A 60,948-nucleotide genomic window follows, 5' to 3' on the forward strand; every position below is an offset into this window, starting at 1 on the left:
TAGTAGAAAAAAAATGTTCTAGTGAGAGAAACAGACAGAAAAAAGAGAGGAAGAAATAAAAGAAGAAAGGAAGGAAGACAAGTCAGATGGTGATACGTGATATAAATAAAATAATGTAAGGTAGTGGGTGACAAGGAATGAGGCATGAGTATGTTGCCTTTTTAATGTAAGTAGGAAAAAAAGGCTCTTTAATAAGGTAATTTAAAAAAGTTTGTTGTAGAATGTTTCAAACATATAAAATGGGGGAGGGAATAGCATAATTAACTCCCATGGACCCATAATTAACTCCCATCAAGCATCTATGGTTTTCAACACTTTGCTATTCTTATTTTTATTTATCCCTCATCTCTACAAAAAAAAAATTTTTGGTGATGGGGAGGTTGAAATATTTTAAAGCAACCCAAAACATCAAAACATTTTACCTGTAAATGTTTTAGTATGTGTCTATAATGTGTAAGAACCAGTTCTGGTTCAAGTAGAGATCAAGTTCTGGTTCAGTCCAGATCAAGTAGGGCTTGGAGGCCAGAATTGAATGATTGGAAAGCTATTGGAAGGTTAAGAGAGAAGACTGATATGATTCCAGGCATGTTTCCATAGACTACTCTGGCTGCTGGGGATTAGACTGTAAGGGTGGAGGAGGGAGGTCAGTTAGGAGGCTATTACAATAATCAAGATTAGCAATGGTGGGTTGGACCCTGGTGGTGGTAGCAGAGGTAGTGAGAAGTGGTTAGATTCTGGATACATGTTGTCAGTCTGCACCCTCACTCACAGCTTCCATGCCTCTATCTTACATATAATCTATGTCATGGAAATCTATTCATTCATTCATTCATTCATTCATGTATATTTCCTACACATATTGTAGGCACAAGGTATACTGAGGGCCATGGAGAGTGCCAATGTGATGGTTCCTGCTCTTTGCCATCACATGGAAATCCACACTGCTTTGAAAAGCTTTGCTAGTTTCTGCTGCTTTTACTATCTAAATAGGCTTTCTTAGTATTCTGAGTTTACTTGATAGTTTCACTGTCTGACTTCCTTGTCCATTTACAAACTTTTGGTTTTTTTGCCTGTTTGTAGATAGGAGAGAGTAGATTGTGCCTGTATTTTTATTTGTTTAGATGAGTTTTGCTTTTTATTTTTTATTTTTTTAAAAAATTATTTATTTATTATTTTTGAGAGAGAGACAGAGTATGAGCAGGGTAGGGGCAGAGATAGAGGGAGACACAGAATCTGAAGCAGGCTCCAGGCTCTGAGCTGTCAGCACAGAGCCCAATGCAGGGCTCGGACTCACTAACCTGGAGATCACATGACCTGAGAGAAAGTGGGATGCTCAACCAACTGAGCCTCCCAGGCGCCCTGAGTTTTGCTTTTTAAACAAGTTAATCTTTAGAGTTGCTTTGTTTTCCTTTTAAAATAAACATTTTTAAGGAAGAGTTCCATTGGTTATGTGCCTAATTCTAAGAGAGTCTCTTTATACTGTCAAGTTAATCAGAACCAGATTAACTGTGGTGAATGGTCCTATTTAAAAACACCATTTACAACACTAAATGAAACAACAGCGGTTTTTTTTTAAGTTTATTTATTTATTTTTGAGAGAGAGAGGAAGCTAGAGCAAGCAGGGGAAGGGTACAGGGGTGGGGGCGGGGGAGAGAGGGAGAGCCTGACGTGGGGCTTGAACTCACAAACTGTGAGATCATGACTCGAGCTGAAATCAGGAGTTGAACGCTTAACTGACTCAGCCACCCAGGTGCCCCAACATAATTTTTTACATCAAGTGTTTTAACAAACATAATTTCTTACAACAAATATATGTAGTCTTAAGATATTAGTCAACAATCTTAGGAATTATTAGAACAAACTTTCCAACTTACAGAAAAGCTCTTTATCTCCTTTAGCAAATAGACTTGGACAGAAAGTCACTTCATAATGATAAAATAAAAAATAAGAATGAATTTAACTTAAATTTTTATGGTAAGTTAAATTTTATTTCCAAGGTTACTAATTATACTTAGACACTCAAATTTGTAGAAACATGATATAAAATGGATATTTTAAGGTAATGGCATCCTTCTTTTTTATCTTACATGGTATTTTTACCCTTCTTTCTTATATTCTTAAACAAAAGCGGTTATTAATATAAGTGCTTATATCCCAGAAGTATTTGTGTCAGAAGTGTCTTAACATTTCTCTCAAAGTTCCTGCTTAAAACTCTAGTGTAGCAATTTTATTTATTTAAAAATTTTTAATTTTTTTTTTTTTTTTTGAGAGAGAGACAGAGTGTGAGCGGGGTAGGGGCAGAGAGAAAGGGAGACACAGAATTCAAAGCAGGCTCCAGACTCTGAGCTGTCAGCCCAGAGCTCGATGTGCGGCTGGAACTCACAAACTGGGCGGTCATGACCCTACCTGAAGTCGGCGGCTTAACTGACTGAGCCAAACAGACTCCCCTCTAGCGGTAATTTTAATTCTGATCAAGATTACAGCAAATGTTTTTGAGACCTATAAAAATTTAATTTTCATAATACTTTCTACAATGTTTGGAATTAAGTGCTTTATTAAAAATTTGGGGGGGGGATGCCTGGTGGCTCAGTCGGTAGAGCATGTAACTCTTGATCTCCAGATTATGTTGGGTGTGAAGACTACTTAAAAAAAATTTTTTTTTAAGGTTCTGGTAAAGTGGGAAGGAGGAATCTTCTATTCTGTTTTGTCTAATGAACCATCCTAAGGGTCTTGGGAGGGACTTGGGGAGGAGTAAATCTATGGCTTCGCCTTTGGTTTAGTAACACTAATTATAGCAACTCGAGTGATATTTCTCACAGGCTTCATGTGAATTATCATTCTATCCACCAGGCACTTCTAGGGGCTCATACCCTTTCACTCAGTCAATGAGCCCTCACCTGCATCCCCGCCTGTACCACGGCTGCTACGGTGATATCATGACCATGGAGACCTCTGGTGCTTCTTGTGATATAACCAGGTTGATTAACTGTGGTAAGTGAAAAGCAAAGCAAACATTTGGCTTTCCCATTTTCATCATTTCCAGATTCATTTTTAGGAAGTAGCTTAATTTTAAAAGGGTATAATCACTGTTACAACAATGATACCAAAATTAAAAATTAGAAGAAAGCAGAATCCTCACCAACCTAACAATCTGTTTCTTTTCATTTTCCCCTATTCTTTCCAAACTTTGTCTTAATGGGTTTACTTCTACATATTGAAATGACTGTTTGCATAAAATATTACATTCTGGCTTTGTTTTATGTTTTTTTGTTGGTTTTTACTTCATGTTACAGCATGAGCATTTTAAGCACGCCTCTTGCTCTCTGTACATCTTGTCTTTTGAGAATCCTGTTCCAAAATCTTCTTCATGTTATCCCAGTATTAGAAAATCAGCACTGGAAGCAACAACAAGGTCAATCTAATCCTACCTCCCCCGATTTATAGATCTGAAAACTGAGGCTCAGCAAGAAGAGACTTCCCATGGGTCTGGAACTAGGTAGTGGCAGAACCAGACTCAAATTTAGGCTGGCTGACTTCTAGTTCAAGAGTCTTCCCAATGCACCAATGTGGCGGGTAGCAGAAGATCAAGAAAGAGAGCAGAGGTGGTATCTGCCAGTGGTTGTGAACCTTTCAAGGTTTATGCAATTAGAGATCAGAAAATGTCCTAGAATAGTTCCAAGATGTGGTCAGGCGCCGTGACTAACTTACTAAACTTTGAAAGCGGGTTTTCTTCTGGAGTAAACAGTTTATTTTCTATTGACTTAGGGATCCGTGGTTCTGAAATGTTTGCTGAGATGGATTTGAGGGCCTTAAAGCCTTACCAGATTCTGATCAAAGAAGTTGGGCTGAGGCATTGTGTGGACCCTGCTCTCATTGCAGCCATCATCTCCAGAGAAAGCCATGGTGGAGCAGTCCTGCAAGATGGCTGGGACCACAGAGGACTTAGATTTGGCTTGATGCAGGTACCTGGCAAGGAAATTTTCAGTCAGTCCCACTTCATCCTTCCTTATGCAAGCTCAATCCAATCTGGATACTCATTTGCAGTACTTCCAGTCTTCAAAACACCCTGGTACTTCAGCATCATTTGCACTTCTGTATTTCTCTAACTTATCTTTGGTTATTTCATTCAGGATTTATCAGTTATTGGCTGTCTTCAGAAAAGAGTATTTAATGAGTTTTATAATTATAGTTTGCAACTAATAAAATGTAATACACTTAATTGAGAAAATCTTATAAAGGGTACTATTAAAGGTGTCCATTTGGGGTTCATAAAGTAGTAAATTTCATCCACGTAGATCAAAACACTATAATTAAGCTCTATTTGAACCAACTTGTTTTTTTAAGCAAATTGGAGAAGACAATCCAAATTATTTGGATGTTTGCTTCCAGTCTTTATTTTAAATTGTCTGTAGAAACCCAGACTTTAGCTGTCCCAGTTAGAAACAAATTTTTATTTTTGACTGCAAGTATCTAGACATTGAGTGCTAATTGTTTTGAAACAACTTTTTCATATATTTATTTCTATTTGAGAGCTTAACTAAAACTATGCCACATTCACATCTCCTAAATCATACTTTGTTTCTCCGACTCTCTTTTCGTGAGAAAAAGGACTATAGAATTGATTCTGTGGAGATAAAGTAAGGGGGCCGAGGCCACTGTCTGTGTACTTGAATACAAGGAAGAGAAATCAGGAATAGCAGAAAAATGCATTGTTTCATCTAGATGCTGACATTATTATCTGATTTTTCTAGCTTGATAAAAAAATTCATCACCCTGTCGGTACCTGGGACAGCAAAGAACACCTATTGCAGGCTGTTGGGATTCTAACAGACAAAATAAAGGCAATCCAGAAAAAGTTCCCCACGTGGAGTGTGGCTCAACACCTCAAAGGTAGGCCATATTTGTGGAGCTTTGTTAAAAAGTTCAGTGAGTGAGACCCCTGAAGACCAGATGTGCCCTGGGCCTCCCTGAGGGCATTCTCATGGGGTCAACAGTGGGCATGGGAGGAGCTGCCGGATGACTGTACTAGTTTCCTCCAAACCACTGAGTTACTTTGAGTGGTCTTCCTTCCCAACTTCCATTTCCTCTTCTGCCAGACGTTGGCATTCTCATTACCTCTCTCCTTGGTTACTGAGCCACTGAGTGATGTCTTGAGTATTAATGCCATAGTTTAAAAGAATATGTTTACCTCTCTCTGATAGTTTTTTTTCTTGATGAAAGAAACTGTTAACCTCTTTATGAATTGTTTGAACACATTTTTACTCTGTGAGCATTCTCAGTGACATCAGGGCTTTAGGTACCATGACATGTCCAAGTGGAGATTTCTGCTTGGTTGATCACAGATCTCCTCAAGTTCAGCATCTTCCAGACTGAATTAAGTCACTAGCTTCCCACTATAAACTTGCTCTTTCTTCTGCATTTTCTATCTCTGAAAGGTGTCAAAATATGTCTAGTCATTCCAGCCAGAAAAACAGATTGTTTTCTTAGGTTCTCTGGTTCTTTCTGTCTTCACATCCAACCACACCAAGTCCTATTAGCTCTATCTTCTATGGACTCATGGTATGTATATACCTCTCTCCTCCTTTAACATCCTTAATTTAGAACAAACAATTTCTTTTTCCTTGAAATGAGGGATCAGGACCAGGGAGCTTTTCCTCTATACATCAGAGCAGAGGATAATTATGTTAAACACATAAGTAGCTATTGAAGATCAAAATTCTTGGGTAAAATATACCTACACACACATATCCCTACATAGAAATGATTATGTCTTGGATACCGTTGTGCACCCATCCTGTGTGGCACCCATCCTGGCACATAGTAGGTGCTTAAAAACATTAACTGAGTGCCTAAAAAAGTGAGTGAATAAGTAATTTTTAAAAAATGAGTAAGCTATTTAATGGCTGAGAGAATGTTATAAGCATTCTCAGACTGATTTGCTGAGGATCTACTTTTGCCAGACCTGGACTCTATAAGAAGCAAATACGACTTTTGTAGCAAGAAATACAAAGGACTTTTAAAAGGAGAGAGAAAGAAAGCAATCTGGAATTTTCCCAGACATTCTTGGGGTAGTTGATCCTTTTAGGAGGGGAGGAAAAGGGAAGGATCTGGGACTGCGTGCTTTGGAAGATTTACCTAGGGGGCTTACATCCTGGGAATGCTCAAAGCTGATTTCTGCTGAAAGTTAATGTTTCATTCTGAACTTCTGTTTCATTTCAGGTGGTCTCTCGGCCTTTAAGTCAGGAATCGATGCTATTGCAACCCCAGTGGACATAGACAATGACTTGGTCAATGATCTTCTCGCCCGAGCTAAATTCTATAAAAGACATGGCTTCTAGGCAAAGCTCTATGAGTGGGCTCAGTTCGCAGGTATTCAGATGGCCCCCCTTTGAGAATTTGAAATGGATGCGTTATACCCAACACTGGCAAAGAAATAGCTGCAATTATGACAGAAAATTCATATCTCAGTTTTCTTAATGCAAATAAGCATTAAAAAAGAAAAGGAGGGGCGCCTGGGTGGCTCAGTCGGTTGGGCGTCCGACTTTGGCTCAGGTCATGATCTCGCCATCCATGAGTTCGAGCCTCACGTCGGGCTCTGTGCTGACAGCTCAGAGTCTGGAGCCTGTTTCAGATTCTGTGTCTCCCTCTCTCTCTGACCTTCCCCCATTCATGCTCTGTCTCTCTCTGTCTCAAAAATGAATAAATGTTAAAAAAAAATTAAAAAAAAAAAAGAAAAGGAAACCCACCCAGTTCATAGTACAGTTCCCATGAAACGCACATAGACGTATGCATAATTATTTTAAGTGTGAATATCATGGTGACTGACATCTACATATTCCAGTGAGGCCTTATTTTATCCCATGATTTCAATGGGATAAACTGGCCCTTGTTTTACTGGAATTGTTAACAAGAGAGCCTGACCTGAGCTTTTGTCTTTCTCCAAGTATCTGTCTAAGCCACCAGGGTGTGATTGTGAGATATGCCTACTCATAAGCCAGTCAACCTGTGGGACAATGGAGAAGCTAGAGATGGAATTCTAGCTTCACAAGTAACTGAGAGCTGACTGTGGTAAAGCTGATCTGAAAGTGATATACTCCACATCCCTGACTCACATCAAGCTTCTTTGTCTTCTTCCTCTTATTTGCTGAAGATCCAGGGACTGGCTTCTTATTTCAGTAACTCCTGCCACACACTTGTTGAACAAGTCCACTTCCCACAAAACATGACTGAAGATAAGCATATAGGACCTGACTGAGTTATGGTTCTTTAGTTTTAAGCAAAAGTAACCAATTCTGGAAAATTTAAGGAATGAATGGCCATTATGAGAAGGACATTAAAAGGCTCCCAGAAACAACAAGGTCAAGGACATGAACAGAAACCAGGCAACTCTGGGCAGCAGGAACCAGTTGACCATAGTTGATAGCATTCCCACTGCATGAATAGATTAGCACTCTCCCTACATAAATAGACTCCAGAGACTTTCTCTCCCATCCTTTCATCATTTTGCTTTCATAGTCCCAGGAGAGAGGCTCTGACGGGCTTATCTTGGGGCATCTACATACCTATGCCTTGGCTACTTTGCTCTTTGGTCTTGCACAAACAATCCGTGATGGAAAAGAGACAGTTCTCTAAAATGAAACTTGGTGCAGTTTGTGGCTTTCCTTACATACTCAGGAGAGGACACAAATAATAATGTTGGAGTGTAAATCCCTCAAAGTCCCTGCCAACATGGCTCCTGCTTGGCCTTTAGCTTCCTTTGGGAATATCTGATAAAAGTTTCTACTCGTTATTTCTCTTTCTGAGGAGGAATAAAAATTAAACCCACCTACACTCCAGTGCACCCGGAGAAAGCCAAGTAAACCATTCTGCCCAACAACCTCTCAACCCAGTCTAAAGATCTGACCAAGGCAGAACCAGGCCCCTTGTGTTTCACTGGGCAGAGCCAATGGTCATCTAGTATGGCAGCCATGCAGCATACAGTCCATCTTTTATGATTGGTGAAGGACCATACTGTACCAGTTGTTAAATATTTTGATTATCATCCCTATATGTGGGCAATCCAGAATGTTCTTTAGATGTTCCCTTTGCTCAAGAATGACTTTTTCTGGACTTTCCTCCACAAGCATGTACTCCACCTAATTGCCAGCCCCTTCACTATTACTACTAAGCAATAAAGTACATCTAGGTGAGATAATTTCCAAGTAATTTGAAAAATAAGAAATAGTATGCTGACTTAGACTCTGAATTGATTCCCCCAGTATTCTCTTTATGACTGGGATACCAAGAGATGTTCTATAGGAGAGTCCATATTTAAGGTGTCTTAGTTTGGTTGCCACCTAAGACAAAGGATTCAGATCCAGGTAGCTTATCTGAGAGGTGCAGAGAATACTGGTGTGAAGTGGCTTGGTGATACAGGGAAGGGAAAAAAGCCTGAAGTGTCATGAAGCCAGCTACCATGGTGCATACTGGGACTCTACCTTCCAAGCACACCTCAAGGAATGTACAACACACAGTTTAGAATTATTCTACCCAAAGGACAAGGGGCTGGGGTGTTTATATACAATTTTTCAGAGTCACTGATTGAGGGATTTTTCTGTTGGGGGCCAAGGGAGGGCATGTTAATTCTTTGCTCCTCTGGTCTGCCATGCAAGTAGGCAGCACACTTTTCTGCAGTTCCAAGGAAAAGAGATTGTAGGCATAGAGATGCAGATACTGGCAGATGGAAATCACCTGAGAATCCTGAACTATCTAGGGATATGGGAAAGGCACTGGCACCATCTACTTCACAGATTAGAGATACGTGGGGGTTGGAAAAAATCCCTCCAACACTGTTTGCTTTCCTCCATAACCTAACAACATAGTAAGAACAATATAAAATAAACATAAGCCTCATTATGCCTCATGATTTCCATGTCATGCTTTTCCATAATCTATTACAATTACTAATTAGATATAATAAACTGTCCCACTCTATTTTTTTCCTGTTGATACTGAGAACAATGTTAGAGATGTTAGACTCAAATGTGGCTCCATTAAATATTCTTTCAGTCATCCTCAATTTTCTTTATATTTTTTGCCTGTACCCCCTTCAGAGATAATGAATGGCTCTATGTTTACATCCTAGTGTGCATAGTGTCACTTCTTTTTGTTGTCTAGGAACTAAGCTGTCTCTGGAAAATGAAGAAGATTCTCTTATAAATAGTTTCCAAAGCATAAAAAAGAAATATCTAAAACCATTTCCCTAGCTGGACTTGTTCATGGTTACCCTCTCATCCTATCTCTTTCTTGACGGTCAGTGCTGAGAACATTATTAGAGGTCACAGATATACTAAAAGAACATAGATGACAAATGGCCCTAATAAGAAGACCAGCCTCAGGGGCTGTGAAGACTATTGTGAAGACTGAAGGAAAAAATGTTTGAGAAATTACTAAATAATCATTGGTTATGTCGTGGTGGCAGCATCCCCAGAGTGAGGGGTTTTGCAAGCCAGGGGGTCATAAGGACACAGGATTCCTGAGAGAGAGGAAGCTCTGAAAGTTAAAAGACCCTAAAAGTGACTGACTGAGATACCCCTCTTTGCCAGCCCCATTGGGTTTGGCCTGTGAAGCAGCCCTTAGTTTGTCTTCTTGGGGTGGAATTATCTATCAGTTACTTCTTTTTAGTTGCCATCTTGATGCTTATTTGTATTGAATTTAAAATCCTCTCTTTAAAAATGCTGTTTTACATTAACAACTCAGGCAACAACAGATGTTGACGAGGATGCGGAGAAAGAGGATCTCTTTTGCACTGCTGGTGGGAATGCAAACTGGTGCAGTGACTCTGGAAAACAGTACGGAGGTTCCTCAAAAAATTAAAAATAGAACTACCCTACAACCCAGCAATTGCACTACTGGGTATTTATCCAAGGGATACAGGTATGCTGTTTTGAGAGGGCACATGCACCCCAGTGTTTATAGCAGCACCATCAACAATAGCCAAAGTATGGAAAGAGCACAAATGTCCATCGATGGATGAATGGATAAAGAAGTGTGGTGTATATGTATACAATGGAGTATTACTCGGCAATCAAAAAGAATGAAATCTTGCCATTTGCAACTGTGTGGGTGGAACTGGAGGGTATTATGCTAAGCGAAAGTAGTCAGTCGGAGAAAGACAAATATCATATAACTTCACTCATATGAGGGCTTTAAGATACAAAACAGATGAACATAAGGGAAGGGAAGCAAAAATAACATAAAAATAGGGAGGGGGACAAAAACATAAGAGACTCTTAAATATGGAGAACAAACAGAGAGTTACTGGAGGGGTTTTGGGAGGGGGGATGGGCTAAATGGGTAAGAGGCATTAAGGAATCTATTCCTGAAATCATTGTTGCACTATATGCTAACTAACTTGGATATAAATTTAAAAAAATAAATTAAAAAAATTAAAATGCTGTTTTAAATTGTGAAATAATAAACATACAGAAGAGTACATGTAATAACAAAACTGTTTAGCAAAATAAACTATTAACAGTGTTTAAAAAGGCTAACCACAGGGGCGCCTGGGGGGCGCAGTCGGTTAAGCATCCGACTTCAGCCAGGTCACGATCTCGCGGTCCGTGAGTTCGAGCCCCGCGCCAGGCTCTGGGCTGATGGCTCAGAGCCTGGAGCCTGTTTCTGATTCTGTGTCTCCCTCTCTCTCTGCCCTTCCCCCGTTCATGCTCTCTCTCTGTCCCAAAAATAAATAAACGTTGAAAAAAAAATCAAAAAAAAAAAAAAAGGCTAACCACAGAACAGGAGAAGACATTTCAACTAATAAGTAAATATTTTATTGTAGTCTAATACATCAATATATTTGCTTTGGGGAGGGCCCAAAGTGATATTTTAATTGGTTTTTATAAAGTATTTTTATGTAGTTTCATTAATATTTTACTCCAAGTCTCATGAAGATAAAATACCCCACTGGATATTCATAGAATACTAAAGGGCATTGTTAAATTATGCATTTATTGTGCTGCTAAATTTTTCCCTTGATTTTTTTTCAATTTTTAAATTGTGGTAAAATAAATAACATAATATTTACCATTGTAACTATTTTAAGTGTACAGCTCAGTGGTATTAAATCCATTCATAATGTTGTGCAATCATCACCACCAGCCATTTCCATAAGTTGTTTCATCTGATAAAATCTATACTCATTAAACAATAGCCCCCTTTCCTCCCTACCCCTCAGCCACTGGCAACTACCATTCTGCTTTCTATATCCATGATTTTGACAATTCTTTTTTTTTTTAATTTTTTAATGTTTATTTACTTAGAGAGAGACAGACACAGAGTATGAGCGGGGAGGCATAGAGAGAGAGGGAGACATAGAATCTGAAGCAGCCTCCAGGTTCTGAGCTGTCAGCACAGAGCCCCACATAGGGCTGGAACTCAGGAAATGTGAGATCATGACCTGAGCAGAAGCTGAAAGCTTAACCAACTGAGTCACCCAGGCACTCCTGATTTTGACTAAGTACCTTAAATAAATATTATCTTATTCTTCTTTTTTTAAGTTTATCCATTTATTTGAAAGAGAGAGAGAGTACGCACAAGTGAGGCAGCGGCAGAGGGAGAGGGAGACAGAGAATCCCAAGCAGGCTCCCCTCAGCACAGAGTCCAATGCAGCACTCGATTCCTGACAACAGGACCATGAGATGATATCAGAGTTCAACAATTAACTGATGGAGCCATCCAGGCCCCCCTGCCTTATTATTAATGTTTCTCATGCCTTATTTAAGAAATATTTTTCATCATCAGATTATAAAGATATTCTCCTACATTACTTCTAAATGCCTTACTGTTTTATATTTCACATGTGGTTTTGTAAAGCACTGGATTTTTGGTGTGTTGTGATTTAAAGATCCAATTTAAATGTTTTTCCATGTGGATACCTAAAATTGTCTTAAAAACATTTACTGAAAAGACCATCTTTGCCTCACTGCCCTGCACTACCACCTCTATGTCTAATTTCTCTCTTCTGCTCATCAGTTTACTTACTTCTAGCAAGACCAACCTACTTGAGTTAGTATAGCTTTTTTGTAAGTCTTGATTCCTGGTCAAGCAAATCCTTCAACTTTGTTTTCTCCTTGCATTTTTATATAAATTTTATGATTAGCTGGTCAAGTTCCACAAAAATAACTGTTAGGACTTTTTTTAAATTAATAAGCTTTAGTTTTTTAAGGGAGTTTTAGATTCACAACAAAATTGAGCAGAAAAAGGACCAAGAGTTCCCAAATACCCTCAGTCTCCACACACGCACAGTCTCCCCCAGTATCGACATCCTAGACCACAGAAGTGCATTTGTTATAATCAATGAACCTACATGGACACATCATTATCATCTGAAGTCCATAGTTTATATTAGTGTTCATTCTTGGTGTTGTACATATTATGGGTTTTGACAAATGTATAATGACATGTATCCATTATTAGAGTATCATACAAAAGAGTTTCACTGCCCTAAAAATCCTCTGGGCTCAGCCTATTCATCCTTCCCTCCCTTCTTCCCCCCAACCACTGATCATTTTACTGTCTTGATAGTTTTGCCTTTTCCAGAATGTTATATACTTCTGGAATCATACAGTGTGTAGTCTTTTCAGATTGTCTTCTTTCACTTAATAATATGCATTTAAATTTCCTCCATATCCTCCATTTTTTTCAAGGCTTTGTAGCTCATTTCTTTTTGGCACTGAAAAATACTGCATTATCTAAACATACCATAATTTATTTATCCATTCATCTGCTGAAGTCATCTTCGGCTCCCAAATTTTGGCAATTATGAGTAAAGCTGCTATAAACACCTGTGTGCAGGTTTTTGCATGGACATAATTTTCAATTCATTTGGGTAAATACCAGGAACATGATTGCTGGATCACATGGAAAGAGTATGTTAAGTTTTGTAAGAAACTGTCACACTGCCTTCTCAAGTGGCCATACCATTTTTTCCCGAGTAGGAATAAATGAGAGTTTCTGATGCTCCATATCTTTGTCAGCATCTGGTAATGACAGTGTTTTGGATTTGAACCATTCTAATATGTATGTAGAGATCCTGTTGTTTTAATTTGCCCCTTCCTAATGACATATGATGTTGAACACCTTTTCAGATGTTTACTTGCCATTGTATATCTTCTTTGGTGAAATGCTTATTAGGTCTTTGGTTCATCTTTTAATCAGGTTGTTTATTTTTTTGTTGTTGAGTTTTAAGAATTCTGTGTATATTTTGGATAATAGTCCTTTATCAGATGTGTATTTTGCAAATATTTTCTCCCAGTCTGCACTTTGTTTTATTATTCTCATAACACTATCTTTCACAGAGCAGAAGTGTTTCATTTTAATGAAATCCAGTATCAATTTTTTCTTTCATGGATCATGTCTTTGGTGTTGTCACCAAAGTGACTAAAAGTCATTAACAGGGGTGCCTGAGTGATTCAGTAGGTTGAGCATCCGACTTTGGCTCAGATCATGATCTTGTAGATCGTGAGTTTGAGCCCTGCATTGGGTTCTGTGCTGACAGTTCAGAGCCTAAAGCCTGCTTTGGATACTGTGTTTCCCTTTATTTTTGCCCCTCCCCTTCTTGTGCTCTGTCTTTCTCAAAAATAATAACTATTAAAAATAAATAAATAAAGTCATCAACACACCTAAGGTCATGTAGGTCTTTTCCTATGTTATCTTCTAGGAGTATTAGCTTTACATATTGCATTTAGGTATATATTCATTTGGATTTAATTTTTGTGAAGAGTATAAGGTCTGTGTCTAGATCCTTTTTTTTTTTTTTTTTTTTTTTGGATGTGGATGTCCAATTGTTCCAGTATCATTTGTTGACATCATGATCTTTGCTCCATTGATTGTAATACCTTTGCTCCTTTGTCAAAGATCAGTTGACTATATTTATGTGTGTCTATTTCTGAGCTCTCTATTCTGTTCCATTAATCTATATGTCGATTCTTTCTTAAATACCACACTGTCTTGATTATTGTAGCTTTATAGTAAATCTTGAAGCCAGGTAGTATCAGTCCCTCCAATTTTGTTTTTCAATATTGAGTTGGCAATTCTGGATCTTTCCTTCCCCATATAGACTTTAGACTCAGTTGCTAAATAACTTGATGTTTTTGCTGAACTAATCCTAAATTGTTTGCTTGAGCTCATGGTTCTTCTTGTGGTATGAACATTACTTCTGGCTGAGAAAACACAACACTGTCCAGACAGCTGATCAACCTCTATTGAGATTCTGTTATTATTTTCTCTCACGTTTCTATTTACCACTGCAAACCCCTAAATCCTGCCATCCTTTTGCCCCTATCAGAAGAAGAATAATCTCATGATAGTCTTAACTCAGGGAACTTTCTCTCCCATTGAGAACCTTGACCTAATATGATTTGTTGATTGATCATACCTCAACCAAAACTGGAAGTTATAAGCAAAATATGTTATAAGTAATGTAAGCTCTCCTTTAGAAAATAGTTCTCCATCAGGTAAAATTAGCCTAGGTAGCAAAACTTAGTGCACCAATGAGAGCATATCAACTATCCAAAGAGTAGAGGGTAAACATATACAGATAGCAAGTATATTTTTAGAGTAGTACATGGCTTTGAAATACTGTGGAGACAAAGGGTGTTTCTTACCCCTGTTGGAATTCCCATCCAAAATGGACAAGTCATAGAACATCAAGGTGCTCCTACTTCCAAGAGAGGTGGCTATTATAAGGATTGAGACCTGCCCAAAAGGAGGGAGAAGAGGTAGAGAAAGAAAATAGGTAAGACTAAAGAAATGCTCTAGGAGATTATTTTGCTAAACAAGCAACCCTAACCACAGTAATAACCATAATCAAACACTCAAAGGAAAAATCACTGGAGGGATTCAAATAGGCCATTATAAAATATTAATGTTTAGCTTCTTATTTTAAAAAGAGATAATGGGGGGGGGGAGGGAATCTGGTTTTACCTTTCACTACTTCACTTAGACAATCTCAGGTACTCCCAAGATGGCTGATTGGTGACACCAGATGATTTCAAAAGAATACTAATGAAGTTTCTTTATGAAACTTTACTAATTATGGCACAGTGGAATCACGTGTCACATGTCAACAACATAATCATGAAAAAAACTGTGAAGGTAAGACATGGCCAGCAACTGAAGACTTAAAGACCCTTTGACCACCTTCAGATAGATTTATATCCAGTTTCCACCATCAGTGGGATTTGACTATAGTTTAGTTATTCTATGCCTATTTTTAGGATATACTAAAGCATTTCCTTGCCAAAAAGCTGAAAAACTTACAGTTGCTTAAAAACTGCTTGATTTTATGTTTCCAACTTTTATATCAAACAACCAAGAGGATAAGTTGGAAGAAATACCCTTTTTTCCCTCTCTCTACTCATGCTTCAAGACTCAGAATAAGTGCTGCCCTACTTTTGAAATCTTCATGGACCTCTCAAGCAGAATGAGTCTTTTTTTTTTTCTTAAATGTTTATTTATTCTTGAGAGAGAGAAAGAGCATGAGTAGGGGAGGGGCAGAGAGAGAAGGAGGCACAAAAATCCAAAGCAGACTCCAGGCTCTGAGCTGTCAGCACAGAACCCAGTGCAGGGCTCGAACTCACGCACCATGAGATCATGACCTGAGTCAAAGTCAGACACTTAACTGACTGAGCCACCCAGGCACCCCAGAGAATGAGTCATTTTTAATGCTGGACTTCACTAGCACCTAACAAGACCTTTGAATGTGGAGTCAGACTGATGTAGGTTAAAATCTTACTCTATCACTTAACAGATCTTCAGTCTTGGGCAAGTTTCTCCTCCACTCTGAGCATCAGATCACTCTTCTATAAAAATGGATAAAATAGTTTATATCACATTGTACATTGTATCTGTGAAGTAAGTGAGATTTTCAATGTAATATAAGTGGCACAGTGAGATGATGGTTATAATGTACTCAGCAAAGTTAATGCAAGACATCCATTTATAGATTTTAGAAGCTCAATGGACCTCAAACAGCATAAATATAAAGAAAAGCAAAATAGCCATATAACTTACAATCTGCTGAAATCCAGAGATAAAGCAGACATTGAAGCAACCGGAGAAAAATGACACATCAGATACACGAGAACTACTTAAAGATTGTGAACTTTACATCAGAAATACTGGGAGCCAGTTAAAGACAGTTAAAAGGCACCTTTAAAGTGCTGAAGTAAAAACAAAAACAAAAACAAAAACCAGTGCAGGATGTTGTATCCAGGAAAACTAACTTCTAAAAAATAAGATAAAATAAAATACTAAATAAAAAAACATTTTAAGGTAAACAAAACCTGAGGAAATTCATCACCAGCTGACTTGTACTGAAGAAATCTTAAAGAAACTTCTTCAAGCTGAAGGGAAATGACACCAGGTGGTTACGCAAATTTACAGAAAAAAAATATTGCAAGAAATAGTGACTATATAAGACTATATATATATTTTTTAGTTCTTTAAATGATATATGAAAAGTCAAAGCTAAATTTATAATGTTGTACTGTGCAGTTTATCATGTATGTAGTTATACATGACAAAAATATCAGTATGAATGGGGGGTGAATGGAATTATACTATTGAAATATTTCTATATTTATTATGAAGTATTAACTCTGAGTAGTTTGGGGTAAGTTAAAGTGCATTGTAATCCTAAGGCAAGCATTTAAAAATTATGCAAGAAATACAGTCAGTAGAAAAATAAAAACACAAAATGTTAAAAAAAAATAACCAGAAAGTATAAAAACAGAGCTAAAAAAAGATTAAATATGAGAAAAATATAAAACAAATATGTAAAATGGCAGCTCTAAATCCAACCACATTAGCAATTATGCTAAATGTAAGTGAATAGAACACTATAATTAAAAGAATTATTAGATTGGAGTTTTAAAAGTAAGACTCAAATACATGCTATCTACAAAAGATTCACTTTAAATGGAAAGACACATATAAGTTGAAACTAAAATGATAGGAAAAGATATGTTATGCATATAGTCATAAAGAAGCTGGAATGGTTATATCTATATCAGACATAACAGACAGCAAAACATCTCTCTTTATCAGAGATAAAAAGTAACATTTTATAGTGAAAAAGGAGCCAATCATCAGGAAGATATAAAAATTATAAATATGTCTGCACCTAACAACAAAACTTCAAAATAAATGGGACAAAACTGACAAAACTAAAGGGAGAAACAGACAAATCCATAATCATAGTTAACATCCTTTTTTAAGCAATTGATAAAATAAGTAGAAAATAAGCAAGAATCTAGAACTCTGCTGCTAATACAATAGCTATTAGAATCACATGTGGCTATTGAGTTCTTGAAATGTGGTTAGTCTAAATTGAGATGTACTGGGCAGTGTAAAATCCACACTGAATTTCAAAGACTTAATAGGAAACAAGAATGTAAAATATCCTGTTAATAATTTTATATGGGTTACATGTTAAATGATATTTAGATATTTCAGGTTAGATAAAATGTAGTTTAAAAATTAATTCCATCTGTTTTTTTTTTTTTCTTGAGTTAATGTGGCTACCAGAAAATTTAAAATTACATATGTGGCTCACATTAGAATTTTTTTCTGGATAGTAAATTGATCTACAAGCTGTGTAGGATGCTGTCAAACACCTTGACCTAAATGATATTTATAGATACTCCAGCACACAATGGAAGAATAGATATTCTTTGCAAGTGCATATGAAAAGTTCCCCAAGATAAACCAAACTGTGCGCCATAAAACAAATCTCAATAAATGTCAAAGAAATCTTACAGAGGAGGTTCTCTAACCACAACGGAATTCAATTAGAAAGCACAAAGAGTTGGGGCGCCTGGGTGGCGCAGTCGGTTAAGCGTCGGACTTCAGCCAGGTCACGATCTCGCGTCTGTGAGTTCGAGCCCCGCGTCGGGCTCTGGGCTGATGGCTCAGAGCCTGGAGCCTGTTTCCGATTCTGTGTCTCCCTCTCTCTCTGCCCCTCCCCCGTTCATGCTCTGTCTCTCTCTGTCCCAAAAATAAATAAACGTTGAAAAAAAAAATTAAAAAAAAAAAAAAAAAGAAAGCACAAAGAGTAATACCCAAATATTTAGAAATTAAACAATGCTCTCCTAAATAACCTATGGTCAAGGAAGGAATCACAAAGCAAAGTAGAAAATATTTCAAATTGTATAATAACGAAACCATAACATCCAAATTAGAGGTAAGCAGCAAAATCAGGGCTTAGTGGGAAGTTTATAGCTTTCAATGCTTACATTAGGGGGCGCCTGTGTGGCCCAGTTGGTTAAGCTACCAACTTCGGCTCAGGTCATGAGCCCTGTGTCGGGTTCTGTACTGACAGTTCAGAGCCCGGAGCCTACTTCAGATTCTGTGTCTCCCCCTCTCGCTACCCCTACCCTGCTCGCTCTGTGCCTCTCTGTCTCTCGATAATAATAAACATTAAAAAAAATTAAAAAACAATAAATGCTTCCATTAGAAAAAAACCGCTTAGAATCAATGATATAAATTTATGCCTTAAGAGACTAGAAAACAAGTAAACAAATTAAACCAAAATTAAGCAGAAGAAAGGAAATAACAATGATTATAGTGGAAATAAATGAGACAGAGCAGACAAAAAATAGAGAAAATTAACCAAACCAAAAGTTGGTTCCTTCAAAATATTAACAAATTTGATTACATTGATTACAAACTAATCAAGAAAGAAAACACAAACCACCAATATTAGAAATGAAGGAATGGAAAACAATTTTTTTAATTAAAAAAAAGAAATGAAGGAATGGAGGGATATTGCTAGATTTTCTAAAAATAAAATGGTAATAGAATTTCTGAACAACTTTAAACAAATACACTTAGCAATTTATAAGAAACAGACAAGTTCTTGAAAAATTAGAATGAAATAAAAAACCTCAACCATTATATCTATCTGTATCTCTGTATCTATCTCTGTATCTCTGTATCAATCTCTGTATCTCTCTCTCTCCTATCTACTATCTACCTAAAACCCCCAGTATAAAAGATTTCAGGCATAAATGGTTTTACTGAGAATTTTTTATCAAATGTTTACAGAAGACTTAAAACAAGTATTACATAAACTCTCAGAAAATAGTAAGAATACTTTCCAACTTATTTTAAGAGTACACACTAACCCTAATACCAAACTCAGATAAAGAGACTGCAAGAAAAGAAAATTAAATGCCATAGTCCTTAATAAAATGTTAGCAAACCAAATCTGGCAATATGTAAGAAGGGTAATTAATCATGATATAGTGGAGTTTATTCCAGTACTTCACAGATGATTTAAAATTGAAAATCATCTAAGTAATCCACCATATTAACAGAATGAGAGAAATATATAAATTTCAGTAGCTGGCAGAATCCAACATGTATCCATGATAAAAATTTTCAGCAATCCAGTATTTAAGTAACTTCCTCTATCTGACTAAGGACACCAACAAAAAAAATCTATAGCTAACATCATACTTATTGGTGAAATTAAAGATTTTTTTCCTTAAATCAGAAACAAGGCTAGTGTGTTATATATAAATTGGTACTTGTAAAAGGTATTTCACCCTATATTTTAATGTAGGTTATAAAGTCTTGACTGTGTTTGAAATTGGCTTTCCCATTTGGAATGCTCTCTTGCTATTAAAGTTTCACCTCAAACTTGTAGATAAGTTGTAATGAGCATGTTTTAGAAAGTACAGCCATGTTCTGAAACATACTGATTTAAAAAATTGCATAACTTGTAAGCATAATATGTAAACAGTTATGAAATTAGTTTGGTAATTTGAGGTGAAACCAATCAGAATATGAATGATATTCATATCTGCTGCGGACCATATACTGAGAGGTGCACTCCAAGTGCTGAGGGCCATTTTAGTTTGCATATTAAGCCCAGCTCACCACACCCCGCCCTCTCCGACAAACTTTTACTCTGAAGTGCACTGAACCAGCCATAAACTGCCACACACCATAAAAGGACTCCAGTCTTTTGTGAAGACATCCACAGTAAAGGGCACCAGCCAGCAGTGAGCAGCCAGCAGTGTACCAGCCAGCAGTGAGCAGCAGCTAATGCAGACAGAAGGATGACCAATCTCTGAACCAAGCAGCCATTCATCCCATTCCCCTGGCTTGCAAGCAGGTACTGTTTAGTCTGTTGAAAGGAGCAAATAAATGAAAGTCGTAGCAGCTTAGTGGTGTTTGTGTGAAGTGAAGTTTTCCTGGTTCTGCCTACCTGCCTACTCCAAGCCCAAGTCTTCGTGTTGAGCTTGAGTTATTGTTGCTCAGAAAAATACAATGATATGTGATCTTATCATTTCTACTCAATAATTAGTGGTGGTCCTAGCCAGCATAACAAGGCAAAAAAAAAAAAAAAAAAAAAGAAAAAAAGAAAAAAGAAAGAAAGAAAGAAAGAAGAAAGAAAGAAAGAAAGAAAGAAAGAAAGAAAGAAAGAAAGAAAGAAAGAAAGAAAGGAAGAAAGAAAGAAAGAAAAGAAAGAAAGAAAGAAAGAAAGAAAGGGCCTCTTTAGCACAAACACTTTATCTGCTTCAGACTCCTGCTAGCACACAGGAATCTCTGTAAAAGTCCTGTGTCTGGAGTGAGACCTGTTAGATGTCCCTCTCTGGGCTCTGTCACTCTGAGCCTCTACTTAGGTGTGGGCTGCAGAACTTCATTTCTCTCAACCCCCAAAATACCTCTCACCCCTCTCTCTGGTCTAATACCCCTTAATAATTTCATGCTTTCAAAAACAAATGCCTGGAATAGATGCTGACCTCAATCAAAAGAACATAAAGGCCTGGCAACTGAGAGAACAAAACAGAGATTAAAGTCTCAAACAAAATACAGTGCCACACGAACATCAGTGCTATTTGGGTTTATTTAATATGTTCCTTAAAAAAAGCCACGTTGTTTACTTTTAAGAAGATGAAAGGCTAAAACATGGCTGAAGCTTTGAAAGTGTGAAATGCAGAAAGGGGTGGGAGAGGACATAGTTACTAATTGTGCCTTTGATGTCAGAAAATTAGAAAGCTTTATAAGGACCTGCAAGCTTCAGCATTCTGAGAAGAGCTGCACATACAGAGAGTGATTGAAGTCTGGGCATGGATGCATTTGCTCATTTCTGTTCTACTTGCTTCTCTTTCTTCGTGGGTTGTATGGGGGGTGAGTTCCTCATTAACTGACAAACTGTAATTTAATAGCCACAAAGAGTAACCACCCAAGTAGGGCTTAGCTTTGCCAAATCCATTCTGAATGTTAAAATGCCTTTTCTAATTTTTAAAGAATGAAATAAGTAACTGTAGGCTGTTCGCTGTAATTTGAAACTGGCAAAAACATGTGGAATGTTTTAGGGGTCATGGCTGTGAGCATCACGTCTTAGCCATTTGATCATCCCAAGTCAATGCCATGGAAAGCTGGGGGTTTGGCTTCCCCAGTTCTCTACATGGCTCCATTCCTAAACACATCCTCTCCTATCCTGCATAATTCTCTTTCCCATCATGTCCTTCACTCTCTCACATACACGGCTTTCTCTCCCCAGAATCTATGCTCCTTCATCTGCTCCCCAGGTCATCTGCCCCTCCTGAATCCCTGGGTCTGCACCAATCTCCTCCCATTGCTAAGGGTCTGCCATGGGCTTGGAATCCCCCATCCTCCATTCCCCAGCTCTTCTGTCACTACTTCCTAGTTCTTTATTGCACTGGATTCTAAAATTAAAACAAAGACGTTTTACAAAGTGACCTCAGTGGAAGTATTTTTATTACCTCAAACTTAAGGAATTGGAGCCAGAGAGTCTGGATTAGCACTTTCACAGGTAAAGAACAAGTTAATTCTTTATCACTTACATCTCTGAGGATTTTTTGGAGTTTTATTCAAAAAAAAAAAAGAGGTCTCTGCTCAGATGTCCTTTGAGCTTGTGTCCATGCTGTCTAAAATTAAAACAATCAGATAAGTGATCTGTTCCAATATGTGAACTTATACTTTATTAAAAAGTCCTAAAAGCATAAAAGTTAAAGTCAAATTTGAGTATGTACACATTTTTATGTTGATTTTTTTGTTAAGAGTATAATTAACTGAACTTGAGATTGCTGTGCATTATAGAATTTTGGTCAGAGTATCTTAAGGGAAGAAACAAGTTAAACCCAATATAGTTTTGAATGTATTGTGTTGTTTATAATGTGAAGAAACACTGGTTTCCTCATAGCCGTTCAATACCATTCTTGCAAAGACTTGCTCTTATGTGTAGTGCATGAGTTGTTTTAAGCATATCTATATTTATAGAGTGGTGCTAAGAGATAGGTTCTATTCTCATTTTATCTCATATTCTCATGCATACTGAGGCTATGGATTTTAATGATGCTTCAGGGCCTTGGTGCTCCTGAGCTGAGTCTTGGGTCGAGCGTCCATGTTGTGGAGATCTCAGGAGGTCTTCAATGTCTTTACCAGTGAAACCCTGTGTAAACATCCCAAGGCCAGGTCTTATCCCCACAGTAGGGGGTCAGAGAGGGAGGTTGTGAGAGCCTCAGATATCTTCAGAATTGGTGGATGGTCTGAGAGGAGAGGAGCCTTCTGATTAAAGACGAGCAGAAAGATGAAGGTATACCTAAGAGTGAGCTCTGTATGGAAGGTGGCTCGGCATGAAGGTGTGTGTGGGGGGGGCGGGTAGGACAGTCAGAAGGGCATGGATTAGATCAGAGTATGGAGTATATTAATTAGAGAATAAGATTAATTTGCCAACATTGATCAATATTCAATGAGTAGATCTGTCTAAATACCTTTACTAATAAGATCCTTCTGCACACAAAGCTGTTTATTGAAGGAAGAATGATGGAAGATTTTCTTAATGTCAAAGTATATTCAATTATTAAAACTCATGATAATGAAGAAAACCGATACATAGTTGCTGTAGGTACAACGTAGACCTTTTCCCTTAGAAGCTCTTTGCTTTTTGTACGTTGCTTTTTCCCTTTTCCAGGTCTGGCCTTAACATCAGTTTAGCCCATTGCCTTCTGGTGTAATGTGAAGATTGGGAGCTGGGCACAGAATTTCCAAAAGGCAAGTTCAGCCCTTGAGAATAGCAACTCTGCCTTAGCCAACATTGTCATTTCTCTGCCCCTCATCCAACCCTCATTTTCAGATGGTTTTGAGAAGGAGGAAACTGCATGGGTGTTTTGTTGATCTACCTAAGTTCAAGACTAAACTTCAGTGGTAACCTTCCAGAGGGTCTGATAATCTCAGGTAAGCAAACTAACTACCATGTCTGCACAGGGGCATAAACATTTTAGGCACCAGATACCCCAAATCAGCACATAAATATCAGGCTCCTTTTAAAAAATTTCACATCAATTCTGTCCCATGAGCTCAAATTCTTTAATGGTTTTATTTATTTTTGAGAGAGAGAGAGAGAGAGAGAGAGAGAGAGAGAGAGAGAGAGAGAGAGAGAGAAAGTGGGGGAGGGGCAAAGAGAGAGAGACACACACACAAATCTGAAGCAGGCTCCATGCTCTGATCTGTCAGCACAGTCACAGATCATGACCTGAGCTGAAGTCAGACACTCAACCAAGCCACGCAGGCGCCTCCTGTGAGCTTAAATTCTTATGCACAGTGGCAGGATTATGGATAGAATTCAATTGCATAAATACTTAGGAAGTAACCCCTACTCTGGAGACAGGTGCAGTGCTAGCTGCTGCAGTCTATATTCCACATTCTAATTATCTGGAGAATGAGGATGCCCACTTACCAAGCTAGAACTTCAAAGAACCTTAAAATTCACTTTTCTCCTTCAAAACTTTGGCCAAAGGAGGGACCTGTCTAAGGTTCTCCCCACAGGCTGGTGTCACTGATAGCCTAGTCCTTAGCATGGGGGCAGAGGTGAAATATTTTTTTTTAATATATGAAATTTACTGTCAAATTGGTTTCCATACAACACCCAGTGCTCATCCCAAAAGGTGCCCTCCTCAATACCCATCACCCACCCTCCCCTCCCTCCCACCCCCCATCAACCCTCAGTTTGTTCTCAGTTTTTAACAGCCTCTTATGCTTTGGCTCTCTCCCCAGAGGTGAAATATTAAAAAGGTCAATGACCAAGTTAATTTCTGAAGAAAACATATTACTACCATATTACTAACAAAAACAATGACAGCTACTGTGTTCTAGGCAGTAAATCAGTAGCTTTATGTTTATTTCCTCATTCTAGTCTTACGATATTTATCATCTTCAATGTAAGGATGAGAAAACTGAAACCCAGAGATTAAATTACTTTCTGAAGTTCCATAGCCAGTAACAGGGCTAGGATGTGCCCTTAATTTTGATGATGTTCTGTGTGTGCAGTAATGACATTCTGTCTATATCTTGGATTTGCCACTTCCAATGTCTCCTCCCACAATTTCTGGTTGACCTCATAAGGTATATAGCTGATTAAAATGTCTGCAAAAGGGCATCAATCAAATGTTGATTTGAAATTATCTCTCTGAAGCCTTCCCTCCCCCTAAGATGCCTCCTATACTTTGTGTATTAAACAAATAAACAAACAAACAAACAAAAAACCCTACTCAGTTTCAGACATATAAAATGTGGCTAATTTTGAAATGCAAAATACAACACCTTAAAGGGGTGATGTATGGAATAGCTGAATTACTATACTGTACATTTGAAACTAATATAACACTGTAATGTAACAATTTTAACAAACTGGAATTAAAATAAAAACTTAAAAAATAGCTCCTATACTCTCCAAAACCTTGCTCCCCTACTTCATTCTGTTACCTTGAAAATTCTCAGCCTAATTTAAAACATTCTTAAAAGAAAATTTTAAATATCACCCATGAAGCCAGGTTACCTGGAAAGGTAGATGTGATATTTGGAAACCTCCAAAAGTTGTTTGGAGTCAGGTGTTGCAAAAAGCAAACACACAAACTAAGAATCATGTGATTAACCCTGGCAAGGTTGTTTTCATTCAAATGTAGAGGTTTAATGAGCCAGGTTTTTTTTTATATGAAATTTATTGTCAAATTGGTTTCCATACAACACCCAGTGCTCATCCCAACAGGTGCCCTCCTCAATGCCCATCACCCACCCTCCTCTCCCTCCCACCCCCCATCAATTACTCTCAGTTTTTATAACTCTCTTATGGTTTGAATGAGCCAGGTTTACCTCATATGGACACCACACTGGTCCAAGGGAAGAATTTCCAACCTGGCAGACCAAGAGGAGTCCTTTTGAGGGTGATGCCTTTGAAAAAAACCTCAGAGACTTTAAAAAACTTTAGAGACACAGATGATCTCTTTAAAGTAGCTTACCTAAAGATATATATCAACAGTTTCTTGATTATACATACAATTATACATTTGCTCATTTTTCACATACACTTTATTCTGACATTATGAAATATACACAAAAACATAAATTTGAGGGATTAGATGAAAAAACAAATAGAAATAAAATTTCCAATACTTATTTTCCTCACCCCAGTGGACTGTGCTCTCTCCCTCAGGAAGGCATGTTCCATTTTAGAGACAGCACCTTCTCTCTCCTCCTGTCCTTAGAGATTATTGCTTCCAAAATGATTGCAGCAATGATCTTCAAAGGATATTAGCCTACAAAGGCAATATCCAAGAGGTTGCAAAATGGTTTCCTGTGGGCCCATCACTCATTGTGGCCATCATTTCATGGGAGGGTCTTGCTGGGAGAATTCTCAGAAACAGCTGGGGAGATACAGGAAATAGTTTTGGGCTGAGGCAGGTATGACAGCAAAGCAATGAAGGTTGGTTCAGCTGGCTGTTGGGATTTTGGCTATAGAACTTTAGAGGAGATTAAGGTACTATTTTTATTTTATTAGCATGTAAATGATCCAAACTCATACTTTGCTATAAGGCAAAATGTGCCCTTCTGGGTCCCCTCTCTATCAGGGCTTCTGCCCTGAACCTCTACACTTCTTCTACCCAATTCTGGCTTCCTCCCTGGAGCTCCACCTGTCTGTGCTCCACTGAGGCTGTTGCTCCCTGATGACCCCACTTTTCCACTTCCTTCCTCCATCACAGTGAAATGATGACTTGAGGAGATCAGATAGCAGCTCAGAGGTAACTTTTCTGAACAGTTGCCCCTTCACTTGTATTCTTGAAGATGCAAGGAAATTAAAGGACTCCATTTCTTTCTCTTTTTAAACATTTTTTTTTCAACGTTTATTTATTTTTCGGACAGAGAGAGACAGAGCATGAACGGGGGAGGGGCAGAGAGAGAGGGAGACACAGAATCGGAAACAGGCTCCAGGCTCCGAGCCATCAGCCCAGAGCCTGACGCGGGGCTCGAACTCCCGGACCGCGAGATCGTGACCTGGCTGAAGTCGGACGCTTAACCGACTGCGCCACCCAGGCGCCCCTCTTTCTCTTTTTTTAAAAAAAAATTATTTACCTTTTCCCCCAGTCTGAGATATAATTGACATACAGTACTGTGTAAGTTTAATGTGCACAACATAATTATTTGACTTATATATACTGTGATGATCACAGTCAACATCCATCATGTTTTATAGAAAGAAAAACAATGTTATTTTTTTTAATTTGTGATGAGAACTCTTAGGATCTATCTTATTGATTTTTATTTTTTATTTAAATTCAAGTTGGATACCATACCGTGTAGTCTTGGCCTCAGTAGTAGAACCCAGTGATTCATCTCTTACATATGACACCCAGTGCTCATCCTGAAAAGCGCCCTCCTTAATGCCCATTACCCATTTAACCCATCCCTCCCTCACCCTCCGACTCCAGCAACCCTCAGTTTGTTCTCTGTATTTAAGTGTCTCTTATGGTTTGCCTCTGTTTTTATCTCATTTTCCTTCCCTTCCCCTATGTTCATCTGTTGAGTTTCTCAAATTCCACGAGTAAAATTATATATGTCTTTCTTTGACTGACTTATTTCACTTAGTATAATACACTCTAGCTCCATCCACGTTGTTGCAAATGGCAAGATTCCATTCTTTTTGATTGCTGAGTAATATTCCATTGTGTGTGTGTGTGTATGTATGTATACCACATCTTCTTTATCCATGCATCAGTCGATGGACATTTGCATTCTTTCCATAATTTGGCTATTGTTGATAGCACTGCCATAAACATTGGGGTACACATGCCTCTTCAAATCAGCATTTTTGTATCCTTTCTAGTAGTACAATTGCTGGGTCATAGGGTAGTTCTATTTTTAACTTTTTGCAGAACCTCCATACTGTTGTCCAGAGTGGCCATATTCCCACCAACAGTGCAAAAGTGTTCCTCTTTCTCTGCATCCTTGCCAACATCTGTTGTTTACTGAGTTGTTAATTTTAGCAATTCTGACAGGTGTGAGGTGGTAACCACAATGAGATTTGTATTTCCCTGATGATAAGTGATGTTGAGCATCTTGTTATGTGTCTGTTAGTCATCTGGATGTCTTTGGGAAAGTATCTATTCATGTCTTCTGCCTATTTCTTCACTGGATTATTTGTTTTTGGGGTGTTGAGTTTGGTAAGATTTTTATAGATTTTGGATACTAAACCTATATCTGATATATCATTTGCAAATATCTTCTCCGATTCTGTCGTTAGCCTTTTAGTTTTGTTTCCTTTGCTGTGCAGAAGCTTATCTTGATGAGGTCCCAATAGTTCATTTCTGTTTTTGTTTTCCTTGCCTCTGGAGACATGTCAAGCAAGAAGTTGCTGTGGCCTAGGTCAAAGAGGTTGCTGCCTGTTTTCTTCTCTAGGATTTTGATGACTTGTTGTCTCACGTTTAGGTCTTTCATCATTTTATTTTTGTGTGGTGCAGTTTCATTCTTCTGCATGTCACTGTCCAGTTCTCCTAGTACCAATTGCTAGAGACTGTCTTTTTTTCACTGGATACTCTCTCCTGTTTTGTCAAAGATTATTTAGCCATATGCTTGTGGGTCCATTTCTGGGTTCTCTATTTTCTTCCGTTGATCTATGTATCTATTTTTGTGCCTATACCATACTGTCTTGATGATTACAGCTTTGCAATACAGTTTTAAGTCCGGAATTGTGATGCTTTCAGCTTTTTCTTTTTCAACATTACTTTGTCTATTCAGGGTCTTTTGTGGTTCCATACAAATTTTAGGATTGCTTGTTCTAGCTCTGTAAGAATGCTGGTGTTATTTTGATAGGTATTACATTGAATATGTAGATTGCTTTGGGGAGTATTGACATTTTATTTATTTTTTTATTATGAAATTTATTGTCAAATTGGTTTCCATACAACACCCAGTGCTCATCCCAACAGGTGGGGGAGTATTGACATTTTAACAATATTTGTTCTTCCAATCCATGAGCATGGGAATGTTTTTCCATTTCTTTGTGCCTTCAATTTCTTTCATAAGCTTTCTATAGTTTTCAGTGAACAGATCTTTTACTCTTTGGCTAGGTTTATTCCTAGGTATTTTATGGGTTTTAGTGCAATCATAAATGGTATTGATTCCTTGATATCTCCTGCTGCTTCATTATTGGTGTATTAGAAATGCAACCGATTTCTGTACATTGATTTTATATCCTGTGACTTCGCTGAATTCATGTATCAGCTTTAGCAATTTTTTGGTGGAGTCTTTCAGGTTTTCCATGTAGAGTATCATGGCATCTGCGAAGAGTGAAAGTTTGACTTCTTCCTTGCCAATTTGGATGCCTTTTATTTCTTTTTGTTGTCTGATTGCCGAGGCTAGGACTTCCAGTACTGACTTTAAAATATATCTTACAGCAGTGTTAAGGATAGCCGTCTTGTATATTACGACCCTAGTACTTATAACTGGAATTTTGTCCCTTGAACCACCTTCATCCAATTCCCCATCCCACCACCTCCTACCCTTGGTAACCACAAATCTGATGTTTTCTTCTATGAATTTTTTTTTTAAGATAAAAAGATTCCACATACAAGTGAGATCATATAGTATTTGTTTTTCTCTGACTACTCTCAGTGTAATGCCATCAAGGCCCATCCATGTTGTTGCAAATGGCAGATTTCTTTTTAATGGCTGAATAATACTTGTTATACACATATACCCAATTCCTTTATCCATTCATTTGTTGATGTATACTTTGGTTGTTTCCATGTATTGACTATGTTAGTAATGCTGCTATAAACATTAGGATGTAGAATCTCTCTTCAACAATGTTTTCATTTCCTTCAATTACATTCCCTGAAGTGGAATTACTGGATCATATGGTAGTTCAATTTTTAGTGTTTTGAGGAAACTGCATACTGTTTTCCATAGTGACTGTACAAATTTACATTCCCACCAACAATGTTCTGGACATCCTTGCCAGCATGTTATCTCTTATATTTCTGACGATAGCTTTTTTTTTAAATGTTTTATTTTTGAGAGAGGGAGAGAGACAGAGGGGAGAGAGAGAGAGAGAGAGAGAGAGAGAGAGAGAGAGAGAGAGAGAGAGAGAGAGTGTCAGGGAGGGGAAGAGAGGGAGACACAGAATCAAAGCAGGCTCCAGGCTCTGAGTGGTCAGCGCAGAGCCTGATGTGGGGCTTGAACTCACAAACTGCAAGATCATGACCTGAGCTAAAGTTGGCACTTAACCACTGAGCCACCCCAGGCGCCCCCTGATGGTATATACTCTAATATGAGATAACTCATTGTGGTTTTGATTTGCATTCCCTAATGATTAGTGATGTTGAGCACCTTTTCATGTACCTGCCATTCATAGATCCCCTTTGGAAAAATGTGTATTCAGGCCCTTGGCCCAGTTTTAAAACTGGACTATTTATTTTGCTATTGGGTTGTAGGACTCTTTATATATTTTGGATACTAACCCCTTCTCAGGTATATGGTTTGCAAATATTTTTTCCCATTCCACAGGTTGTATTTTCATTTTGTTGATGGTTTCCTTTGCTGTGCAGAGGCTTTTTAATGTAGTCCCACTTGTTCATCGATTTTGTTGCATTTTAGGTATCATATCCAAGAAGTCATTGCCAAGACCTATGTCAAGGAGCTTTTTCCTGTTTTCTTCTAGTTTTATGGTTTCTAGTCTTACATTTAAGTCTTTAATCCCTTTTGAGTTAATTCTTTGCGACTGGTATTAAGATAAAGATTTAGCTTCATTCTTTTACATGTGAATATCCAAGTTTCCCAGCACTATTTAACTGTCTTTTCCCCATTGAGTGTTCTTGGCTCCCTTGTCTAATACAGTTGGCTGTATATGCATGGGCTTATTTCTATGCTCTCGATTCTGTTCTATTGGTTTATACATTTATTTTATGCCAGTACTATTCTGCTTGATTACTATTGCTTTGTAATATAGCTTGAAATGAGTAAGTATGATGCCTCCCACTTTTCTTTCCCTCAGGATTGCTTTGGTTATTCTGGGTCTTTGGTGGTTCCATGTACATTTTAGGATTATTTTCTTTATATCTGTAAAAAAAAAAAAATGCCATTGGAATTTTGATATAGATTGCATTGAATCTACAGATGCCTTTGAATAGTGTGGACATTTTAACATTAATTCTTCCAGTCCATAAACACAGAATATCTTTCCATTTATGTCTTATTTGATTTTTTTTCATTAATGTTTTGTGGTTTTCAGAGCAGAGATATTTTACCTCTCTGGTTAAATGTATTCCTAAGTATTTTATTGTTTTTGACTATTGTAAATGAGATTGTAACAATTTCTTTTTCAGATAATTTAATAGAAACGCTGAGTTTTTTGTATGTTGACTTTGAATCCTGCAACTTTACTGTATTTGTTAATTAGATTTAAGTTTTGGTGGGGGGGGGTCTTTAGAATTTTTCTATGTGTAAAATTATGTCATCTGAAAATAAAGACAATTTTGCTTTTTCTTTAAATGACTGCATTTCTAATAGAGGAATGTCAGACTCCCGAACAGTGATGGGAGGGAGTTTTTGGTTGAGGGGCCTTTCCAAGTCCTATTCTATATTTCATCCTATGCAAAGGTAGTTTCTTGCATTGTACTAAGTTGAAACATGGGATTCAGGCAGATTTTACCAAATTAGTATTGTAAATAAGAAAATGCCTTAATAAAAGTACCAGTCCCTGTCAGTGTCTCCAAGACCCTCTCTAAGAACTCCAGTATCTCTGAACCAGAGAACAAGGCAATAAATGAGATGTGGATCTTAGTGACAAAGTGTCATGGGGGACAAGTTTGAACAAAAGTAGTAACTCGTCAAACCTGAGATGAGAAAGAAAAACAAAGGATTTCTTTAACCTCAGGGAAAAGAGTAGGACGAGCATGACTACAGACAGACTAAACAGACAGAGAATTTAATAAATACATGGAAAAATAATTTAACATCCCAACAGGAATGTATTTAGGGTCCATGCTGTCAGAGGGCTGGTCCTTTTGTCTAAATTTCTTAGATTAACGCATGACACCACAGACTCATAGGAGAGAGGTAATAGGGTTTTGAGTGTTGCAGTATTGGACAGTGATGTATAAAGAGACAGAAACAACACTTCACACGTCAGGGGACTCGCCAAAAAATACCAAGTTAGTTGTCAATGGAAGAGTCTGTACTATTTAAGTGTAGTAGAGACCCTAGAACCAAATCAACTGCAGCTTTCACACTTTTGTTGCAGCTACAGTTCTTAACAAGGTGGATGTATATATCTTGGCTACTGATATAACAAGATTAAATATAGCAATGGGCCTCTGATGATTTCCATTTAATTGAATCAGTTCCCTAATGCTTGTTCAGATTTGTAATGAAAGGAAAGGGGGTGGAGACAGGGGAGCATTTGTGAATCTAGAATAATGGAAACAATCTTTTGGAAGGTAGTTATCGTATCTTTGTGTCCAATCATATTTCTTTTAACTTGAAAAAATGTATATTCATTAAAAGATACTTAATAGACTTTACTTATATGTAATTAACCTAGAGAGATCAACTCTTTCTAAGTTGTCAGATTTCTGTCAATACTAAGTTTGGTAGACAAAAATGCTCATAATCATTTTGAACTCAAGTTTGGAGAATTTTTAGACAATCATCCCTACTGCTTTTACTTTTATGTGGTGAACAGCAAATCTTTGTTATCTGATGGCCACTTTAGAAAACCCATAGGCAGGGGCACCTGGGTGGCTCAGTTGGTTGAGTGCCCAACTTCAGCTCAGGTCACGATCTCGCAGTTCGTGAGTTTGAGCCCCACGTCAGGCTCTGTACTGACAGCTCAGAGCCTGGAGCGTGCTTCAGATTCTGTGTCCCCCCTCTCTCTGCCCACCCCTACTTGTGCTCTGTCTCTCTCTTTCAAAAATGAATAAACAAAAAAAAATTAAAAAAAGAAAGAAAATCCATAGACAGTTTAAGAATAAAATACATCTTAATAATTATACTGTTTCAAATTTGGGTATGACTTTGGGAAAGGCAAAATCAAGAATAGTTTTGAGAGAGGACAAGATATGTGCTAAGTATCTAAAATAGGAAAAAGGGGTGCCTGGGTGGCTCAGTTTAGCAACAGACTCTTGGTTTCGGCTCTGGTCATGATCTCGCAGTTTTGTGAGTTCGAGCCCCACATTGGGCTCTGAGCTGGCAGTGCAAAACCTGCTTGGGATTCTCTCTCCCTCCCTCTCCCTACCCCTCCCCTACTTGTGCTATCTCTGCCTCTCTCAAAATAAATAAATTTATTTAAAAAATAAAAAAAAATAAAATAGGAAATAATGATTCTCTAGACAAAAATACCTTGGTTTACTCAAACTTGATTTTTACCTTTATTTTACATTATTCCTGCACAGATTGCAATAATTTGTTAATATACCTTTGTATGTATTTAGGCGTGGACATTTATATTTAATAAACCTAAGTTTATATCTATTGCTTTACAATAGAATTTGTCAGGGGCACCTGGCTGGCTCAGTCAGTTAAGTGTCCAACTCTTGGTATCAGCTCAGGTAATGATTTCATGGTCATGGGATCGAGCCCTGAGCCTGCTTGGGATTCTTTCTCTGCTTCTCCTTTCTTTCTCTCAAAATAAATAAACTTAAAAAAAAAAAAAAAGTATAATTTAGAATTATATTAAATAAAAGATGTAGGAGTACCTGGTTGACTCAGGCAGTTGAACATGCAACTCTTGATTTCAGGCCATGATTTCATGATTTCACAGTTCATGATTTTCACGGTTCATTGAGCCCCAGTGTTGGGCTCTGTGCTGACAGCACAGAGCCTGCTTGAGATTCTATCCCTCTCCTGCTCTCTCTTGTGTGAGCGCACGCTCTCTCTCTCAAATACTTAAAAGAAAAAAAAAGTATACATATTAAATTTACCATCTTAATAAGGAGTAAATCATATTCATTATGCTACATACATATTTGTATTTCTCTGTAATTATTGTACCTGATTTATATTGTTTATAATATATAAAGTGTTAACAATTAGTATAACATATAACATTCTTAACACTTTATATTATCTTTAACTTAAGTGACCAACAAATTTTTTCTCCATACAATGAAGAAAATTAGAGAACAGAATATGAAGAATTATTCATCTATTAAAAAAATTTTTTTTAATGTTTATTTATTTGAGAGAGAGAGAGACAGACAGCATGAGGGAGGGAGGGGCAGAGAGTGGGAGACACAGAATCTGAAGCTAGCTCCAGGGTCTGAGCTATCAGCACAGAACCTCTTGTGGGGCTCAAACTCATGAACCATGAGATCATGACCTGAGCCGAAGTCTGACACTTAACCCACTGAGCCACCCAGGAGCCCCAAGAGAGAAAAGTTTAGATGCAGAAAAGTTTTGATGTATATACATATATAAAGAGTGACAGATGGTTTAGACAGTAACTTGGACCCTTGAAAATTTTATCAAGCTGTGTGCCAAAAAACCAGTACTTGTTACTCCTGGAAGTTTGGGAAGGAGAGGATACCACCTATATTAAGCAAAATTATCTTTCAGAAAAACAGGAAAAATAATCTCTTCATGGGATTTCTTCGTTTTTTTTGTTGTAAGGTACCTCCTAAATGCACCATCTTATTATTTGTGTCAAAAGCTCCTCAAAATGGCCAGTGCAATTCCACTTGGTGGAACTGCTCTTGGTGAAACTGTGCTAGTTAGGATGCTAAGTATTAGTATTGCGATGACAAAAGATGCCCCTGGAAGAGGTGCAATTTTAGATTCAGAAGATGTCAAGAGAACTGGAATGGTCCTTAAAAGTAGTGCTAGCACTCAGGTAACTTCTCGGAGACCCAAAGACAAAACTAAGCAAGAAGTCCTTAAAAGGTTTTGAAATGATATGAAGCAAAGGAATGACAATATGGGGATTTCCATGGGTCTACTTGGGGATGGACTTACCATGTTTGCAGGTAATCTTTAAGGAGGCCCCCAGGATCCTTGCCTCTTGGCAGTCATACATTTGTGTAATTCCCCTCTTCCTTGAGTTTGGCTGGACTTATGACTTGCTTCTAACCAATGGAATGCAACAAAGGTGATGGAATGTACATGCCTGCATTTGCATGATTACCTAAGAGTATAGCACATGATGAGGTTTTTGGAGGGGTTAGTGGGGTTCACAGGGTCCGGAGTCCATGGCCAAGAAAGAATTCTTGAAGACATCTTTGGTGCAAAAAGGTGATTTTATTTAAGCACCCTGCCCTGGACGATGAGGAAAGACTGATTATATACTATGGGGTTGGGGGAGGTAAAGTCCAGGGGAAGTTTCCAGGGAGATTTTCATATGCTAAAGACTCACAGGACACTGGAGGCCTAGCTACTGTCAAGCTAAGGCTGTTTTTCCTTCTAGCAAAACATTAAGACAGTAGGGTGTTCCTAAAAAAACATTTTACTCTGCCAGCCTCAAGTATTTGTCAATGGGCTGCATGTTACAAGGGAATGGAGTTCTATCTGCCATTTCCTTCCGCCTTTGTTTCCCACTGTGGAGGGCTAGTGGAGACCTAGGTCCTGAAGGACTATGATCTCTATCAGTTAACCTTTTGTTTTCCACTTTCCTTTGTTCTTGGGCAGCCAGGAGTGCCTGAGGAGTATCACACAATCCCACCTGGTTGGGTTGTGGGGGGGTGTTTGTGGTCTGTCAGCTTGCCTTGTGCTCCCTCATTAGCACACATCTTGCTAGTTTCTCTCTTCCACACTGCCTTTGAAGAAACAACTTGCCATGAATCCTACAATCACAAGCAAATGAAATGAGAGAGCTTGGAAGCAGATCCTTTCCCAGTCAAGGCTGAGGAGAACTCAGCCTTGTGAGACCGTAAGTGACTAAGCCCAGCTAAGCCCAGACTTCTGACCCACACAAACAGTGGGATGATTAAGTGTGTGTTGCTTTAAGCAACTGGGTTTGTGGTAATTAGTTACACAGCAATAGAAAACTAATGCACTAGCTTATACCCATGTGCGCCTTATACTTTTCTCCTTATAGACAATTTTATTTACAAATATTCAACTTAACATTTAGGTCCTTTTTTCTAGTCATGGACTGTTGAGGTTAAAATTACTTACCTAAACTTTATTAGAATTTTTGGGTAAAAATTAACCAATGTTCTTTTCCTCATTGTAAACATTAATATTAGTATAGTGAAAGAGATGGCAATAAATTAGCAGGGACCAGCTTTTATTAACACAGCTATCCTCAAACCACCTCCAGCAAGGACACATTTTGTTGTAGCATACAGGTTTCTCTCCAACTAGAATGAGCTCTCTGAAGTTAGTGTCCTCTGGCTTTAAGGTCTCCTCCAGGCCTTACATATACTAGATATTTCATAATTGTTGAATTGAAACTGTAATTGCATTCAAGCTTAGTAATTAATGGTATCTGGCTCATTTCAGGTAGCAATTCTGAATGCTCTAAAACATCAAGACCTATGACAGGATGAATACTACATAATATGAATACTGCCATAATTATGAGTAGTATGCCAATGTTATTGTTGCCCAAACTAAACCTCACAAAAGACAGGGAAATAGGCAACTAGAATTCAGAGATTCTTCACCATCATCTTTGATTAGCTGCCACAAAACTTCCCACTATTGAACCTGTCCTACAATTCTTACTTCTCTCAACCCCTCCAGGTATCTGAAATAGGAAAAAAAAAAAAAAAAAAAAAAAAAAAAAAGGAAATAAAACAATTCTCCCTAAAAGATTTCTCCCTTCTTTCTCATCTTTTAAATATTACCTCAACCGTTGGCAGAGGTTTCTTAGGAACTCAAAGAACATCAATAAAATTTGGGCCAATTTAGATTTATAATTAGAAAAAGATACTATTTTTGGTATTAAATTTAAGAATAAAATGCAGCCAACTCTACATATATACTTATAGACACTAAAGCACAAAGCAGTCAATCTAGCTACACCCAATGTTTAATGACTGTGGCCGAATCTCTGTTCTCTAGCAAGAGACTAAACTCCTGGTGGACAGGGACCATGTTCTGGTCTGCTATGCATTTCCCCAACACGTGACACACTGCTCACTCAAAGGGACACTCGAGGAATTTGTTGCGTTCAATTAAAAGAGAAAACAATATTTTAAACAAGTCAATGGTGACTGCTAAGGTGACATCTGAACCCAGATGTTTAAACAATACCACTCCGGCCCATTCTGCAGTGAAACTATCAGACAGAAAAGAGTTAAATCAAATACCAGCACTGAAACTTCCAAGCCTATACAAGGAAGAAATCACACCATGTTTAGCCAGTGAAAATGACTAGAATTTAAAATATATTTTAATGAGAACACTTTCTATCTTTAAATAAAAATGATTTACATTTTTAAATATGAAACTGCTCTGGCATTAGGACTTAACTGCTTCCTGATCTACAGGGTTTAGATGCCACCGCACCACTAATTCCCCAGTACTCTTGAGGCACGTGTTAGACATGTCCTCTTCCGCGGGAAGTCCTTGTGGCAACTTCAGGGGCTGGATTCTGTGACATAAGAAAATGCTTTTAGAATTACACTAGGTAATACATTTTTTTAAATAGCTGAAGTAACAAACAACAAACCTTATCAAATGTTTAACCACTTTCAGTTTTGCATTCACTGAAGGTATATTCTTGTGAACTTGAGGAGTATGTGCCTATAAACAAAGGAAACAGGATTATGGATCCATTTCAAAGCAGATGGTCCCATGTTACAGTGAAATGTTCAGGTGAAACTCATTTTGTCTGAATCAAATTTTCAAATAAATTACACTAAATAATACATTTAAATGAGTGAAGTAATAAAAATGTACCTTAAAGTTTAAAAATTATAAAATTTAAAGCAAATTTAAACAACTAACTTAAGAGGACTTAAACAGCTGCTTACTTTTTCTAATCCAAGCATCTTTATTATATCTTTTTCCCAATATGGACGTCTTTTTGTACTCTTTATTCTGGTAACAATATGTAGTTTATGAGGGTGCTGTGGATCCCCACCATATTTTTCATGATCTGCAGGTGAAGGCTGAAATACCTAGGAAAGAATTATAAATGGTAAGTTTTCAATTACACAGTTTCTATGTATTTCCTTTTCCTTTCTTAACCACCCCCCAAAATCTACATAATGATCTCATCCCCAATCTTTCTGAAATCCTCATCTTCACATGATTATTCAGACAAAGTCTAAGGATTGCATACTCTGAAAAAAAAAAAATCACACAGGCAAAGACTGTTTTGTTTTGTTTTGTTTAAGAGCAAAGCGGGAGTAACCAAAGGACATTAAAGAGTTCAAATGCCAGGAGACTGTATTAGCACCAGATAAGCAGGGCACAGTAGCATCCCTCCACCCCATTCAGGCAGGGCATCAAAGATAAGCTTACAATGACAACACATGAGTATGTGTTAGTACAAATGACTGCCTACAAAGGGTCAGAAACAGCTCAAGAGAGCTGACATTAATACTGATTCTCTAAAAAATCAAAAGGTTCTAGTAAGCTATCACACAAAAAACTTCCCTGAGTATATAAAATGTACTAAATAAAGACATACATGGTAATACTATTTGTAATAATGAAAAATTTAAAGGCCATATCCATGTTCCTCGTAGAATAACTAAATGGAATTACAAGGCATACATTTGAATTAAAACTAGTACAAAATAATAAAACCAGTAATATATGATACAACTGAATAAATTATGATGTATCCCACGGGATACAATGCTGCCATAAAAACCAATAAGGTTAACTATCTTAGCAGCTACTAACATTGAAGGATGGCCATAATACATTCTTGAGAAAAAAATAATTCCACACCACTATGTGTAGTAGGATCTCATATTTGTTTCATCTGTACCAAGTACATGAGTGTGTACACAGGATACACTACATAATGACTAATTCTAAGAATCATGTGATATACATATGGGCATATACATACACTTATATATGTATAAAGGTCTCAAAGACATTAGATCGAGTCATATCACCTCTGGGAAATCAGACCAAGGAAGGACATGGACACACGGACACACACACATGGTGGCACTTTGATCAAAAAGGGTATTATTTAATTATAAAATAATATTGTAGAAACTTATCTGCTGAGAGGCTCACATTATATTGCTAAATGAAGACAGCAGCTAAAGAAGCATTTTACATGAGATGATTCACATCTTTAAAAACATATAACAGAAAAGGATATGGAAGCTGTCTCCAGGTGGTGGGATTAAGGGTGTCTCTTTGCTCTTTTTGCTCATTTGTATTTTCTAGGGGTTTTGAAGAGATGCAGGGTGAGAAGAATGGTGGTAAACAGAGGATGGGGCAGGCATGCCGAAGAAAAACAAAGATTTAAAGAAACAGTGTAAAGAGCACAAAATATCTGGGAAAACCAAGGGTAAATGTGTGGCTCAAGTAGAAAAAAACATGAAAACAATGTAGAGGATGAAGTTAAATTGCTCAACTGTGCTGAGCCTTCAGAAACTTCCAGAAGGGATACAGAGCTCTTGAAGACTTGAAGCAATATGACTACAATTTTAAGGGACTCAGAAAGAATATACTTGTAAGAGGACAAAATGAAGTGGGAATGGGAGACTGGTACCAGGAAACTTGCAGCCCTGGTTTAAGAGCCTGAACTACAGTAGCTGCAACAGAAAAGGGACTCATCTGGGGACTCTGGACAGTAAAATAGATGCATTTGTGGTGAATGGAGGAAATGGAGGGGTTGAGATGGACACATCTCCACCCTGATTTGGGAAATCAGGTAAAGGATGGTAGCATTAACTGATATAACTAATACAGGACCAGCATCCTATTTCATTTGGTTGTTTGGAGGGAAAGTAAGACGAGTTTGATTCTAAATATGTTTAACCTGAAATACCTCTGCATTATCCACAAGGCAGGGTCTAGGAACATGTGAGAATATAGGAATAAGTTCAGAAGATAGGCATGGGCTGGAGATACACACCTCAGAATCATTTCCATGAAGTTTGAATTTTCATATTTGCTAGAGCTGACAATCAAAATCAATGCCTTACACATTTTAAAGGAATGCTAACGTCTGTATCTATCCTTTTATTCTAGAACTTTACAGACTAAGAAACATGAAAAGATACAAGACAATACAGTTGTGGAAAGGATAGCAGCAGCAAAGCCATGACTTGAAAAATAAAGAGGTTTCTGATATAAGAACATCAAGCATATTAAAGGTGTCAAATAGTCAATGGTAACACTATTTTATCTTAAAAAAAAAAAAATCAAAGGAGAATGGTAGTTGTCAGGGGCTGGGGAAAAGAGATTGGGAAGTTATTATTTAATGGGTACAGAGTTCCAGTTTTGTAAGATGAAGAGTTCTGGAGATGGATGGTGTGAGGACTGCACAACAATATGAATGTATTTAATAACACTGTAACGTACACTTAAAAATGGTTGAGACAGTACACTGTATATATATTTTGCTGCAATACAAAAAACTGGGGGAAAAAAACACAAAAAAAACCCCAGACTTTAAAAACTAAATGTAGTCTTTTCCATATATTCCATCAACTGCATAACTGCATTCTTAGGTACTTACCTCAAATGAGTTGAAAACTTATGTCCCCACAAGAACTTGCACACAAATGTTTACAGCAGCTTTATTCACTACTGTCAAGAACTGGAAACAATTAAGATGTCCTTCAGGAGATGAATGGCTAAACAAACTACAGTACATCCATAAAACCAAATATTATTTGTAATAAAAAGAAATGAACTGCATAGCCACACAACTCAGGTTATAAAAATGCAACTTTCATTATTTCCAGAAACTTGTTTGATTTCTGAGTCCCCAGCCACTTTAATGGAAAATAACTTGATCTTTCAAATTCGTGTTTTTCCTTAATTCTATCCAGATATGTTTTAGCTAACTCACAATTTATCATTCTTTTGACTAAGTATAGTTAACAAAAAGCTAGCAATCCTGGTGGCAAGACGTCAAGAAACCTTAACTGCATATTGCTAAGTGAACGAAGCCAGTCTGAAAGATTACATGTGCATGATTCCAACGATAAGAAATTCTGGAAAAGGCAAAACTATAAAAACAGGAAAAATATCAGTGGTTTCCAGGGGTTGGGAGATGAAAGGGAGGGATGAACAGGTGAGAACAGAGGATTTTTAGGGCAATGAAACTATCTGTATGATTCCCTAATGACCCAGGACATTGTGCATTTGTCAAAAGCCACAGAATGTGTAACACTGATAGTAAACCCCGATGCAATCTAAGGACTTTAGTTAATAATAATCTGTCAATTCTGGTCCATCAATTCTAACAAATATATACCAATACAAAATGTTAATTATAGGGTAACTATATATGTTGGGGGAGGGAGTATATGGGAACTCTCTGTACTTTCTGTTCAATTTTTCTATAAGCCAAAAACTGCTGTAAGAAATAAAGTCTATTCATTTAAACAAAATAAAACAGAAGTTAATAGGGGGCTTAGCCAGTGTTTTCCAAAAGTATGATATGTACACATAAGTATAGCAAAGAAAACGCAAAGATCCCAAGTTGCAATACTCAATATATAAAGTGAACACAAAGAAGCACAGAAACAGAGTCTGAGCCGGAGGAAGACCCACTGTTTTCCTGAGGATAATGGTGATATGAAAACACAAAATATTAAGGCAAAAATCATAAGCGGGAATAAACAGGTACTAAGATGATAAAACCCCACTACTTCAAAGGCCAGTGGCATATTAAAAAAAAAAAAAAAAAAAGAATCATTACCTAGATAAATTCTACCATGTGTTATTTAAACTCTATACTACCATGGACATCCACAAATAATTCAATGTAAAAGTTTTCAATATTACACAAATAGGTACCATTTGAAAACATAACATGCTTAAAAAAATAGTAACGCTAACCCCCACCCCACCAAACCCTTGTTCTTACTTTATCTGGAATTCTTGACTTGGTAAATTTGTGACGAATCCAATCTGTACAAATGAGAGACTCCACACCTTTTGTTACAGTCTAAACATGACAGAAAACATTTTTTAAAAAACTCTGGCTAGTGCAGAAATCTATACTCACCAATTTTTAGGTGACAAAAGTCTGTTTTTATTTAACCTATAATTATCAAACCTTTATTTCAGCTCCTTAGCTAAGTGAATACATCTCACCTTACCACTAACATTATAAAGCAAAAAGCACATATAGACTTCTCTTTTTTTTTCAAGTTTTTATTTAAATTCCAGTTAACATTCAGTGTAATATCAGTTTCAGGTGTAGAATTTAGTGATTCCCACTTCCACAACACCCAGTGCTCATCACGACAGGTGCCCTCCTTAGTACCCATCACCCATCTAGCCCATCCTCCCGCTCCTATCTCCTCCAGTAACCCTCAGTTTGTTCCCTATAGTTAAGAGTCTGTTTTCTGGTTTGCCTCTCTTTTTTTCTTTTTTCTCCTATGTTCATCTGTTTTGTTTCTTAAATTCCATATATGAGTCAAATATAGACTTCTTGACCAGGGTGGGCAATATTTTTCTATAAAGGACAAGACAGGAAATATTTCCAGCTTTAGGGCTGTATGGTTTCCATTGTCAAGTCTCAACTCTGCCACTGTAAGGTAAAAGCAGCCACAAACAATATGTAAACAAATAGGCATGGCTATGTTCTAATAAAACTTGATTTACAAAAATAGGTGGACTGAATTTGACTTGCAGGCCATAGTTTGCCAACGCCTGCTCTAGACAATGTGCAATAATTTACCTTCACCAATACAATGTCAAAGAAAAGGAGGTGCCAATTTTCTTTCTAGTCCCTACAATGCCAACACTCCTAGTTCCTATTTCTTATTCCCTTTCCACAATCTTCCAGTCCTGTTGCTCTCAGTCTGCTAAAGAAAAAGGATTCACTGCCAATCCTTCCCATCAGGAAACTCCCCTCTGGATGGGCAATAATCATTCCTTTCATGCCCTCTCTGTCCTGCAGAGATCCACAAACAACTAGACAGTAAGTAGGAGTGAATGAGGGAGAGAAAGGAAAAACATGGGCTTCTAATCCTGGCTCTGTGCTCACCATTTGTGAGAAATGAGACACTTATCCTCTCAGAGAGTCAATTTCCTCAGCTATTTAAGAAGGAAATAATACTGATCACACAGGATTAATCTAAGGTGAAGGCAATGTACTGGCCAGCACCAATGTATGGCCAGCAGCAGGTCTGTATCTAGACTCTGGCCCTCATGAATGGGTTAGGCTGTACTGCTACAATTTCTGTAAGAAAGAATAGAAGGAATTACATGAAAATACAAACATTAGTGATCTCTGGGAGAGGGCTTTTCTTCTTTCTGCTCTTCCATATTTTTCTATGATTAGAAATATACTCTTTTCATAATTGAAGGGAAAAACCTAAAACTTTAAAAAGATTAAGGGGAATCAACAGTGGCCATTTTTTACCAGCATGTTCTCCAGGAAAAGATCTTTTGTGTTTTTAAATTTTTAGTGATAAAACAGCAGATCATAAATCATAAATAAAACTGCTCTTCAATATTAAAAAATACTATATAAAAAAAGGAACTTGTACAGTTTAACTTGCCTGTTTGTTTTGTTAATTACAAAAGAGAGAGAAATCACTCTTAAGGAATAAAAAAAGAGAGAAAGATGATACTTGAAAAGAAATACTTACTTGGAGTCCACCTGGGGGCTTCTGAACTATTGAGCGCAAAATCCCTGCCATGAGTGTGGTGACTGTTCTCTTCAAAGGCTATGACAAGCATAAAATAGATCCATGGGTCAAATATGTATTGAAAATGGACAGGTGCCTACTTACATATTATTAAAAACCTAAAGAAGTTAATTATGAACTTGACTGAAGTTTAACAGTAAAATCCTAGTTATTTTAATGCAATAAGAGTAAGAAGTTATAATAAATGTTTTATTCAGAATTCAGCAAAACCATATGTAGCAATTATACATTAATCACATTCCATTTTTGCCAGATGAGTTAGAAACTAGGTTGATTCAACAAAAATGGGCAAAGAAATCACTACTACTTAATTTCTTCACCAAAGAGCACAGATAAAGAATGCTTTGTTATAAAATCACAAAATGAAAGGACTAGAAGGGACTGAAGAAATCCAGACTCCTAGAATGAGAATTGACAACCTTCTTTAAAAAAAAAAAAAAAGAAAAGAAAAAAATGTTTATTTATGTATTTTGAGAGTGAGCAAGTAAGCTGGGGAGAGAGAGAGAGAGAGAGAATCACAAAAGCTCAACACGGAGCCCAGTGCGTGGCTGGATCCCAAAACCCTGGGATCATGACCTGAGCAATCAAGAGGTGGATGCTTCACTAACTGGGCCACCCAGGTGCCTCTAGAATTGACCACCTTAGCCTATGTATGTGGAAAATGAAAATTCATTCATATTGAAGGGCATCCACCTTCAATCCAATCCAATCCAATCCAATCAAAGGGCATCCAGCTTATCCAAGAAGCATATAGTTTGGAACCCAATTCTCGTAATTCCTACTCCAGTGCATTTTCACTAAATCATAATACCTTTCTGTTAAAAAGTAAACTATAACTTTCTTTCTTGAATACTTGTATTTTTAAACTATTCTTAATGAATATGCATTGCTTCTATGATGTAAAAAAGTCATGTTTATTTAGACAGGCAATAATTACAACCAATTATACTGATGTATACAAAAGCAGAAAGATAAGGTTTATGAACTACATGTACATTTTTCATAGGTTACTTAATTTGTGTTTCAATTCTTTTTCAAAAGGACAGAATATAATACCTACTTTCCAAATGAATCATTCTAAAAACATCTAAAACAGTTTTTAGTACATAGGAAGCCCTCAACAAATGGTAGCTTTTACTATTATGAAATTATTACAAAGTTGTAATAAGAATACCCTAACACACTAAAATTGGGTTAATGCTGTACTTCGGTGAATCCACCAGATTCTGGCTCACTCAAGCTCGTCAAGTCTTTCCTGTGATGTGGACAAAACAATGAAGTTGTGGGAATCAACGCAAGATGTCCCATTAAAAGAGCCAAGACTTTTGAAAAATTCTCAGCAACTAAACCAGTCTCTCAAAATTAATTATGCATCAGTTTTAGAAGAGTCAACTACTAAATCCTTAATGCCATGAAAGCCAGAATTTTATCTTGTTCATTTTCTACTCTCAGCATCTAGCACAGTATCTGATGAACAGTAGGCACCCAGTGTTTGTTTATGAATGTTTGAATCAATTAATGGGTTAGAACTATGATCTGCTCAACTCAGAATTCAGAAGTATATCAAAATTTCATAACTCTCATTCAGACTTCAAAGATTACTATACAGCATAAGAATTTCTAGTTCAAATCAGTATCTAGTGCAAATCATCAGCCATTGCTTGGCTGGTTGTTTATATATATTTTGTATCGACGCTTCCTTAGAAGAGATGCTTATTTAATCCTCTGGCTCTGCAATCAAATAGGTAACGATAAATTATTTTCTCTACCATACTTCTTCCTCCTAAGTTAAACATTATATATTAACCCAATTCATTTGGCTTCACATTTTTTTACTTTTCTCTTATCATTTAGATTTCAGCAAAAGCCTCCTAAGGGGCCTTCCACTTTCCAGTCCAACTTCCATAAGCTCTCTTCTCCATAGCAGCAACCATTTCATTAAAATCCCAAATCAAATCATGTCAACTCCTCTTCCCCAAACATTCCAATCAATGAGCCAGGTTTCTCACTGTTGAAGTGAAAGGTAACATATAAGAGGAGAAAGCTAGAATAGTCCATGTGATTCAATGACACAAGTTGAGAGTTTGAGCTCATGTTTAGCTTAATATAGATACTGATGGATATAGAAATAATCACAGGTATGAATGTATATATACATGGGTTAGCTCTGTTAGCTGAATGGCATCCCAGTAGCAACGAACACACTCAGCGCCTGATCTTAGCATTCTCTAATAAAAGGAACCAGGGCTCCTTTGAGAAATGGCTAATCATAGGGCTACTGCAGTGAATATATTAAGATGAACCTGGAGCACTTTGTAGCACTAGAAACGAACTACTTAAAAACTCAAAATGATGGGAGTATGTCTTCAAATACCTGACTGCCTTAAAACTGTCAAAATCACCAAAAACAAGGAAAGTGAGAAACTGCCATAGTCAAGAGGAGCCTAAGGAGACATGACTACTAACTAAATGGGGTAAAAGGACATCTGGTAAACACTAAGAAAATTTGAATGAAATATGGACTTTAGTTAGCAGTGTAATAATGCTGGTTCATCAATTCTAACAAATGTACCATACTAATATAAGATGTTAATAAAAGGGGAAATAGGATGTGGGGTATATAGGAACTTCACTATTTTCACAACTTTTCTGTAAACCTAAAGTTATCCTAAAATAAAAAGCTTATTTATTAAAAAACCAAAACCTCCAATGTCTCAGAGCAATAGCCAGTCCTTAACCCCTACCTCTAGGACTTCATCTCCAACTGCTCCCTTGCTCACTGGATACACACATTGACACCCTTACAGGTCCTAGAAGTTGCCAGGCAGACAAGCTCCTCTGGACTGACTGTTTTTTCTCCTGGAATGCTCCTGATATTTATATAGTTAGTTACCTTATTGCTTCAATTTTTGGCTCAAATCTCTTCTTAGTGGGGTCTATCCTGATTCCATTGTTTAACATTTTGACCCCCCACAATTGTCAGCACTCCTCACTCCACTGGATTTTCTTTCCATAGCACTTCTCTTCTAACATAGTTTGTTAGGTTTGTTGCTTACTGTCTGTCTCCACCCAGTAACAGGTTAACTCCGCAAGGACAATAAATTAAAAAAAATTTTTTTTTCTTGGTGTGCCCTATCCACAGATGTATCCCAAGCATCTACCAAGAGCAGCACCTGTTATGTAGTAGGTACGTTATCAATTTCTGCTGAATTAAGTTTAATTTACAGACTTCAGAAGGTGTGACAGTGAAAAGTTGTAAGTTTTAATAAAAAATAAAGGTTAATGCTAATAATTATTCACACAACTCTTGGACCTTGAAGCAACTATACTGTCTTCTACTGTACAGTAGCTTTTCTCTTGCAAAAATAGGAAAACACATGCATCATGAGAAGTATGATCCCTTTTCCATTAAGAAAATGTCTATGACTGTATACGTATACACAGAAAAACTCTGGAAAGCTATCAGTAAAATATAAACATACCCATGGGGGGAAGGCTACCAAGGTGATTTTCTACTTTTTGCCCCCAGTTAATATCCGAACAGTTTTAGACACCTACTTACTGACAAAAGGAAGGAAAACACTGAAAACGCACAACACAGAATTTTCCTTTCAATTAACCGATATCTCTGAACGCAAAAAATGTCTCTTTTAATTCCTAACGCCTAAAAAGTAACAGGCAGTCTTCATCCGCGCCTGTTGGCGAAAATATGCAAAACAGGCAGCTATGGGTAGGCGGCGATCAAAAACATGATTGCAAAATTACAGCTTTTAGTAAAATGGTAAATATTTTAACTGCAAACTCCCGAAGGTGTTGCCTTCTAAGATGCAATTAGCAAGCTTTTATCCTCATTAACAAAAAATTCAAGTTACGCGGATCCCCAGTGGGAAACCGAAATTAGTTATAAACAAGCACAAAAACTGCCAAAACAACCCTGAATTCCCTGCCCCACTAAACTATCTTGCCTAGGCGGGTCCAGAGCCGGGCTTAGCAAGCCGCGCGGCTCCGGAACTGGGAAACCGGATCCGCTCGACCACTGGCTTTTCGCGATCCCAAGGGACAGTGAACGGGCGCAAATTCATTTAGGTTATTACGACCCGCAAACTCAGAATCCAATAGGAAAATCAATCCACATCTCCACGGCGTTCCCAGGTACCCACTCCTGGCAAAAATGCAATATTCCTAAATATTCTTCAGCCTGACCTTACTCACCGAGGGGAAGCAGAGCAGACGGGTGCCCACGAAGCGCAACACACAAACCTGGCCGTCATATAGCGTACTCATAGTCAACCCCGGCACTTTAGTTCCGGCCACGTCCCGCCCCTTCAAGGCCATAAAAAGAGAGCGCAGGCGCAGGTCTGTCACGTTATTCCCCCCTCCCACCTCACGTCCCCGGCGCGGCAGCGGCGCTCAGCTCTGGTTGTGTTTGAAGCCTAGAGGAGTTTCTGTAACTATGGCGAGATCCGGACAGGAGCAGGAAGCCGAAAGCACAGCTGCATTCAAGGTGCTAAAGCGGGCGATGGAACTGGACTCGGAGTCCCGGTACCAGCAGGCTCTGGTGTGTTACCAGGAGGGGATTGACCTGCTCATGCAAGTCCTGAGAGGTGAGCAGGGAGCCGTGGAGAGGATACCAGAGGAAAGGAACTGGATCCGCAGTTTCTGGGGAGTGAAAGTTAAAAACCCTTCTTGTACACCACCAGGAAGCAGTCACAAACAGAAGGCTGATATTCTACAGGACAAGTGGACTGTTTTCTTTTAGATTGATGTCATCAAAAAAGACAGGGTCAGTACTCTAGATTTTGAAGAGACAGAATCAAATCTAAATATATAAGCCTTGCTAGGACTCAGGTTCGAAAGAAATGTAAAAATACATTTTTGGATCCTTTTTGGAAAGTTTGAATATGGATTGGGTAACAAATTATTGACTTTGTTAGGTAGCATGTTTTTTTTTCTAAAACTGTCCTTGATTTTTAGAAATGCAGACCGAAGTGTCTTGGGAAGAATTTGTCATAATGTCTGAATTTAATTTTAAGGGGGGGGGGGGGGACCCGGAGCAAATGTGGCAGAATTCTAGCAATTCTTAAATCTATGTGATCGGTAATAAGGGTGTTCGTTACACTATTATCTTTGCTTTTATGTTTAGATATTTTCGTTAGAAGTAAACAAAAATAAAATCACATAGCGGTAGAATACCTTAAGTACCTTTAAGTACACCTTAAATAACGGGTGTACTGAAATTCGTTGTGAGAAATACATAGGATTGTGGGTGGGCACAGCGAAACTTGATCTGTTAATATAGTTATTCAATGTTGAGAAGTACCCAAATAACCATTAACAACCGGTACAATCTCTGGCACATAGTAGACACTCAGTGATTATGTATTAAACTGATTTAAGTCTGGCCCCTGGTCCCCATGCCCTGTATAGCTCCCAGTCTGGCCGAAGATCTCCCCTGTGTGCCTTTTAGCCTAAGTATTACAGAAGCTTTTGGACAGCAGAGGGCGCTTTTCAGGGTTGGGGGCTTTAGTAGTAAAACTACTTTGGGAAGGCCCAGATGATGATGAAGATGAAGATGATGATGATGGAGAAGAAGAAGGAGATGATGATGATGGAGGAAAGTAATTATCATTTATGAGTGCTGAGTGCTAGGCACTGTCAGAGCACATGAACATCATGATCTTGTTTCATCTTTACAATTGCCCTGAGAAGTAGGAGCTGATGTTATCCTCATTGTACAGCATAAAATTAAACTTTTCAGTTCCACCACAGTTAGTCAAAATTGGGAGCCCAAGGCTTTAAAAACTCTGGTATACTGACTGCCAAAAAAAGAGAAGGTGTACAGTGTTGGTCAGGTGGATCATTGCTTAAGTTCCAGTGCTCTAGGGTTGTCAGGTCAAGCACTACTCAAGTTCTGGCATTCTGGGAATCTGAATCAGGAGAACTATAGTTTTGCTCCTGTGTGCTCTACTGATTCTTCAGAGGTTATATAGAGACAGTGACCTGATCTTACAGGTTAAGATACAAATGCAAATAACTCTAGCACAGGAAATAAGTGCCAGGAGAGAGAGAGAGACAATGAGGATTTAAATAGTTAAAGGTCATTTGGGGGAGGAAAGGTGGAGGTGGCTTTTGAGGAATAAGTAGAATTTCAGAAATGAAATTCCGCAGAGTGTTTAAATTCTGTCTGTGCTATTTTTACCAAATAAGTGGTTCACTTTGGTTCATTGTGTGTCTCTAGAAGAAGAGTGAGAAGTAGAGTAGATTGAGGTGTGGTGTGGATGACCTTCACTGCCAGGAGATTTTAACTCCTTCCATAGACAAGGAGAAACCATTTAAAGTTTTTATAAAGGAGTGATGTAATTAGAGTTGCATGTCAGGGCTTGTCTCTATTAGGAATATGCTCTCCTCCCAAATATCTGCATAGCATACTCCCTCTTCTCTTTCAGTTTTTTATACAAATAGTACCTTCACTGTGAGGCCTTTACTGACATCCTGTGTAAAGTTACAACCCCATCCCAGGACTCCCTTGTTTTCTTCCTTGTTTTATTTTAATAGCACTTATCACAATCTAACATACATATTTTACCAACTTCCTTTTATTGTTGTCTTTCCTCCCACTTGAATGATAGGGGATAATCATGTCTGTTTTATTAACTGCTGTAGCCCCAGTGCTTAGAACAATGTCTGGCATGTGGTAAGTTCTCAGTAAATAATTCTTGAATAAATGAGTGAATATGGCAAGAGTGTGGGGGAGATACTAACCTGAAGGGACTGAAGTAAAGCAGACCAATCGAGGAGCTTCTGCAGGAATCAAGATGAGAGGTGAGAAGGGCCTGAAGAAACCAGAGGGGTGACACCAATATTAAGAAAGGAGGAGACAGTCTGGATATTGAATAATTGGCATTAGGACATGACTAGATGTGGGAGTGAGGTTCAGTGGAATCCAACCTGCTGTAAGTAAGCCTAGGAAACTGAGATGTGATGTTTGAGGAATGGGTCTACATTGTTAAATTCTGCCAGCTGATCGAGGGTGATCGTTAAGAAAGGACTACTTTATTTACAGAGGACAGAGAAAATAGAGTATATTTATAGGCAGTCGCAAAGTAATAGTGGAATTTAAGAAAAGAGATATTATAGTCTGGTTCTAAAGGAAGCCCAGAGTATGGTGAATGGAAAAAATTATGTAGGTGATAATGATATTAACAAAATTTATTATTTCCTACAAGCCAGTCTCTTTGATCATTAATCATCTCCCTGTCTAAGGAACAATTTCTCTTTCCGTGTTACAGTTGAGGATACAGACAGGTTGAATAACTGGCATGGTCACACAGCCAAAAGTGGCAGAGCAAGTTTTGAACTAAAACCATGTGACTCCAGATGCTTTGCTGTTAACCACTGTTCACACTGCCTGTTTGTAACAGAGACCATAAAATGCTTAATCCTGATAAAAAGACCAGTTCAAGGTTTTTGAGTTTAAAGAAATATATATAAACCTAGTAGAAGAATATGAGTTCTCATATCACCTTAGGAGCAAAAACAGGATTCCTCACAAGAGATTTATAGATTATAAATGGATAGATTAGGATTTTCTTAAGCTACTGAAGTATAGGCATGAGAAAGCAGGGATCTTTTTTTTTTTTTAATATGAAATTTATTGACAAATTGGTTTCCATACAACACCCAGTGCTCATCCCAAAAGGTGCCCTCCTCAATACCCATCACCCACCCTCTCCTCCCTCCCACCCCCCATCAACCCTCAGTTTGTTCTCAGTTTTTAAGAGTCTCTTATGCTTTGGCTCTCTCCCACTCTAACCTGTTTTTTTTTTTTTTCCTTCCCCTCCCCCATGGGTTCCTGTTAATTTCTCAGGGTCCACATAAGAGTGAAACCATATGGTATCTGTCTTTCTCTGTATGACTTATTTCACTTAGCATCACACTCTCCAGTTCCATCCACGTTGCTACAAAAGGCCATATTTCATTTTTTCTCATTGCCACGTAGTACTCCATTGTGTATATAAACCACAATTTCTTTATCCATTCATCAGTTGATGGACATTTAGGCTCTTTCCATAATTTGGCTATTGTTGAGAGTGCTGCTATGAACATTGGGGTACAAGTGGCCCTATGCATCAGTACTCCTGTATCCCTTGGATAAATTCCTAGCAGTGCTATTGCTGGGTCATAGGGTAGGTCTATTTTTAATTTTCTGAGCAACCTCCACACTGCTTTCCAGAGCGGCTGCACCAATTTGCATTCCCACCAACAGTGCAAGAGGGTTCCCGTTTCTCCACATCCTCTCCAGCATCTATAGTCTCCTGATTTGTTCATTTTGGCCACTCTGACTGGCGTGAGGTGATACCTGAGTGTGGTTTTGATTTGTATTTCCCTGATAAGGAGCGACGCTGAACATCTTTTCATGTGCCTGTTGGCCATCCGGATGTCTTCTTTAGAGAAGTGTCTATTCATGTTTTCTGCCCATTTCTTCACTGGGTTATTTGTTTTTCGGGTGTGGAGTTTGGTGAGCTCTTTATAGATTTTGGATACTAGCCCTTTGTCCGATATGTCATTTGCGAATATCTTTTCCCATTCCGTTGGTTGCCTTTTAGTTTTGTTGGTTGTTTCCTTTGCTGTGCAGAAGCTTTTTATCTTCATAAGGTCCCAGTAATTCACTTTTGCTTTTAATTCCCTTGCCTTTGGGGATGTGTTGAGTAAGAGATTGCTACGGCTGAGGTCAGAGAGGTCTTTTCCTGGAGAAAGCAGGGATCTTGATACTAATTTTCAAGGAGAAGGACTTGAAAAGAAAAGAATTCAGTAATTATATTGATAATTTTTTTAATGTTTATTTATTTTTGAGAAGAGAGAGACAGAGCATGAGCGGGGAAGGAGAAAGAAAGAGGAGACACAGAATCTGAAACTGGCTCCAGGCTCTGAGCTGTCAGCACAGAGCCCCACGTGGGGCTTGAACTCACGGACCGCGAGATCATGACCTGAGCCGAAGTCGGACGCTGAACCGACTGAGCCATCCAGGCGCCCCATATTGATATCAATAAAATGTTGGAAACAACCTGAATACCCTGGGAAGAAGAGAGGTTGAATAAAGTGTGGTACATCCACACAATGGAGTGCTATACTGCTGTAAAAAACAATGAGGATCTGTGGAAGCGATATGGAGTGATTTCCAGGATACACTGTTAGGTGAAAACTACAAAGGACAAAGAGATCTATGGTATGCTATCCTTCATGTAAAAAGGAAGATATTCATGTGTCTCCTCATTTGTTCGAAACGAAGGATAAAAACAGAAACTAATGAGGTTTGTGGGGTGGTGGAAAAGAGGTACAAAGAAGGAAGGAATGGGAATGGGGTAGCAAGATGAGGAAGGAATAATGCTGCTCTGAATTATTCAACTGTGATACAGAAGCAGGTGGACAAGAAAATAGGTAACTCAATTATCTCTGGAAAATAGTATTTTGACCATATTCTGTAAGGTTAAAGACAAAATGAATTATATACAAACATTGTGTTTTACTTGGTAAATGTTTTTCTCCCAGAGGTAGAAACTACTTTATATGAGTCTTGAATAAGCCAGTATATATATTGTGGATAATAAAAGAAGTTACACATAAGGAGATAAGGCTAGTATGAACCCTGTGGGATCCAAATTATCATCATGAACTTATGGTTTTTAATATATATACAGATGTGTGGACACGGAAATAAAGGCAGATATATGTGTGTGTTAGTAACCCTATATATATTTACTTTCTAGCCACAAATTGAAAGGATCTGGAAGTAGTGACAGGACTCCCCTAGTGGCAGCAAGTATACTCAGCACCCAGAATTGGATTTCTTCATACCATTCTCCAATAAAAGGAACTTTGGAAAAGGGCTTTGGAAAAATGGTTGATTCCAGGGCTGGGGCAGGGAAAATACAAGATGAGTTTAGAACATTTTGCACCAGAAAGCAAGGAAGTGCTCAAAATATAATGGGTCATGTTGAAAGTACAGGGGTCAGCCAACATGCAGGAGCTCTCAAAGCCAAAGCTGATAAAGTTAGGGCAAGATAATAATATTGCCATTTGCAGCAACATAGATGGAACTAGAGAGTATTACGCTAAGTGAAATAAGACAGAGAAAGCCATATATCATATGATTTCACTTATATGTGGAATTTAAGAAACAAAACAAATGAGCAAAGGGAAGAAGAGAGAGAGGCAAAACAAGAAACAAACAGACTCTTAACTGTAGAGAACAAACTGATTGTTACCAGGGGGAGATGGGTAGGGGGATGGGAGAATAGGGGATAGAGATTAAGGAGTGCACTTGTGATGGCCATTGGGTGATGTATGGAAGTGCTGAATTACTATATCATACACCTGAAACTAATATTATACTGTAAACTAACTGGAATTTAAATAAAAACTTAAAAAAACAATAGTATTGGATTACAACCCATAAAATAAAATAAATATGCATGAGTCGATACTGATACAAATTGATCACTCAATAAATAAATAGATGGGGGAGAATGGACAGCTCTTCCTTATAGTAGCATTCCAGTTTATAAATTAATTAGGAATGATGGAAATAGAAAATCTCTGTTTGACAGACACTGCAGTGATAACTGTTGCAGGCAAGGACTATCAATGGATGCTAAAATTAGGGGGTGAAAGAGTGATGAGAAACAGGATATCTTCCCACAAGATACTTATCAATTATGAAGGACAAAATAGTGATTTTACAGTGGAGTGATCTTTGAACTCACCAGTAATGACATATATTGACATTATGTGCCGAGAAGGGCATGCTTTCATGATTTTCTTCCCCCAAATGCATAATCTCAATCTAATTATGAGAAAACACCAACAGCCCCAAATGAGAGACATCCTACAAAATAACTGACCACTGCACTGTTTCCCCAAATGTCAAAATCATAAAAGGTAGAGAGGCTAAGGACCGATTTCAGATTGGAGGAGACTAAGGAAACATGACAATTAAATGCTGTGCAGGATTGTGGACCAGAAAATGAACTTTCTCTTTCTCTAGTGGGAAAATTGGTGGAATACAAATAAGGTTTGTGGATGAGTTAGTAATGTTGTATCAATGTTAATTTCCTAACCTTGATAATTGTAGCATATTCACATGATGTTAACATTAGGGGAGTTTGGGTGAAAGGATACTGTGTGCCATTATTGCAGCTTTTCCATAAATATAAAACTAATTCAAAGTAAAATGTTGTTAAAAAGTGGGAGTTTAAAAATGAAATTATTATGGAAAATATAAGTAATAGCAAAAAGGAATGAGGGAACCAGAAGTGATTTAGGGGCGAGGGACTTGGGGTAAGGTTTTATTGATAATATGTATTCAAAAAATACCTTATGTTTTTTGGGTGACTGGGAAAAAGACTGAGCATGAACTATAATGGGTAAGTCTGGAAGAGAAGCTGGTTTTGTGGAAGAAGATAGGTATTGTTTCCTGTGTTTTGATTATGTTAAGATTTCAGACTTAAGGTTGATTAGGACGAAATGGTTCTCAGACTCAGGATTGAAAATAAGCCACCTTTGTCATCACCTCATCAAATTTGGTATCCCCAGCAGTGAGACACAGTGTCAGAGTTCCCACTCCTAAATAAAGCTGTTTCAGATGCTTAGTGCAAAAATGGAGGTCTTGGTGATCAAACCAAATTTGAGCCCATTTGTGTATTTGAGGATTGAGGCAAACCATGCTAAATAGGACAGGAAATTTGTGGAAGAGTTGGGAAGCTGGAAATAATGCCTGTTTAAATAGAAAAACTTTTTGGAAATTTGAGAGTGTATTTTTTTTAATTTGTAGGCACCAAAGATGTTACAAAGAAATGTAATCTCAGAAAACAAATTTCTAGCTACATGGATAGAGCAGAAATAGTGAAGAAATACACGGATCAAGAAAAAGAAGGTAAAGAGGCTGTTTTATAGAATGTGTCCATAAGTAAGTGTGACAAAGCCCATTTCATCCAGTGTTTCTGGCTCTGCCTTTTGTAACTCTTTGTGGTCTGGACCATTTATCCCTGGGAGCCTATAGTTTTATTCTGCATTTCCATGTCCCTATATATAACCTATATTCTTAACCCTTTTAGGTGGGGAGGTGATTTTCGCACACCCTCTTGAGAATATCTGATGAAAGCTATACATACTGCAGAACTTTGCATGCCATTTTAAGGAATTCACTGCAGATCCTTATGAAGCTTATGTGTGGACTGGAGTTGAAATAATACTACGCAGAAATAGGAAATGTAAATCCTGTATTTTATTTCTGTTTCACTTTCTAAAATGACCAAAATGTTAAAGTAGCTAAGGAAACTCCTGGGACTTCTTTAGGATTTTGCTGTGAATCAAAACATTTCAGGAGTGAAGTATTCCTAATGACTAGAGATGCCACTAGTTGTCCTTCCCTACTTACTATTAATCTACTTATGAGCATCCAGTTTACAAACATATGTCTACAAATGGTCATTACCACCTTTGCCTGGCATAATCCTACTTTTTTTTTAGCCAAAGTTACTACTGTCCTCAAAACACCAGTGCCTCCAGACCTCAGCTGCTCTTCCTTGCTATCCTTATATGGCCCTCCCCGACCTCTTCCTAGTATTCCATATGAGCCCCTACCCTGGGTACCCCCCGCCCCAGCGAGCTCCTCTGTTGAGTGGGAATAAAATTGTATTTCCTTCACCCCAAATTGAAACTCACAATGAAATTTCCTTTTAAAACATTGATGAAATAGAGTACCATCAGCATTGTGGTTTGAATACATTGGGTTAAGTTAACCTTTGTGGGTAGCTTGGCTTGAAAATTGATGCATAGTTGCTAGTAACATCATATCTGTGGAAATACTAGGAAAAAAAATGCAAACTACTGTTTTTTAAACAAGCTTTAAATTGGCAACCATCACATAAATTAGGAACTACCATTAGGGGTCATGTTTTTAAAAAAATCTTAAAGATCTTTGATAACTTACTCAATAATCATTCGTTTTGAATGAACAAAAACTATGGAACTGTTTTACTGACCCTGTGCAATCCTAGTCTTGGGTTGTTAAGAAGTGCTAAAATTACTACTTAAAGTACTCTATGGGGCACCTGGGTGGCTCGGTTGTCTGTGTGTCCAACTTCGGGTCAGGTCATGATCTCGCAGCTCATGAATTCGAGCCCCACATCAACTCTCTGCTGTCAGCATGGAGCTGGCTTTGGTTCCTGTCTCCTTGTCTTCCCCTCTCCAGCTCCTGGTTTCTCTCTGTCTCAAAAATAAATAAAAACATCAAAAAAAATTTAAATACTTTATAAGTTCTAAGAAAGCCTTCTAAATTCCATGTATTTATATGTTTAATACTTTAGCCGTTAAATTGCAGGACACAGAAAGACTTATATCTGAAGAGAAGGACCACATAGCCACTGAGTTATATAGCTTATGGTTCTACTCATGGTGACAGAATTATCAGCTGTCATTATACATATAGACTTCTCTTGAATAAACTGCCTGGCCTATAGGATTCAGCTCAAGAACCTCTTCCAAGAAATCTCTGGACTTTCCCATTTGACCTCCATGAAGGCAGAATTCACTTATGGAATTTTTTGCCTTATTTATTTCTGTACATATAGCATCTTGCATTGTGCCTCGTATATATGTAGGAGGCATTCAGAAATGTTTGCTGAGTGGAGGAGTTAAAAAAATTAACTTGTATCTGATCCTGATTAATCACTATATGTAAATAGTATAAAAAGAAAATAAATTGTCACTGGTTTTATTATTGAAACTTGTGTTTTTTAGATGGAAAATATCATCGGCAGATTAAAATAGAAGAGAATGCAACAGGTTTCAGTTACGAGTCACTTTTTCAAGAATATCTTAATGAAACAGTTACAGAAGTTTGGATACAAGATCCTTATATTAGACAGATTCATCAGGTAGGTGAAATGCAGAAAAATATGATGAAATGTTACTTAAAATGTATGAGTTAGTAATAACCCGTCATGATGTCTTTCAGCTGTATAACTTTCTTCGATTTTGTGAGATGCTTATTAAGAGACCATGTAAAGTAAAAACCATTCATCTTCTCACCTCTCTGGATGAAGTAGGTATCTGGAAGCATTTACTCTTTCTTCATGAATTTTGTTTAGCTAGGAGATGTAGTTTGAGCAAGGAAATGTGGACACAGTGCTTCAGCTAGAGCTATTTCTTTGGGAATTGTACAACAATAGGCCTAAAATACCTTCAGAAAAATGCTATTGACTTTTCTGATTTTGTTGTATCTTGCATTTGGCTACTTTGCTAAACTATAATTCAAATAGTTTGTCAGTTTAGTTTCTTGGATGTTCTAGGAGATGATCACACTGTCTGCACTATTGACAATTTTGTCTCTTTACCAATGATTATATCTTTTTCTTGATTTACTGTATTGGCTTTCTGGTGGATCATAGCATGATAGTGAGCATCTCTATCTTGATTTTGATTTAAATAGGAATGCTTCTAAATAAACCAGAATTTTAAGATTAACTTGAAGAAAGCACCCCATCTTAATAACTAAATAGCATTACTAAAACACATTTTAGGAGATAGGATAGAATTGTGTTATGTGTACATTAGAAAAAAACAATTATTTTGATAAAAACAACTGCCATTAAACTGCTTCATACTTTTATTGCTTCTTTGAGATAATAGACATTGAAACTAGTATAGAATCTTTCCCATTTTATCTGATACACATTGTGTAGCTTAATGATAATTTAAAATAGTAATAACTGAACAGAAAATCGTATTTTTCCTATTAACAGGGTAGTGGGAAAGAGCAGCAAAGTAGTGGCCTGCAAGAAATAAAAGAGTCACTCAAGAATCATGGAGTGCTGTTGGAATTAGAATATTCTTCTTCAGTACATGACCGAGAAATTAGGTTAGTTATAGCAGTATTTTAATTTTTATGCAGTTGAATATACTTACTTATTTTAATGCAATATAATTGCATATAAATATTCAGTTTATTAAAATTTTAAATAAAGCACAATTTTAGTATCTTTTCACTTTTTAGGAAAAAATCTGGCTTATTATATCTGAGTTTCATATCTCTTAATGGAATAGTTTACATGTTCTGTTTCACGTGAGAAGAGGAAGTACTTTTCTATTCAAGCATACATATAGTGTTGGGGTATTAGGATAATTTTCTGGTGGCAATATTTAATATTCTGATGATTTTAGTATTCACTTATATTTTATGAAATAATCTCATAGGCATGACAGTACGCAGCAGTGTCTACAAGGAGACAGTATATGCAGGTATTTTAGTATATGTTCCTGTTTCTCACAGTAGCTTTCATATGTTTATAGTGAGTGCACCTTTAGTTTTAATGAAAACTTAACCACAACCTAAATGCAAAACAGCTGAAAATGCAGCTGCTGTGGTTGAAGCAGAGGTCGGGGTCCAGAGTTCATCCTGCGTATGTCCTCCATCTCTAGGTAGGGAAACCCCTGCAACGCACCATAGCCTGACCTGAATACATTTAGCAGAACAGGAAAGTTTTATCAGAGATCTGAAATTCAAGAATAAGATATAACTTACTTGACAAACTTGTTACCATCTAATCAAACCAACTAATGGTTTCTTTGGACATTTTATTTCATTGTAGACACGGCCCATGAATAACTCCAAGTTTGGTTCAACTCATGCCCTGGAGAAAATGATTTTCTTTGTTAGGGGGAAATTTTGCTGACACTTACTACACTACATCTTTGATAACTGTCTGACTTAAATGTCTGGAATATAATACTGTATACTATTTCAATAGGTTTAACAATGGATGGATGATTAAGATTGGAAGGGGACTTGATTATTTTAAGAAACCACAGGTAAGATATAGTCTTATGAGTAAGTATGTTGTACTTTTTGTAACATTTTAACAAATGGCTTTGGACTTTTTTATTAAAAAAAAAACAAAACACCTCTTTTCTTCTCTTCTTAGAGTCGTTTTTCCCTTGGATATTGTGATTTTGATTTAAGACCATGTCATGAAACAACGGTGGACATTTTTCATAACAAGCACACAAAAAAAATATGATGGGCAGTAACTTAATTTGCATTATATATTTATATTTTAAGTGAATATTGATTTTGGGTTTTTTTTTTTTTTTACTTTGGACAGATCATTTCTATAATTATGTATTCAATAATAAATTTTTACATTTCTACTAATTTATGGATTCATTGTTCAGTTATGTAACCAATCCTAAATATTTTTTATAAATATATTATTTAGTGGATTTACAGGGTTTCTAGTCATATGATTAATTTAAACATTTTACCAGCTTTTCTCTTAATTTGACTATTGGGGAATGAATCAATAAACAATGAGAACCTATTAGGAAGATAAATTGAATGTTAATCTTGCCCCTGGGTAAGATATAAAGAGTCCAGGAGGAAAAAATCATGGATTAGAGTACTCTTTTTTTTTTTTTTAACGTTTATTTACTTTTGAGACAGAGAGAGACAGAGAGAGACAGAGCATGAATGGGGGAGGGTCAGAGAGTGAGAGAGGGAGACACAGAATCCGAAACAGGCTCCAGGCTCTGAGCTGTCAGCACAGAGCCCGACGCGGGGCTCAAACTCACGAACCGTGAGATCGTGACCTGAGCCAAAGTCAGACGCTTACCCGACTGAGCCACCCAGGCGCCCCTAGAGTACTCTTAAAAGACAGATGGGCTTGGGGCACTTGGGTGGCTCAGTCGGTTAGCATCTGACTTCAGCTCAGGTCATGGTCTTGCCCTTCCCGAGTTCAAGCCCCACATCAGGCTCTGTGCTGACAGCTCAGAGCCTGGAGCCTGTTTCAGATTCTGTGTCCTCCTTTCTCTCTGCCCTCCCCAATTCACGCTCTGTCTCTCTCAAAAATAAACATTAAAAAAAAAAATTAAAAAAAAGAGAGAGATGGGCTTGTAGTTCTAATAACCAAGGAAAAAATACTAATTTTATTACAATTAAGTGTTTTTGGCAGAAGTACACTAACCTTGATTTATCCAATATTACCTAACTTCATAAAGGCAAATCATCCCAATTATACAGATGCATTTTGCATCATTTAACCTTGGCTGGCACATTTGTAAAGCTCTGTGTCTTAGAATCAACTATTCTGGTTAAGCTCATCCATTCAGATGCCAGATGACTGGTTGGGGACAAAGACTAGGTTCCATGGAGATAGGCTGGGATTGCAGACTATCACATATGGAGAAGACAGAAGATTACATTGAAGATTAAATAGCATGGAGGACCTAAGCCAGGTAGAAGGCACAGGAATATGATTGGGCAGAGTGGTCCTGTGGCTTGGACACCAGATTTATGTTTTACCTTTGGGAACCAGCAGTCACCTGACTGACTTGGCACAAAAGACCAAGAAGGAATTCCAGAGAAGTTCCTAATATTTTTCTTTGATGTATTCAGGTTCACATGCTGATAATGCTAAACCTGAAAAGACTCAAACCAGTTTGCCAAGTTTTATTATATTGGAATTCAGGGTCTCAGGACAGCACTTGGAACAAGTGTTGGACTTAATCAGAAGTTACTTTCTGCAAAGTATCGTAGCTTAGCTTGCCATCCTGTAGACATAGAGTGGCTTTTCATTCAGGTGAGAACATGTATTAGACCTTCTTATTTTCATGTTAAATAACAACTCTGATTTCTTCTAGAGCATATGAACGTATCATTATAGAGACTCAGCAATCTATAACTCTGTGAAATTAACTTTTATCCAATCTACATAGGAATCCTGCCTAAGAGATACTGATACTTAAGGGAGAGCACCTAACAGACATGCTATCGATAATACTAGATATTTGA

The 60,948-nt window shown here is 37.6% G+C and overlaps 3 protein-coding genes and 1 long non-coding RNA gene across 7 annotated transcripts in view; 2 read left to right on the plus strand and 2 right to left on the minus strand.

The window, feature by feature from the left end:
* Nucleotides 1-6,456, plus strand: part of LYG2 (lysozyme g2) — an 8,592-nt gene extending 2,136 nt beyond the window's left edge. Inside the window, exons 4-7 of the mRNA XM_003983906.5 lie at nt 2,851-2,991; nt 3,766-3,962; nt 4,752-4,890; nt 6,220-6,456. Of these exons, the coding sequence (XP_003983955.1) occupies nt 2,851-2,991; nt 3,766-3,962; nt 4,752-4,890; nt 6,220-6,338 (596 nt within the window). The 3' untranslated portion in view covers nt 6,339-6,456. The remainder of the gene's footprint in view (nt 1-2,850; nt 2,992-3,765; nt 3,963-4,751; nt 4,891-6,219) is intronic.
* Nucleotides 6,457-25,365: 18,909 nt separating this feature from the next.
* LOC111559805 lies at nt 25,366-33,190 on the minus strand. Its single transcript, XR_002741104.2, has 2 exons — nt 33,045-33,190; nt 25,366-25,718 (listed from the first exon to the last, which is right to left on the minus strand). It is a non-coding gene; the product is annotated as an uncharacterized LOC111559805 (long non-coding RNA).
* Nucleotides 33,191-34,561: 1,371 nt separating this feature from the next.
* On the minus strand, nt 34,562-47,449 carry MRPL30 (mitochondrial ribosomal protein L30). 2 transcript variants are annotated; one of them, XM_019827056.3, is made up of 7 exons: nt 47,313-47,449; nt 43,041-43,118; nt 41,306-41,386; nt 37,263-37,409; nt 36,959-37,032; nt 36,721-36,880; nt 34,562-35,123 (listed from the first exon to the last, which is right to left on the minus strand). In XM_019827056.3, the coding sequence occupies exons 1-6, from the start codon at nt 47,433-47,435 to the stop codon at nt 36,748-36,750; spliced, it is 636 nt and encodes a 211-aa protein (XP_019682615.2). In that variant the 5' UTR covers nt 47,436-47,449; the 3' UTR covers nt 34,562-35,123; nt 36,721-36,747. The 2 variants fall into 2 exon arrangements, with proteins under 2 accessions (XP_019682615.2, XP_006930110.3); XM_006930048.5 differs by lacking the exon at nt 34,562-35,123 and having other exon boundaries at nt 36,662-36,880; nt 47,313-47,448.
* A 10-nt stretch (nt 47,450-47,459) lies between these two features.
* MITD1 (microtubule interacting and trafficking domain containing 1) lies at nt 47,460-59,479 on the plus strand. Of its 3 annotated transcripts, none has more exons than XM_003983908.5 (7): nt 47,462-47,704; nt 54,931-55,032; nt 56,901-57,037; nt 57,118-57,204; nt 57,905-58,020; nt 58,910-58,970; nt 59,084-59,479. In XM_003983908.5, exons 1-7 carry the CDS (start codon nt 47,554-47,556, stop codon nt 59,177-59,179), a joined length of 750 nt encoding a protein of 249 aa, XP_003983957.1. In that variant the 5' UTR covers nt 47,462-47,553; the 3' UTR covers nt 59,180-59,479. The 3 variants fall into 3 exon arrangements, with proteins under 3 accessions (XP_044910017.1, XP_003983957.1, XP_019682614.1); XM_019827055.3 differs by lacking the exon at nt 47,462-47,704 and adding an exon at nt 47,741-47,883; XM_045054082.1 differs by lacking the exon at nt 54,931-55,032 and having other exon boundaries at nt 47,460-47,704.
* The last annotated feature ends 1,469 nt before the right edge of the window (nt 59,480-60,948 follow it).

The sequence above is a fragment of the Felis catus genome, chromosome A3, assembly GCF_018350175.1.
Source record: "Felis catus isolate Fca126 chromosome A3, F.catus_Fca126_mat1.0, whole genome shotgun sequence".
Lineage (NCBI taxonomy): Eukaryota > Metazoa > Chordata > Mammalia > Carnivora > Felidae > Felis > Felis catus.

Bases quoted from the DNA above. Each gene is read 5' to 3' on its own strand.
- MITD1 (XM_003983908.5), top strand. From the start codon at position 47,554: ATGGCGAGATCCGGACAGGAGCAGGAAGCCGAAAGCACAGCTGCATTC. The intron at 58,021-58,909 runs GTTAGTTATAGC...CTATTTCAATAG, and splicing joins GTACATGACCGAGAAATTAG to GTTTAACAATGGATGGATGA. The intron at 58,971-59,083 runs GTAAGATATAGT...TTCTCTTCTTAG, and splicing joins ATTATTTTAAGAAACCACAG to AGTCGTTTTTCCCTTGGATA.
- MRPL30 (XM_019827056.3), bottom strand. From the start codon at position 47,435: ATGGCCTTGAAGGGGCGGGACGTGGCCGGAACTAAAGTGCCGGGGTTG. The intron at 41,387-43,040 runs GTAAGTATTTCT...TGTCATGTTTAG, and splicing joins AGCCCCCAGGTGGACTCCAA to ACTGTAACAAAAGGTGTGGA. The intron at 37,410-41,305 runs GTAAGAACAAGG...ATTCTTTCCTAG, and splicing joins AGTCAAGAATTCCAGATAAA to GTATTTCAGCCTTCACCTGC.